Here is a 72089-nt window from a genome sequence, read left to right as displayed (position 1 = left end):
GTGGGCGTGTGGGTCTGTTGCGCGGAAAAGTGTGTCTCAGTATTAATCTGTGTCCGTCCCAACATGCATTTCGCTGGTGACACTGGTGACACGTGAGTTGCGGGGAGATGGGGTTTTTTTTGTCGCAAATTAATTGAATTAAGATTAATGTTAGAATGTTTGGCGTGTGTAATGCAGGGCCGATTGAGGTTGGAGGACAGGGCTGTGCGGCGCTAGGTTCCGTGAGGCGGTCCGTGCGTCGTGGCGTGGTGAGATGGCGCAGAAAGCGAGCAGCTGTCATGCTCTATGCTAAGGAAGTACTCTGACTGACAGACAGCGACCGAGCGATTTAAACAGCGAGCGAGCGTCAGCTAAATTATTAGATCGATACTATATTTAATAAATACCCCCAAAACCAAAGGTGTTATGCTCACAATTCACCAGGAGCCTGGATGGTTTGGTTCCAGGCTTATAATAATATACACATTTTCTGAAATCGGTGGGGGAAGAAAAAAATTAACGGGCTTTCTATCTGTGTCACCACAAAATGGCCGCACACCCTCTGCTCTGCTCTCTCAAATCAACACGAAGCACACTGTTGTTCGCAGCGTGGAGAAGTGCAGCGATCGGGTGAGATTGTGGAAGGAAAAGCTTGGCTGATTAGAAACATGTGTTCATTCAATAAGCGGACTGACTGATGGCTGATTACAGCCCAGGCGCGTGACTCCTGTGTCCTGCACTGGACCAGCGCCGGGCTTCACGTAGGGGGGGGGGGAGGGGTAGACGCTGGGGCTAATTCATTGAACGGATGTAAGTCAAAGCAAACGTCCCCGAGATTTAGCAGAACTGCGCGCGTGTGCTTGCACGTGCGTGTGCGTGCGTGTGTGCGTCCGTGTGTGTGTGTGTGTGTGTGTGTGTGCGTGCGTGTGTGTGAGAGAGTGAGAGTGTACACTGAGCGCGTGCGGTAACCATAGCTACTTGTCTCCAACAGGAAGTGATCCGCAGCCTGGTGAAGCGCTACGTGGCGGCCATGATACGTAGCGCCAAGACGGACGAAGGACTGACAGAGGAGAACTTCAAGGTGTGTGTGTGTGTGTGTGTGTGTGTGTGTGTGTGTGTGTGTGTGTGTGTGTGTGTGTGTGTGTGTGTGTGTGTGTGTGTGTGCGTGCGTGCGTGCGTGCGTGCGTGCGTGCGTGCGTGCGTGCGTGCGTGCGTGCGTGCGTGCGTGCGTGCGTGCGTGCGTGCGTGCGCACTAAATGGTGGTTCCATATTTGAACAGCAAATTGAATTATACAAAGCACAGCTCTGTTGAAAACAGAAGCGTGCATGCGCACGCGTGTGTGTGCGTATGTATGTGTACTACTTAGAGTATCTTTGAACAGTGGAAGAGCTCAGTCCGAGAGAGGGGGAGAGACAGAGAGAGAGAGAGAGAGAGAGAATAATTAAAGACGAAAGAGAAAGATGAAAAGGTCAGAGAAGAAAGTGTGGAGGAGACAGACTCATGATGTAATCTCTCTTCTCTCTCTCTCTCTCTCTCTCTCTCTCTCTCGTGCGTGTGCGTGCGTGCGTGTGTGCGTGCGTGTGCGTGTGTGTGTGTGTGTGTGTGTGTGTGTGTGTGTGTGTGTGTGTGTGTGTGTGTGTGTGTGTGTGTGTTGCTTCTACATCCTAACAGTTTTCTGAAAAACCTATGTTTCTATGTCAGTGGTGCTCAGCCTTTTTCATGTCAAGGACCCCCAGAATTATCTGTATTTGGCCGCCGACCCCCCATCTGAAAATATGTTGTTCCAGGGAGGACCCCCCCCCCCCCACCCAGAAGCAAAGATTTGAGTTAAAAATGTTTGCTCTGAAAGAATATATATTCAAAGACTCGCGCCACATTTTCAAGATTCTTCAAAAATAGCAGACCTACGTACAAGCCGCGCTACGAGCTTTTTTTCAACAGCTAAAGTATAAGATAATACGCCAAAAGGGGTTCCCGTCCTGAATCTGCTTCATCCAGATCCCACCCCACTCCCACTCAAAATTACTCCCACTCCTGTTGTTTCTTTTGTTTTGTTTTAATTAATATATTAGTCATTAGGAAAGGCAATGGCTTTTGTGTTATTTTTTAGTTTCATGCATGATTTAATTCAAATTATATGCTAATATAATGAGGCTGATGTAATTCCCGCTCCTGCCCGCTCCCGTTGACCTCTCATTCCCATCGCGTATCACGTCCCAATCCCCGGGATTAATAAAAAAAATTAATCCCATCCCGAGGGTCCTCCTGAAAGAAATGTCAGCCTCTAAATAAACTCCAGTGCATAACCTCTGCTAAACTCCTCTAAACGGTACACACTATGACAGCCTCCTCTCCTCTCGTCTCTGTGTTGGTTTTTAACGGTCAGCTCATGTTGTCTCTGTCATTCTGCTCTCTGTGTGCTCTTCAATAAGTCACGGTTCAAGCTGCTGTGAAATCGCTCCAACCTCCGCTGGTGGACTGTGAACACTCGTGTCTCACTTGAACAGTTTCCTGGAGCTCGTCTAAGTGGAGTAGGTTTAGGTTTAGGTTTATTTATTTAGCAAAAAATAGACAATAACATGTCAAAGAACAAAAATACAATGCAAGGAAGGGAAGAAGCCAGCTGGCTTATTTGGAATCCTTTCCTGTATGGAAGAGGTCATTGATTTAAACAGATTAAAAGTTCATTAAGAACAATACAAAAGTCTACAAGTTGGCAAAAGGGGGCAGCTGTGCAATAAAGAAATAAAAACACTGCACAAAAAAGGGAAATAAACAATACAACAACAAACACACAAAAGAAAATATAACACATCAAAGTAAATCATGTAATCTACAGAGAGGAAGACATAAGATATTTCTTTAGTATAGGGGTTTGATGATTAAAGTGGGGGGGGGGCTCATACGTACATATAGCCTACATACGCACCCTTATATATCTTTAACTCTTGAGAGTGTAACATGAGACATTTCAGTTAAATTATTGTTGAGAATCTCTATTCCTTAACCGAATCTATGCCAAGAACGTGGGATTCCGTTTTAATCTCCACATCCCGGCTGTGCCAGAATGTAAAAAACTGTCTTTCTTTAATTTACAGAAAAGTACAGTACAGTACAGTACAGTACAGTACAGTCTGGTACAGTACAGTACAGTGCAGTATGGATAGTACAGTACAGTATGGTACAGGTTCAGTACCGCACCCAAATAGTCTGACTGAACAACTGGGCACCTGGACGAGTGGCCACCAATTGGCCAACTGGATGTCATGGTGTGGTGCTAGAGCGAGACCGGCCGGTTGTAGTACAGATCATTCTGGGGGTTCTTGACATGAAATAGTTTGAGAACCACTGACATAGAAACAGAGGTTTTTCAAGAAAACTGTCAGGATTTAGAAGACATTTGTTAAAAATGGACCTCAGTTCTAAATGTGGTCTTTCTCTCCCTCTCCAGGAGCTGAAACAGGACATCTCCAGCTTCCGCTACGAGGTCCTGGACCTCCTGGGCAACCGCCGCCCGCCGCGACGGAACTACACGTCGTCCACGGAGCCGCTCCGGGACGACGGGGGGGCGGGGGCGGCCTCGGAGGAGGAGGAGGACGACGACGACTACCGCCGGACGGGAGGGGGCGGGGCCAGCCGGGTCAGCCACAGGTCGAGTTCCAGGGGCGTGACCTTTGGGACTCCGCCCCTGGATGAGGAGGAGGAGGAGGAGGAGAGCACGTACAGCGTGACGGCCCTGGTGCGCTCCATCGCTCCGGGGGGCGTGGTGGTGGTGGGGGGGGAGGAGGAGAGGAGGGCCACCAGGGTAGGCGGAGGAGGAGGAGGAGGCTGGGCGTTGGAGGAGGAAGAGGAGGAGGAGGGGAAACCAAAGAGCAACGGGCTGAAGACGGCCGTCCTGCCTCCCCCGCCTCCTCCCACCTCCTCCTCTGCCCCCGCCACCTCCAACCTCCCCTCCTCCTCCTCCTCCTCGCTGTCCTCCACACTGGCACGCCTCCAGAAGAGGCTCCTCCCCTCCTCCTCCTCCTTCCGCTCCTCCAGGGCGGCCGGCAGCAGAGACTCTTTCTCCCACCGCTTCTCCTCCTACCTCTTCACATCGTCGTCCTCGTCCTCGTCTTTACCGTGCGCCCCCTCCTCCTCCTCCTCCTCCGACTGCTGCTCCTCCTCCTCGCGGCCCAAACCCCACCGCAAGGCCCTGCCCCTCCCCCGCCTGCCCCGAATCCTCTTGCCGCACCCCCCGCCGCCCCCCTCCTCCTCCTCCTCCTCGACGTACACCATTTCCGACGGCCGGCTCCGGCCGCCGCCACCCCCCCCAGCTCCTCCTCCTCGCTTGGCCGGCCTCCTCGGTGGCGTCGCCGCCACGACGCAGAGTGACACGCGGCTCAACGAGGTGGGCATGGCCGCCGCCTCCCTGCCTCCGCCCCACAACAACGGGAGGGACTCCTCCTCCTCGGCGCTCCTCGCCATCATGCCTCCCCTGCACTCCCTGTCCCTGTCGCTGTCGCCGCCGCCCTCCTGCCCCTGCCAGTCGCTGCACTGCCGCTCCAACATGTCGGAGTCCAGCGCGCGCCTCCTGGACTCGTCCAGCGAGGACGTGTTCGAGGGCGTGGGCGGAGCGCGCACCATGGCGGGCGGCGGCTGGGTGGGGCCGTGCGACGACGCCTCGGCCACGACCACAGAGGAGGAGTCGGTCACCACGCAGCTATAGGAGGAGGAGCTAGGGATCCCGCTGGGACCGGATCCGACCCACACTGACCCAACCAAGGAATCTGCTGGTTTCCGTCACATTTTGGAGACGTTTTTTTTATTTATTTTTCTTCCCCGGGAAGCGGGTTTTATCTACAGTACACACTCAGAGCTTGGTATGTGTGGACTTCACGTCTGCTATATACGAGAACAGTACCAGTGGTTTCCAAAACGTTTTCTTTTTTTTATATATCAATGATCTCTATAACTTTGAGAGTGTACAGTTGCATTTGTTACACTCTCAGAGTTACAGACCTGCAAGGCAGGGTCCATTTGGAACCTCCTATAGGAATGTTTGAAGGGGAACCATTCGGGAATGGGACCGTTTTAAGAGGGAATCATTAAGGAGCCGGAATCGATCAAAATCCCAATGGATCCCCAAGGAGGAGCTGAACCTCCTGCACAGAGAGAGAGAGAGAGAGAGAGAGAGAGAGAGAGAGAGATGCTGTGAATGAAAGAGGAGAGAAAGAGAGTAAAAAGCGACAGAACGTGTTATGTCGCCCCGAGAACGGATTCTGATCTCTTGGAATCTTGGATTTCTGGAGACCTTTTCTCTGAATCCATCCGCGTTTCGAGGCTAAACACTGCAAAATGACAGACTTCGTAAATGTCGACGTGAATGAAATGTCGGCCGGGTATGTCGGAAAAAAGAGAAGAGGAGAGAGGTGAATTTCTTAACGGATTGGACAGTGATGTCACCAATCCCTTTGCATTCTTAGTTATTTTCTTATGTAACGAGCATGATGAGTATGATTATGCATTGCTAGGAGCCACACCGTTTTTGCAAAAAGAGGGTGAATATACGCAATCCTAGTTTCACAAACCTTATGCTAGTCTTTACAAACCTTAATCTATAGTTCTGCATACCTTTATGCTAGTCCTACAAACCTTAATATAGTTCTGCATAATTATTAACTTATGCTAGTCCGACAGACCATAGCCTAGTCCAGTGGTTTTCAAACGTTGTGTGTCCAAAAGGCACACCAAAGGGCAAAGTCAAGAACCTCAAGTCACACCTATATTCATATCCACAATACATAAACACATGCTATCACTCTTATTACTCTGTACATTCATTCATTTTTTTTAATTTACTAATGCCAAATAAAAGTTGAACAAACCATATTACTCGAGAAATATGCATTTTCTTGAATCATTTGTTTATTTTTTTTTATTTTCAATGTATTTTTTTTATTGGTTTTGTATTATACACAAAAGACAAAACACGACAAAATTGAGTGCTACCACGGGTCCACCCGGGACCGTACACCCGAGGTCCGAACCGAGAACCGAGCCAGTTCGGGCGCAAAATATTGACTTGCTCTCGGGGCATGGGTCGGTTCCATCGGGCACACTCCGGGTCTTTCGGACCGGGGTCTATTATACCTGGGTTTATTTAGAAACGGATCCTGAACCGGGTCCAATCCTTCTCGGGACATTTTGAGGCGGACGCGGTAACTTTGAATATTTCTCGGGGCCGTTCAGTCCGGTCGAAATATCATCGGTTCCGTTTCGGAACGGGTCCAATTGTATGGGCCCGTGCTACCCCTCTACCTCAGACCCATAAAAATATTATACCTACTGTGGGAACTGAACAACACCAGAGCACTCAGTCGGGTAGCAGGTATCGCCAATACGGCCTTTTATTATTCACAGGCCCGGGGGCATGGGCTTGGTGGTGAGCGAAATCATAAAGCAGCGTAACAACAACTTCAATGTCCTCCTCTTTAAGGGGGGTTTTAAACAGTCCTTCCTTTCCGGGGGAGGAAGGCCACAGTGGGTGATACAATTCCGCCTTGGCTGTGACAGGTACTTCGTTCCCTGTCGTTTCCAGCCAGGCGGGGGTTCATACGATCACAGATTTGATCGGGAGCGGGTTACCGCCAGAGCATGGCCCCATCTGTCCTGTCGGAGAGTCAGTGAGGAGGTGAGAGCAAGAGCAGCCTCGTCTGCATTTGAGCTGTTTGTCTGGCCGCGCAGGTGGGCCTGATGAGTAGCCTTGAACTTGAGTAGGTGGGGACCTAACAGGCGTCGATCACCCGACCCAGCGGTGGGCCGGGCGCTCTGCTCCTTCCCCACTGGCTCTCTCGGGTCCCATGCTTACCTGGCGGCCGGTTGCCTAGCGACATACCACACTACGTTTACAAAATAGTTTAAGAGGAAAAGAAAAAAAACATGCAGACACATATACTGTACACACACACACCTAAAATAAAATAACAAATACACTGTAGGGTTAAGTTCTCTGTGAATCTTTGACGTGTCACCAGTGTTGGGCAGTAACTATAGTTACTTCAGTAGTAACATATTACTGCAATATTATTACTTTTCCCAGTAATGTAGTGTAAGGTATTACTCTGCCAAAACTGTAATATTATACCCATTTACTTTGTAAAATATAGCACATATTACTTTTTTGTTTTTGTTTTGTTGGCTGTTGGTTTGAAAACATTTCATTTAAAAGGTTGAGAGAGGTTGCAGCTTTATTCTATAGCCCTTTTGGCTGATTGGTGACTCTTCTTCTTTATATTATTATTCAAAACAATTGGTTTCAGTTCTAAAAGAAGCTGACTAAACAGATTGTGTTGTTGTAATGTACATCCCTTTGTTGCGGGTGGGGGGGGGGTCACAAAAGTAATATGTAATATTATATAATATGTAATATATTAGTCTTGATACCAAGGAATATGTAATATAATATTACTTTTTCTAAGGAGTAATAAGTAACATATTCCTCTCCTAAGTAATATTGGCCAACACTGCGTGTCACACTGCAATAATTCCTTGCCCTCTGGTGCACATGTACCACCAGGAGAACCTCCCATCGGCTTTGCTTTGACAGAATGTTTAACCCATTTTGACCTGAGATCAGATTCTAAAAATGTCTTCTACATCCTGACAGTTTTCTGAAAAAGCTATGTGTCTATGTCAGTCGTTCTTCGATTCTTCAAAAATAGCAGACCTACAAGCTCGTATGAGCTTGTAGGTCTGCTATTTTTCAATAGCTAAAGCATAACATAATGCTAACACCAAAAAATGGGTTTTGAAGCCATTTAGACCTGAGAACTGATTCTACAAAATGGCTTCTAAATAAATAAAAACCATGTTTCTATATCAGTGGTTCTCAAACTATTTCATGCAAGGAGCCTAAAGAAAACGTTCGCTGGGAAAGAATATATATTCAAAGATGTGGACACATTTTCACGATTTTGCAAAAAAAATTGCCGTGCTTTGAGCTTGTAGATCTGCTATTTTTCAGGTCTAAGGTCTAAATGGGTTAAAAATGTATTTAGGTTATATAACTTGGTATCATGTCTCCTTGCATCTCTCTCTGTGCCTTTCTCCTTGTTTCCCCTCAGTCTCTCTCACTCACACAGGCACACAGGCACATACAGACACCGTCGCACGCACACACCGTCGACTCGCACGTACGTGCTCACACACACACACACACACACACACACACACACTGCCTGGAGATGTTCAGATGGGAAATGTTAAAATTTTCCATCAAATTTGGGGCATTATCAGCTGGCAGCTCTAATCAGCGTCATCACAGAAATAATGGACAGCACTGGTGGGTATGTGGATGACGACAACATGATGAAAATCAACGGAGACTGCTCAGAACTCGTCTCATTCCGTTCAATTAAAAAGACATGAATTTGTAATTGTGCGACTGTGGCGTCACGCACACGTCGGAAATAGCAGGCGTGTGCGTGTTCGGTGTCGGAGCATAACATGGCACACTGAGCAGTGAATCGGGAAGGACCTCTCCTGGCTAAAACACACGCACACACACACAAACACAGTCCACGTTGGCAGGCTCTTGTCATCAGCAGCGACCTGAAAAAAAAAACACCAAACCAATTACAGTCAGACATCTTACAGACATCTATGGAGACCACGTACATAACTCTTTCACCACCATCCAATAATATTCAAGATCCAAAGGGAAATGTATGTGATGTGTGACACAGTCACAGTCTGACACTGTGTCAAGTGTAAAGGTTACTTAAGTAGTATACTTAAGTACAATTTTGAGGTACTTATACTTTACTGGAGTATTTAAAAGTTTCTGTAATTTTACTTCTATTTTCATTCTATTTTCATGCCTTCATTTTAGAGGCATATATATATATATATATATATATATATATATATATATATATATATATATATATGTGTGTATGTATGTATGTATGTATGTATGTATATATATATATATATGTATGTATATATGTGTGTGTGTGGTGAGAGCAGGAGAGTACCTGGTGAGACGTAGGAAGTCCCTGGCCAGGAGTCAACCCACAGTGCCTAGTCCCTCCACGCGCCGGATGGCACGCCCAGTACCGGCAGAGTAGTTCTGGAGCAGCGGATTGTGTGTCCCTGGTTTTTCCCTGATCGAGGGTAGCTACTGCCAGTAGCTACCCTCAAGTCTCAGTTGCTTTTGGCTTTTGTGCCTTTATTGAAATAGAGTGAAGATAGACAGGAAAGAGAGAGAGGGGGAGAGACATGAAGCAATGATTGTCACAATCACATCCAATTTCGGGGACCTTGCATGACTGAGGGAAGTAGCGTTGCTGGGGGGGCTGGAGCACCCCCTCACCCCAGGCCCCTTGGACAGGAGGGAAAAAATTATAATAATTTTAATCAAAACAGATTTCTGTTACTAGGCCTAATAAATATGCTGTATCACAGTATCGGTGCCTTATCCTGGTTAATTGCCTGTGTCAGTTTGCTCATGCGTGTGGAGAGGGAAAGAAAAAGCCACATTTCCCGGTGAAAATGCGCGGAAATGTGTGTGCACGAGGCGCGTGCACGCACATTTTGCGGCGCGCACCCCCTACTAAACGTTCAGCACCTCCTACTGTGAATATCTTCCCGCGGCCATGGGACCTTGACATGAAAGCGTTTGAGAACCAAACCACCATTGTCGGGTGGCTGCATGTGTGCTAATTGTGATAGAGAGTGAAGGCCGTCTTTATTGACGAGTTATTGACGAGCCTCAGCCTTGTACTCTAGTATCTATCTATCCCAGTGGTTTTCAACCAGTGGTCCGGGGACCACCAGTGGTCCTTGAGGGGGTTCCTGGTAGTCCCCAGCTAAATGATGGAGAGTTGGTAACCAAATGGACCCTTAAGTAAGTAAGTCAGTCAGTAATGGAACCTTGTCCCTTAATAGATATTTAACTCTTGAGAGTGTAAAATGAAACCAAATGGACCCGTACGGGTCCATTTGGTTTCATTTTACACTCTCCAGAGTTACATTATTGTTAAACATCTGCATTACTTAAGTTAATTTACGAGAAGTCTACAATTAGAGAATGTTTTGATCAACGTTTGCCTGTTATCTCTCCTAATGGTATACCACATCAATACAGCATGGAATTGTGGACAAACTCTTGTCCAACGATAACAAAACATTCTTTAGTTTTGGGTCTGAGAGACTAAATGTCATCAAACGGTGGTCTGTGTCTCAAATGCCAAATAAATGATGGTCCTTGATATGAAAAAAGGGTTGATAACCACTGATCTATCCCCTCTCACTCTCGTGCAGGGTTTCCCAAACTGTGGGTCTCGGGAACTCTTACCCTTTATTTTTTTACATTTCCTACACATTTGTTGTTTATATTTCAAAATATTTTAAGAATCATCCTACAACATGATCTCACTTTTTCATAAATTTGGACAAGTCATCAGGTGTCATCTGGAATCATTGGATCTTCCTCTGCCCCCCCCCCCCCCCCCCCCCCAGGTTGGCAGAGGAAGTGTAGCGCCCAGGATTACATTAGATAATTGACACTGGGTGGAAAAAATGGGTTGCAAAAACCGTGGGATGAAAATTATTACAAAAGAAAAAATCATTGGATGTTTCTGGGTCTTGCAACAGACACCCTCCTGTCTCCAGGCGACCCGACCGAGGCTGATCAGACCCCGGCCTTCTTTATTTATTTAACCAGTAACAAAAGACACATTGTGACAGAGTCTCTTTTACAAGAAAGGAACTGGCCAAGAGGCAGACATACATGCATTACTTGCACCTCAAGGAACCTACAACAAATCTCCAAAATGGTGCACTATTAATAACCGGGCGCAAGAATTGTGCACAGAGCAACTACACAATGTACATTATAAACGGGAATATTAAATATATGGGCCTATACAAAGGCTAGTACACATCCGGCCTGTGTCCAAGTGGCATGCTACACCCCCCCACTGTCTCTGTCCTGTGTCCAAGTGGCATGCTACTACAGCCCCCCACTGTCTCTGTACTGTGTCCAAGTGGCATGCTACACTACAGCCCCCACTGTCTCTGTACTGTGTCCAAGTGGCATGCTACACTACAGCCCCCACTGTCTCTGTCCTGTGTCCAAGTGGCATGCTACAGCCCCCACTGTCTCTGTCCTGTGTCCAAGTGGCATGCTACACTACAGCCCCCACTGTCTCTGTCCTGTGTCCAAGTGGCATGCTACACTACAGCCCCCACTGTCTCTGTCCTGTGTCCAAGTGGCATGCTACACTACAGCTCCCACTGTCTCTGTCCTGTGTCCAAGTGGCATGCTACACTACAGCTCCCACTGTCTCTGTCCTGTGTCCAAGTGGCATGCTACACTACAGCCCCCACTGTCTCTGTCCTGTGTCCAAGTGGCATGCTACACTACAGCCCCCACTGTCTCAGTGTGGCATGCTACACTACAGCCCCCACTGTCTCTGCCCTGTGTCCAAGTGGCATGCTACAGCCTCCACTGTCTCTGTCCTGTGTCCAAGTGGCATGCTACAGCCCCCACTGTCTCTGTCCTGTGTCCAAGTGGCATGCTACAGCCCCCACTGTCTCTGTCCTGTGTCCAAGTGGCATGCTACAGCCCCCACTGTCTCTGTCCTGTGTCCAAGTGGCATGCTACAGCCCCCACTGTCTCTGTCCTGTGTCCAAGTGGCATGCTACACTACAGCCCCCGCTGTCTCTGTCCTGTGTCCAAGTGGCATGCTACACTACAGCCCCCGCTGTCTCTGTCCTGTGTCCAAGTGGCATGCTACAGCCCCCACTGTCTCTGTCCTGTGTCCAAGTAGCATGCTACATTCTACAGCCCCCACTGTCTCTGCCCTGTGTCCAAGTGGCATGCTACACTACAGCCCCCACTGTCTCTGTCCTGTGTCCAAGTGGCATGCTACAGCCTCCACTGTCTCTTGCGGGTTCAGATACAGTCAGTGGGGAAGATGGCTGATGAGATGTTGGCGACACTAGGAGGCTCCAGGGCAGGCACTGTGGGTTGTCTGTAGCCTGGCGTTGCGATACTAATATACCACTGCGCTGGGCTACCGCCTCGGGGCACATGCATATGCAATAGGGGCGGGTGAAGTGTGGCTGCGCCAGGCTATAGGTTGTCTGGCTCCTCCTTCGTCGTGACCAGAAGCTGCAGAATCCTTTTGTGCGTTTTGTGTCGTCGTGGCCACTCAACTGGAGTTACGGCCTCTCGAGGTGCACCGAGGCTGAAATTGAAATGACCCTTATGCAGGTTTTACTGTAGTCTGTAGCGTTTTTGGGGTTCCTCCTCGAGGGAGAAGAAGTGCTTTGGGCTGCCAAGTGCCAACCCTCTCCACCTCGGGTCGCCGTCTCTCCGGTCGAAACTCCATAAATTATAAAAATGTATAGATTAAGAAGTAGTGAAAACCACTGCTTCAGTGGGCACACACACACACACACACACACACACAACGTGCACGCACATATGCACAGCTGGGGACTGATAATCAATCTGATCTCAGATCAATATGGGTAACCTGCATGTGGGTGCCTGAGGGCCTCTTTAACCTGTCAGGAGATGGGGTCAACCAAGCACTATGGATCCAGGATCGATTGATTGTTAACCGTGACTGATAGGTATTGATCAGTCGGAAGAGAGGCATGGATATCAGCAGCGTAGGCATACACACTGCACGCGCGCATACGTGTGCGTGGGTGGGTGTGTGCGGGTGTGTGGGTGGGTGGGTGTGTGTGTGGGTGCGCGGCGGTTGAGAAAATCCATCTTTTCTAAAGCAGGGCTTGAGGAATGAAAATGTCGAACCAGAAACAATAACGAGAACATAATGAAATGTACTTTAAAGAAAAAGCGATATGGTTAAATTAATATTACAAATTATGGCCTAAGACCTGTGGGCTAATTCTACAAATGCCTTCTCAATCAGTAGTTGTCAGACATTCAAGATTTTTCACTTTTTTCCTAAAAAAAAAAAAAAAGATGTAGGCCTACAGCAGGGGTCGGCAACCCAAGTTGTTGAAAGAGCCATTTTCGACCAAAAATACATTCAAAATCTATCTGGAGCCGCATAGAAAATGTACGCATTATAATGCGGCTTGCCAAGCTTTATTATCTCCCGGGTTGCAACGAAACTAGCAGAATTTAGCATGCTTTCCCTGGAAATGGCTTTCAACGTTACTTTTTTTGTTGTTTGATAGCTTCTCACTGCAGATTAAACATACAGGCAGCCAATCTGCATTGTGAGATGCAGATTGGGGAGCCACTAGGGGTGTTTTCTAGAGCCACTTGACTCTAGAGCCGCCTGTTGCAGACCCCTGGCCTACAGTATCTACTATTTTTGAATGACCAAATGCAAAAGTGTTGATTTTGACAGCACATTTTGATTTTAGTTTTAGACACGTGCTTGTAGATTTGCTATTTTCAGCATGCAAACCAAGTGTAAAATGACTTATACTGGATCTCTTGTCCACTATCGTCCCTCCCTGACATTTTAGTCTAGTTTTTATTTGTTGACGGAATTGTCAATACATTTAGTTTTCATTTAGTTTCCATTTAGTATTCGTCAGTGAAAAAAAAGGTAGTCGACGAACATTTTTTGTCACAGTATTAGTCGACGAAATCAACACTGACATGATGCTTTCCCGGTTTGAATGGGTTATTCTAAAACGGTTAGTCCCAATACTTGATTCTGATTGGCTGGTTACCGTTGTAAAATCCACAATAATCCACACCTTCAATCACTTTATATCGTTCCCAGCTGATCCCGCAGCTCTGTAGCTGAACTGGGGAAGGGGAGCACTTGATTGCCTTCCACACGCTGGCCGTGCGGGCGTGTAAGCACCGCCCGCACTCATATGACTGAATGTGTGGCTCCTGGCGGCTCCGTAAAGTCATCAAGCGCGATTCTCCCGTCACGCCTACTTGCCGAGCAAAACAAGGAAGTGTCGCTCGCTCTGGTGGGCGCAAAGCCTAGCTACTTTTGTGAATTTAATAGTTTTATTAGGTTAATATTGCTATATGTTTGTAACCGTTTTAGAAAAGCAATAAGCCACGCGAGGTCCCAGCTTACCGTGGATTTTATAAGGGCTGAGAGGGTAGAAGTAGAAGACCCTCCGCTATCGCATCAGGTCTACCTACGCCTCTCAGCCATTATAAAATCTACCGGTAACCTGAGACCTCTTGTGACTTATTGCTTTAATAACATACGTTTTTGTTTACATTCAAAGGCAGCTAGTTCATGTTTTTTCTTCTTTCTTCTTTTCTTATATCGCCATCTCTGCCAGTCATCTTTACACACGTCGATTTACCATGTCTTCCAAATAAGCCAGACAACTCTCGCTTGTATAGATCTGCAATTGTCGCAGAAGATATTTTTATAGAACATTGGTTCTCCAAGTGGGGTCCGGAGACCCCCAGGGGTCCTTAAGGGGGTCCCCGGCCAAATCTGTTAATATAGCACTAATAATTTTAACCACGTTAACCATATTTCATACCTTTTTTAAAACTAGCTGATATACAAGCTCATAGCGCGTCACTTCATGCCACGCTATGAGCTTGTAGATCTGCTATTTCTGAAAAATGAAAAGGTGTGCAAATCTTTGAGTATTTATATATACAATTTTAACTCATATCTTTGCTTCTGGAGGAGGTCCCTATAGAACAAAACATTTTTGAGATGGTGGTCGGCAGCCAAATACATATATATTTTTTGGGGGGACCGACCTTGACATGAAAATGTTTGTTTAGAAGGTGGCGGTCGTTCCTCTCCATAGGCAGTGGATGGAACGTCATCGCGTTCCCAGTGGAATAATATATACCACAGTGCTGGTGTGAATTAACTCAGCATCATTTATACTCAGGGTCATTCGCTGACAAGTACTGATTTACTCCAGTGCGATGGACTACGAAGGGTCCTTGAGCAAGACTCTGAACCCCAAATTGATCCCGATGTGCAGGTTGGTGCCTTGCATGGTTTCCTCTGCCATCGGTGTGTGAATGTAATGCACAATCTCTTGGATAAAGGTGCTAAATGAACCATTTACGAATATTGACCACCTCATTCTGCGCATGTCGTAATAGGTGTACATTTGGCAAGGAATAGAAAATAGGCGCACACACGCACACACACTACATCAATATTAATGTAGGTTGGTGTATCTGGAGGGGGAGAGAGCCATGAGGTCCTTGTCATGCATTATTCAAAACACGCACGCACGTGCGCACACACACACACACACACACACAGGGTAAATTATTTGTTTGTGTCCTCTAATAACACTGTGATCCCTAATATATAATTACATGAATATATCTCTGACTTTCATTGCTTTCTCTCTCTTAATGTTTCCCTCTCTTGTTGTCTCCCATCTATTTGTGTTTTGGTATTTCACATTCTGTCACGCACGCACGCACGCACGCACGCATGCACGCACGCACGCAAGTGTGATTCCCACACAGCAGGCCACATCAATATATCGGCCTTGATGGAGCCTCCATAATTCTACTTTTTATGACCCCCCCCCCTCCCTTCTCCTCCCCATTATTACCGGAGGCAGAGTCTACAAAATGCCATCTAAATCATTACTTCAATTCAAACTTTACTCAAGACATGCACGCGTACATGTGCATGCGTGCGCATGTATACAGTTAAAAAGGCCTGACCAAGAGTGGGGACAAATTTCGGTTTGGAATTTTATTAAGTCACAAGACACACACACACACACACACACGCACACACATACATACACACACACACACACACACACACGCATGTTTTAAACAAAACGTGATGAGTCTACCAAGGACTCAGAGATTGAAATAGAAGATTACTCAAGTCATTAGAAACGACAGAAACAAGCATGGTGGAGGTGTGTGTGCATGTATATTCACCAAGATACTGAATACATTACTCGTACTGACTTGCAGCATGATGGAATTGAAACTTTGTGGGTTGAATTACAATTTACAATTTAGGCATTTAGCAGACGCTCTTAATCCAGAGTGACTTACATTAAGCAAGAACAAAAAGCATGGCAATACATCACATACATAAAAAGTAGTTATCATGAAACATGTGTGAGCTAAGAACGTAACAGTGGAATATCTATATAATGAAATTATACATACTGTAAAGTGCTACAAGACTACATGAAATGCAATTCTAGTGCTGTCTACGTAACATGCTATAAGTCTGTATAAAATGCTATCTAAGTCTACAAAAAGTGCTATCTAAGGGGATAGCTACAGGCCATGGTGGAGTCTGAAAAGGTGGGTTTTCAGACTACAGTGGAAGATTGGGAGTGAGGCTGCAGTTCTGATTGTAATGGGAAGTGCATTCCATAGTTTGGAGCCAGAAGGGAGAAGACGTGTGGAGCGTTGTCCCGGCGTTTTTAGTGAAGGTACTTCCAGCTTCCCTGCGTTTTCAAAAATGCTAAATCAGTATTAGTTGGCACCGTCTATAGACCGCCTGCGGCTTGCCCAGCATGGGTTCTATGATATACTAGAGAGGTGCTTAGCTGGGGAGGAACATGAAGAGAAAACCCTGATTGGCGACTATAATACAGACATGCAACGTAACGAAGTCTTTCAGTAGGTTCTGTGATCTGCATAATGTCAGTCAGCTAATTACCCAACCCACAAGAGTGTGTGATTCTACTCAAACTGTCATTGATCTCATTCTGACCTCGGACAAATCCAGAATCTCCAAGAAAGGTGTTGCTGTATGCAGGCTTAAACAACCAACTAGGCTGCAACTCTCAATCCCCTCTGGTGACGGCCCTCGTACTGATGCCCGTGGCGGGCTTCCTCCATGGGAGGCGGGCATAATACCATTAAGGATATTATGCTCCATTGCGAGGATGACCCCTATACTGATTTTGGTGACCTCGTGACCTTTACCTTCTATATAACTCGCAATGGCCTTTTCTCTTTAACCTTTTTGGCAGAAAGATCACTTAGCCACTTTCCGAGGCTGGGGAGATCGCCCACTGCCAGTAAGTGAAAACCATCATTGCTTTTTTTACGTCGTAATATAGGTGGCTAATAGAGCGCCGAAGTCCTGACGTCCCTCGCTCGTCCCCTCGATTCCCCTGGTTCACGGAAGTAATTTCTCTATTAATATCGTCTACGACAGGCATTGTGGTCCAGAAATAAACAAGCTGTCTCTGCGTTATTGTCAGGGAGGTGTCTCTGTATCGTTTATGACAGTCAGTCACTCATATATGATACAGTCTGTTTCTAGCGAAAATGTAACTAATTCAGTAGCAGTAACAATAGCGTTTTCTCTCAGTCAGTTGATTCTTCATATCCATATGAGTGAAACACCGTTCTTATATGAGGCGATCTAAAATCTCCCTATGGGGATTACAAATTAACAATGCAAATAAAAAGTACATGAACCCGTGGATTTGCACCCTCTACCGATATTGACGTCAGACTTCGGTGCTCTATTAGAATAATACAAGCATAGAATAAGTCAATAATTTCATAAAAATAAAACCTAACAGAATGAATAATAAAGGTAAGGACTTTATTATTCAAACAATAATGAAATAAATAATTTATGGGAAAATAGAAAACGCAAAAGTTAGAATAATATGGTAAATGGTAAATGGTAAATGGTGCATTTATATAGCGCCTTTATCCAAGGCGCTTTACATAGATTGTGCATTACATTCACCCATTCACACACACATTCATACACCGATTGCGGCGGAAGCCATGCAAGGTACTGACCAGCACATCGGGAGCAATTTGGGGTTCAGTGTCTTGCCCAAGGACACTTCGACATGTAGACAGGAGGAGCCGGGATTCGAACCGCCGACCCATGGATCATTGGACGACCTGCTCTACCTCTTGAGCCACAGTCGCCCCATTGCCCCATTGCCCAATATGGAGATATGAGGTTTCTGCCCGACAGTTATAAATCTGACACTGCAGAATAATTGAAAAAAAAAATCAGACCCGTCTGAACTGTGCTGTACTGTACTTGTACTGAGCAACATTGACACTTGGTGGTGAAAAAACGCTATTTCCGTGCTCGGACGGACTCTGCAGCCAGCCAGGGACCCAGCCAGGGACACACGGTGACATTGCTGGGCAATGTAGTGGCTGCACCACAAAAGAAAACCCCACCATCCTTTAACTGAGAGTGGTGGTGGTGTGTGCAGATTGCCTTGTTTGCCTCGTTTGGTGGTGGGTGGAGCTACTAATTTGGCACACCTGGCTGTGGCTATAAGTAGGAGCCACACAAACATTTGTTTGTCTCACTGGAGAGGTGCTGGGGGACACTACAGCGCCTATGGACAAAGGTGCTGCAGCATTATAATTAAAATCATCAATTCCATCGTTACATCCGTCATCACAATGTTTCTAATCACCCGTACAAAGCTCCACGAATAAATGCTGTGACACTGCAATACCTGGACAGGCTGCAGTATGTCCAAAACTCTGCTGCCAGACTTCTCACCCGCACCAAGCCTTGGCAGCACATCACCCCCACCCTCAAACAACTGCACTGGCTTCCTGTCAAGTTCCATATCAATTATAAACTCCTCCTTCTCACCTACAATGTCAAAAAGCCCTGGCTCCACAGTACCTCTCAGGCCTCCTCCATAAACCTCCTGTGACACAGAACCTGCGGTCCACAAATTTGTACCTCCTCTCTGTCCCCAAGGCAGTCAAGCGAACCTTCGGGGACAGAGTGTTCAGTGTGGCAGCCCCTACCCTGTGGAACTCTCTTCCAATAGAGATTCGCCATGCTCCAACACTGGACTCTTTTAAGGCTGCCTTGAAAAGACACTTATTCTCTCAGGCTTATGGCATATAGTTTTTGATTGTTGTTGGTACATTTTGTAAAGCGTCCTTGGGTTCATGAAAGGCGCTATATAAATTCAAGCTATTATTATTATTATTATTATTAATACCGTCTGGTCCATGGTCCTATAAACTTCTGGGAACTCAGATTAATGGTCCTCATGCTCTAACAGGCATGCTGGTGTAGATCGAGGGGCACCAAAGTATAGCCAGAAAACGTCCCTTTACTCCACAAAGATCCTTTTCAGCTATTCTGTAAAAATAAAAGGGATTTTTTTGAGCAGGCATCGCTGGACTTCAATATCAGATGAAACAAAAATAAATCAGTCAGTCTGCGGAAAGATAGCATGAAATTGAACTCTGAAAACTGACTTCTGTGCCGTGTCGGCCCATAGTGTCAGAGTTGGCGCTGGGAACTTAACTGCCACTGGCAGGCACTTACGTTTAGGTTACTATAGGTTACTATATGCAATTCTCAAAAGAGGCAAGAAGGTGATCGTCTGCCACGACTGAGAAGCTGAACAATCCATCTTCAGCTTGACTTTTTGACCACTTTAACCCGAGCATCCGCACTGCCGGGAAAGCTTTCGCCAAAGATAGCCAATCTGCAAGCTTACAACGCCTCACAGAAAACAAAAAAGACACCATAGCCGGGGAGCCACAGGCCCAAAATTTGAGAGGACCTGTGATGTCATGCCGAATTTTTTATTTGTGTCCACAGAATAAGAGGCCTGCTCTGCCGGAAACATCACGAAAAAAAGGTTATGGCCATTTTTGTATAACACACCATAGACAACATATAAAGGCAACATTTTCCAAATTTCATTATGCTTGAAGTAGCATGTGACATGTCAAACTAAGGGGTTTTCATGATTATGAATCCATTCCAAGCATTACTTTTGCTGTTTTGCACGAAAAACACTCCTTGGGCTAACAACGGCCTTAGCCGCCATCACAAATGTGACGAGCACATTTGGGCACATTTGGGCAAGTGGCTATATGGACGAATTTAGGCCAAGGAGTGTTTTTCGTGTAAAACGAATGCTTCCCCCTGTGTTCCTTCCACACGATAAGAAGCGGCCTGCTCACTCCTCATGCACTGAAGGAAGCATCAAGCTCAGTTCGGGGCTCTCCCCAGGTTGGCAGAGGGAGAGTAGCGCACTCAAGAGTGAGCGCTTTTTAAGATGTACCTTATGTTAAAAAAAAGAATGTTGCCGTGTTCTTGAATGTTCTAATATGTTCTGACCAGTCAGCCAAGGATTAGGTTTGCCAAATAGCCAGAAATAGATGAGGAGTGGAGGGGGCCAGACCTAACAACTGATAGAAAAGGCAGGATAGAGTATAAATAATACTAGTATACTACTGAGGCGTTTGTAATCAGCACTTTGAGCATTGTCTGCTTACACTATGCTTTGTAAGTTGTAACCTGCCGGTAACAAAATGAAGCCTGAGATTGAAGCTCCACGACCGACTGGTTTCATGTCATTGTGACCGATATTGTTCACTTCCGTTGCAGCTGTAAATTCATCTAATTCAGTGTTATGTCCACGAGGAAAGCCAAATCCATCGCCCACCCACATGTCATCCAAATGTTCCTGCTATATGCGTGGTTGAACGCCTTCTTGAATGTCTTTGCCATTTAGAAAATGTCTTGTGTTTGGCGAGAACGGTTGATGGGAGGCAGAGAGACAGAGTGTTATGCAACATACAGGCCTCCATCATCAGACCAGCATGTGGTCAACACACTAATTCAGCTACCGGTGCCTAGCGTCCCCTAGTGTCTTACACACATTATGTTATGTTATGGTGTGTGTGTGTGTGTGTGTGTGTGTGCGTGCGTGCGTGCGTGCGTGCGTGCGTGCGTGCGTGCGTGCGTGCGTGCGTGCGTGCGCGTGTGCGTGCGTGCGTGTGCGTGTTTGTGTGTGTGAGAGACAAAGAGAAAGAAGAGAGAGAAAGAGAGAGAGAGAGAGAGAGAGAGAGAGAGAACAGGCCCGTGCAGAGAGCACTGAGGGGGCAGGGGCCCAAACCCAAGAAGAGGGCACATGTGTGTGTGCGATTTTTGGGTTTGGTTTTTTTGTGGGGCCGTCCCTCGTGCAGAAATGTAGTGGGCCTACATTGGATGTCTTATGCTAATGGAGCAAGATGTTCCACAATATACTCGGCCCATCCTTTTTTTGCCCCAAATCAACTAGCCTCAAAAAGGTCAGAGACTGTTGCTTTATTTTATTGTTTGTTACCGGTATTTATGTATACATACAATATATACTGTCCGTTTTGAGATGTGTGTGCAATTCCAAATGTGGAATATGCAGCAGAAAAGGACTGATGAGAGACTGTTGACTATTTTTGTTTTATAACCTGCAATTCTTTTAATGGGTTTTTTTGTGGCTTTCGCCTTTATTTTATATTTTTCATGGAGGGACAGACAGTAGGCTGACAGGAAATGGGGAGAGAGATGGGGGGGATGACATGCAGTGAAGGCCGTCGGGATCGGGAGTCGAACCCACGGCACACTGCCAGACTGGATTGCCACGGCCCAGGCCCATATATCTTTATTCTTTATCCTGCAATTATTGTTTGGCTGATTGGAGACTTCTTATTCCAATGAATTGGATACAGTTGTAAAATGAGCTGGCTAAACAGATTGTGCTCTTTTGCGGGTGGAAGGTGCACGGGTGAAAAGTAATATAAAGTAATATGCATAACTATATTACTCTTGATTCCAAGTAATAAGTAATGTGATATTATTGCTTTTTCTAAGGAGTAATAAGTAAAGTAAACATATTACTCTCCTAAGTAATATTGCCCAACACTGGTGGTGGGGAACTGAGACAAGACAATGCCCAGTAAAAATACTGGCTGTAATGCTATGGAAATTGCCATGCATCTTCGTGCCCCCCATGACCCAAACTGATGGTGACGCAGTGGCCTTCTATAGCTCCTCCATGAACCACTTTAACCCCATATGGTTGACCGCAGTCCCTCAGGGCTCCTGAGCGGCTGTCCTGTTTTCTGTTATCGTGAGGAAAGCTTTAGCTGCCGAAGTGCCGATAGCCGATTGACAAGCTTGTCGATCTGCTATTTTGAATTTAATTTTTATATATATTTTTTTCTCTTCTGGAGGTCACTCAATATATAAATTCGGTGGTCCTTGACATGAAAAGGTTTGACAACCAGTGGCTTAAACCACAAATTACTAACCCTGTCCCTAACCCTAACCGCACGCGGAAGCCACGTAGTCGGAATGCCACTCTGTTCTCGGCTTGGAGGGGCGTCTCTGGCCATGGGCATTGATTTTAGACTGATTCTGTCTTGTTCCAACAAAGCCCCAGCTGTACTGGGTTGGCTGGTTTCTGTGTGGGCAGCTTTCATGCCTCTCTCACTCTCCCAGTCTCTCATGAGCAGCTCCCTCTATCCCACTCCATACATCATCCTCTCCTCCACCAACTCAGTGTCAAGTACTGTTGTAACATGAGACATATTCGAGCTCTGTGTGTGTGTGTGTGTGTGTGTGTGTGTGTGTGTGTGTGTGTGTGTGTGTGTGTGTGTGTGTGTGTGTGTGTGTGTGTGTGTGTGTGTGTGTGTGTGTGTGTGTGTGTGTGTGTGTGTGTGTGTGTGTGTGCGTGCGTGCGTGCGTGCGTGCGTGCGTGCGTGCGTGCGTGCGTGCGTGCGTGCGTGATTGAGTAGGCTGTTCTCTTTGCAGCCTACAGTGTGCTGAAGCACCTCTCAGAAATGCACACACCTATTCTTTTTCTCCTTTGTGGGAGTATAGGGAGGGCCTCTCAGTCTCCCACCATCACAAAACACAACACAATAACTGTAAAATATGGCACAACACAACACAACACCTGTAAAATATGGCACAACACAACATAACACAACACCTGTAAAATATGGCACAACACAACACAACACAACACCTGTAAAATATGACACAACACAACACAACACAACACGAGAGAACAGACACAAATTCAGGTGGAGGACCATGTTTTGTACCTTTTAGTGTATCCATTTTTCTTTTTCATGAATAAGACTAGCCACAATGTTGATTGTAGTATGTAGTGGGCATACTACAGCATTCAGTATCTAAAACACATTAATCATATGAATTATAGTTTTTCACGATTGTTTTCACACACAAAACTGAAAACCTCACACACAAAATGCTAAACCCTGACACTCCTTTTCCATGATGACTCTTTGCCATCAAATCTCTTAAAGGGACACTTCACCCTTTTTGCTAAAAAATATATGTTAATGACGTTTAGGAGCTTTAGAACACTTTCCTGGGGGTCTTTATGTGTGTAATATGTGGTTTTAGATATTTTAGATTGTAGCAGTGAGCCCAGTGTCTCTGATGTCATGGACACTGGGTTCACTTACTTCCTGGACTACATGTTGTCTCAGTAAGACAGCCCTCCCCCTATCCACAAGGAGGAGCAGTGTACCAAAGTATTATGGGAATTGTAGTCCAGGAAGGAAGTGAACCCAGTGTCCATGACATCAGAGACACTGGGCTCACTGCTACAATCTAAAATATCTAAAACCACATATTACACACATAAAGACCCCCAGGAAAGTGTTCTAAAGCTTCTAAACGTCATTAACATATATTTTTTTGCAAAAAGGGTGAAGTGTCCCTTTAACTGTTCCCAAAATGGAACTCGTGCTTTCATTTGGTACACACAGCCATATTTTCAAATGACACACACATACCATTGATTGAGTACACACAACTAAGCATTTGCTGCACACTACCAAGTATTTACAGCACAATGAAGTGAAAACTTGAAAGCACAATCATAGAAACGGAACACACATGAATGACAATGACTCTGGAGAATGAGCCATTTCTCGTTTTGTAAAATGACTCCGTGTATGTAGGCCTACTTTTTCATAGTCAAACATAAAACAGCACACAAATATGCAGCCGAAAAAAAGTTTTTCTTTTTTTGCCACACAGGCAATGTTCTCCCTGTCCAAGCAGCGTTGGAAGAAACGCATGGAGTGGCGCATAAAACCCTGACAGGCCTCAACACTCACTTCGCCACAAGCCTCTTCCATGGCCTGGAGCAGTGTGACCCGGCTCTGTGGGTTCCGTTCATATACCTTACCTCCAAGCTGAAAAGAACTCCTCAATAGGATTCAGGAAAGGAGAATAAGGTGGAAGGAATAGAACAGAAAAATGTTCTAATGATGCCAGCAACTGTGTAGTGGCTGAGATTGGGTTGGACCCTCTGGTCATGGTCAAACCGTGATTGAGCACATTATGGTCAACCACAGTTGCCCGAATCTCATTAGATATATTTCTTTCTCCTCTTCCTCCTCCTCCTCTTCCTCTTCCTCTCCCTCTCCCTCTCCCTCCTCCTCCTTGTCCTCCTCTCCCTCCTCCTTCTCTCTGTCCGCCTACTCCTCTACCTCCTCCTCCTCCTCTTCTCACTCTTACCCCTCTCCTTCTCTGGTTGTCAATCTATCTCTTCAAGGTTCTCCATTGTTCACAAAACAAAACAGAGGCTCTCAAGTCCCTTTTATGCTGCAGTCCTGATTGCAAATTGCTCACCAGATCTGAATGTTTAGACATTTGACTATTTGTGTGTTGTAGGTTGATGCTTTGAGATTTTATGTGAGAAGTGTGTGCAACAACTGAACATTGTGTGTAGTGTTTGGACAAGGTAATGTATAATTGACATCAGAGTGTAAAGAAGGAAAGTCTAATGCAGATAAGGGAGTGTGATGTAGTGCAAATTGTGTCGAGCAATTAGGTACATGAAGTGAAGGTTGTGCAAATTGTGCCAAGTTTTCGATTTTTGTGTGTTAACAATCGTGAAAAACTGTAAAGTGTTTTTGTTATAAAAATCTCTGAACGTAAGTAAGGGATAATATCTGGCTAGGTGGTCATTGTCGGGAGATAATTCACCGACAGGGAGTTTAACCACCGAGGCGAAGCCGAGGTGGTTACACTCCCTGAAGGTGAATTATATCCCGCTTATTACATGGCTAACTAACATAAATTAATCCATTGATCCAAAACACAACAAAAAAAGTATTCCATAACTTCGCGCTGGCTGAGTCTGCCCAGCTGCAGGGCTGAAGCACTGTCGGAAAACAAGGAAGTGAGTTCAAATAGATCAAATAGAATCCATTTTCGGGTCCAGCTGCTTCGTCTATTTCTCGCTCAAATGTTTTCAAAAACATTTTTAAGAGCAATGTTTAGCTGTAAATTACATTGTGTGTCAGTAGTGTGTGTGTTTACATGGCTGTTATGTTGGAAACGGCAGTAAATCAAGCGGGCGCAGCCGCGCAGCTGGTGGTGCTCAGAGGGTTTGATTAGGCAGCGGTCATTATACAGCGGAGCGGTCATTATCATGAGATAACTCACCGCTGAATTAAGCGATTGACCAATCAGAATCAAGCATTCAACCAAGCCATGTAATAATCATTGGTAATGTACAGTATCTAGAGTGTTTGTTCAGTAAACAAACAGCCTCAAGGTTAAATCCATCTCTGCAACTCTTAAAAGTAAACAGAAAATACATTTTCAGGTGGGTCTCCAATTTCAATGTCAAATCAGGAGAGAGAAACCATTCATCAGCTTCAATTCAATTCCATTTATATGCTTTCTTTCTTTCTTTCTTTCTTTCTTTCTTTCTTTCTTTCTTTCTTTCACACCTGTACTGTGGCAGTCGCTGTACCAAAGTGTAGGCAGTTGTTGCCCTCTAGCGGCAGGAACTACGAATGGCAGACAAGTTCAAGACTGTCTGTGCGTATGGTTGGTTTCTATCTACTGTTCAGTCTCAAGATCCGGTCATTTCCACAACGCGAACAACGCACACGCAGACAGACGGTTTCCGTATCCACTCTAAACCGGATCTGAAAGCAACCACAAAAAGTCGAATCGATCCAACCACCAGTAAGCAGCTCGCTATCGCGAGAGATGAGCAGCGTCTAGTGAGCTAGACTTTCTACTTCCATTGAATTCAAAACAGGAACAGAAAATGGCATTGGTGTTCGGAGGCATTGAAGGGTGAGAGAGAGTGCTTTATATATACACGTAACATTAAATTACTTAATTGAATGAGCAGGTTATTGTCACGGGGCAGAGGAGGGTATTGTTGCATTTGCATTTTGCAATATGCTTTGTTTAATGATAGGTAGGTGTCTAATGGTGACTGATAGACTGAATGACAGCTGGTCAGCTGACAAGTCTTCCTGACGACAGTTTAGAGTGTAGAAGACTATACAAGCACATAATCTGTGATGCACATTTTGCTGATGTTATTATATTGTATATTATTTATGTTATTACATGACTCATAATTGCTATTTATTTTCTCTGTCCATTTGTCTAGATTAGATCTCTCTCTAAAAAGTTATTTATATGTCTTGTGTTTGTGTGTTTTTATAATGTTGTATTAGTTAAAAATCCCCTTTTTAACATTTGGTGTTCATTTGTATATTCCTTCAATAACTCAGTGGAGGGACCCACTCTATAGCAACGCTGGTGTCAGCAGATGGGAAGATCCTGGCAGAGACTGATGGACCCTCTACCAACCACTGGGTGGGTGAACAGGAGGGGAAGTGAGAGGGATATGGTATATAGGAAAGGATTTATTCAATCATTTCAGCTATACATTTCCTTTTGTTTTGGCTGAATATTGAGAAGAATCTTGTGTGTGTGTGTGTGTGTGTGTGTGTGTGTGTGTGTGTGTGTGTGTGTGTGTGTGTGTGTGTGTGTGTGTGTGTGTGTGTGTGTGTGTGTGTGTGTGTGTGTGTGTGTGTGTGTGTGTGTGTGTGTGTGTGTGTGTGTGTGTGTGTGTGTGTGTGTGTGTGTGTGTGTGTGTGTGTGTGCGCACGTGTGTGCGTGTTCCAGTGTGTGGGGGTGGATAAGTGTACTAGTACCATTAATGACATGGTCCAGAGGGCTAAGAAGGAGGCGGGTCTGGATCCAAACACACCACTACACTCACTGGTCAGTCAAACTGTCTATCTTTATGATAATTATGTTGACTGACTGAGAGATTAAGTTTTGCTTGTCTTCTCTAGGAAGACTAGTAGTAGGGAACATCAGATGTCTCCAGCCATAAACATTTTGTCTTGATTCTTTTCCCCTTCCAACTGTGTACAACCATAGATCTATATATCTAGATGTTTCTTGGACCTATCTATTGGTGTGTTGTTTAAGATGCATGAGAAATGGTACTGAAACCTGGGTTAATCTGGTTAAGGGGACTTGATCTGACATGTGTGTGTGTGTGTGTGTGTGTGCGTACGTGTGTGTGTGTGTGTGCATGCGTGCATGCACAGGGCATGGCTCTGAGCGGAGGAGAGCAGAAAGACGCCATAGAGAAACTGATTCTGGATATGAAGGAACGTTTTCCCTGCCTCAGCCGCGACTACTTCATCACCACTGATGCCATTGGCTCCATGGCCACCGCCAGCAAGCACGGTAATCAACAGTATGTTTAGTTTAGAGCATGGCTCTTCAGGAGTCTAGCATCTATTCTATAGGGTCGGCCTCTCTGTGTGTCCAGAACAAATCTCGAAAAAAGGACCAATCGGTGCCAGATTTCTTGTGCAACACTCACTACCAACCAGTAGGCCACAAAAGTACCTCAGCTATTTTTTTCCCTACATATGTCTTATAAACATTTCGTGTTTTATAAACATAACTTTACATATGTTTTATTTCACTTTCATTTTGTAGTAGAATCAATGGGGCTCTGAGTAGGCTAGGCCTTGCACACATTTGGAGTCATAGACGAAGATGATTGGCTGGCCACAAGAAGTCTGAGATATACATAGAATAGTCCCGACTCCTTATGGTGTTTTGTTGTCGATGTATAGTACGTATATATTTGCACAGCCACATACGTGAAATTTGTCCTCTGCATTTATCCAACTACTAGGAGCAGTGAGCTCCATTCTACAGCGCTCGGGAGCAATTAGGGGTTAAGGGTCTTACTCAGGGGGACACACATCGACACATTGTTGGCTTGGCCTGGAATGGAACCAGAGGCTCTGGCTCCCCAGGCGGGCTCACAATTTATGTTTGGAATAAACTTTGCTTTCATTTGAATAAACTTTGACGTTTACACAATTAACATTTTAGATGCTCGTACAATTATATTTTAGTAACACTTTTTTTACTGATATTTTATTGCAGTTTTTTTTGCTGTTTTCTCATAAAACTGCAATGTCAAGGACACTTCCCTCTCTTTATACTTGTTCAATAATGCTCTAGCTATTAAATGAAGGCTAGGCCTGAGAAAGCAGCTCACTTCACCTTATTTGATCTGGCTTTTATAGTTGTGTAATACTGATGACAGTGCATTGCTCCCAGCTTTATGGTTTAATGGGATATTAATTTTAATCTGTCAGTATTATCAGCACTCTCAACCTTTCTAACTGCATCAGTCTTCACTGTTTCTGACTGTTTTTCTCGCTGTCTGTCTGTCTGTCTGTCTGTCTGTCTGTCTGTCTGTCTGTCTGTCTGTCTGTCTGTCTGTCTGTCTGTCTGTCTGTCTGTCTGTCTGTCTGTCTGTCAATAGGAGGAATAGTCTTGATATCAGGGACAGGTTCTAACTGTAAGCTGGTCAATCCTGATGGCTCTCAGGTCGGCTGTGGGGGCTGGGGTCACATGATGGGCGATGAAGGATCAGGTAATCATGCTAGAAACACCAAAGCGACTACATACAGTACATGTATCTTAAGTATTATTATTGACCAGTCTTTCTTTCAATGTCTCCCTCTCTCCCTCTTCCTCTCTCAGCATTCTGGATCTCTCATTTGGCGGTGAAGACGGTGTTTGATGCCATCGACAACATGGTACTGCCTCCTCATGACATCACATATGTGAAGAAGGCCATGGAGGAATATTTCCAGGTGAGGGCGTGGGTAACAGACACATGAGTCAAGCCGCCATACCGTATTTTTTTTATTCCTCCTGTAGGAGTACTGGCAGCAACAAAGATCACCCTTCCCGCTTTTCTCACATGAACACAAATGTGTTGGTATAGACGCTCGGCCAAACCGAATGGATTTGCGGTGGAGTCACCACTTTACCCCCTGTGCCACCCGAGCACCCAGCAAAAGGAAAATGTTTACTTCATACGCCTCCAGTTGACAATTATTAGCTAATCAGCCCAATTATGAATTTTTCCGTTTTTCGATGTCACTGGGACTTGACTCTTTAAATGTCAAAGCAAAGGTCTAAAGTGGGTTCACAAGCAAGTCTGTTATCTACCGGGTCAGCCATGCTATGAGCTGAACATGAACGATTATCAGAGTTTTATTGTGTTTCGCTTTGGGGAGTGCGTGTGTAAGGTGACAATCACACCTAGAAGCATCACCAACAAAACCATTGTTTGTATCGCACCACCTATCCCATTTTCTAGCGGTTTAGAGACATCAAATATGCTCAACTTTTCCGTGCAAGGTGTGTAGTCGCATCGTTCGTCACAATATTTGTCCTACTATGCCAGCAATTAGAATTCAAAAATATGTTTTAAGATATTTAAAAAATATATTTTTGTGAACGGAAATGACGAGCAGATGACAATTTTCTTTCTAGGCTTTTTCGGGATTTGTAGCAAACTCTATTGGAATATAGTTGTCTGACTATGCAAGACTACAAACATGTAGTTTTTTCTGCAGTACTAATCCACTCTCATGTGTTTCCCCTTCCCTCTCAGGTGTCAAATCTTATGGGAATGCTGACCCACCTCTACAGAGACTTCCAGAAGTCTCACTTTGCCGGCTTCTGCAAGAAACTGGCTGAAGGTATGCATTACTTAACTTGGGTTCCAGCCTGAATCGCTGTGTTCCATTAATTAATTGTGTTACCCCGCCACGTAGCGAGTGACAAAACAGATGAACGGAACGCAGCGACTCAGGCTAGAACCCAGGCTATGCATTACTTAGCTACACAAGGCTAATGCATTACTTCACGCCTGGTGGTTTCTGTAGAGAGCAGGGGAACACGTACAAGTACAGATTAAATGCATGGATTCACAGGACAAAATGGGAACATTCACTGGTGAAAATGAAACATACCGTAGCAGGATAAGTACAGCATGTGATTGGTCTGTACTTTTACAAATTAATTTCACACTTATCGTGGCTGTTCGGCAAAAGCCTTGTATCTCCATATCTTTTTGTAAAGAATTAAAATTAAAATCAGAGTCTGAAGTGAGTGGTGCCACAGCGTACTACAGCGTTGGTACTCTAAACATAGGGACATTGCTGTTCCTTGGAGTGGTTGCACTTGCACCACTCAAAAACACCTACGTCGTGTGACAGTGTCATTAAAAGTAACGATAATAGCCAGCCTACAAGCTCACAACGATGCAATGCGTTGTGAGCTTGTAGATCTGCTGTTTTAATTACTTTTGAATGTATTTCGTTTTTCGCCTGTAATGCCATGGCTACACCAGGTTGAAAAGTCTGTCTGTGGGTTTTATAAATATTTGAACCAATGAAAAGTATTAAGGAAAGCTTAGTAACTAAATAATAACTACATTAGATCCGTTGGAACTTGGAACACAGGTTATTTCAATTTCCTGAAGAGTATTAAAACATACAATGTGTGCACATGTTTCAAGGTTCAAGGTTATCTCCTTTATTACCCCAGAGGGTATTACAGCTAGCAGTAACCACATAACCATGAGGCATTAAATAGATAATACAAGACAATCACGTTAAATTATAAAAATAAAAAAAATGGCAACAGGGACAAATGATCTGCATGTGCATCTTTGCATGTGCATCTTTATGTACTGTATACATGCGTGTGTGTGTGTGTGTGTGTTGCAGGAGCAGCAGCAGGTGATTCGTTATGCCAGTATGTGTTCACTCAAGCAGGAAGTGTCCTGGCAAAGCATGTGGAAGCAGTCTTACCTAATGCACAAGAGGTGAGCTAAAGTAGGCTGCAACTACAAATACATTTTTTCATGACAATCATTCTATCAATTACTTTTTCTATTAATTGAATAACCGATAAGCCATTGTTCTTAGTTTAAATACATAATTACGTTGCTGTCGGGAAAAAAACAGCTAACTCTATTATTTTTTTATTATTATTATTATATATATATAATCAATACTATTGAACACGGGGAAGGTTGCCGTATATTAGAGAAGTCGATGTGTGGCTCTTCTAAGAGAGATTTTGCACTCTCATTAGAAGGTGGGTGTAAGTGCCATCCAGCCGTTTCTCTAATTTCTTTGAAAGTGGCCATGTCTCGGAGCCATAGAGTAGAATCGGCTCGACGGTCGTCCTACATATTTTTTACTTTGAACCTCTTACTAAGCTGAGATGACCAGATCTTATCTTATGCATGTGATTGCAGGCTGACCAGGCCATACCCTTGTTTATGTTCTTCATATGTCAATTGATACTATCAATGATAAGGGCTACCAACTAAACCCTAAAAGAAGCTTTCGTCATCCTGCTAAACACCTAACTGACACTGATTTAGCTGATGACATTGTGCTTATCAGTCAAACCTTGGAGTACGCTCAGGCTCTCCTTCAGTCTCTTGAACAGGCCTCCAACTGTTGGTTTTTATCTCAACGAGACAAAAACTGAATATGTAAATAAATATATGCAAATCCAACAATGACCATGTTATCAAAACACTTATACTCCTTTGAAACAGGTTGATGACTTGAAGTATTTGTGTTCATAAATCTTCTTCCCAAAAGTGAAGGGTGTTCCGCCGTCCACTAGAGGGCAGTATTTAGTTTATGGTTTATGGTTTCTTTAAACTAGGAAGGGTATGGCCTGGTCAACAAATCAATAAACCCAATTTTTTACCTCAAGTGTACTGCATTGGCGATAATTGATTGGGAATGACGCTAAACCACCACTGATGGTTATCTATCTCTCTCTCTCTCTCTCTCTCTCCCTCTCCGTCAGTCTCTACTTAGTGGAGAACAGGGTCTGCCCATCCTCTGTGTCGGAGCAGTTTGGAACAGCTGGGATCTTCTGAAGCCAGGTCAGTCAGTGTTGTAGTCTCATAGTCATGCACTGTAATGTAAAATGATTAAGCCTGATTTATACTGAGAGAAGTATTGTTTGAAAAAGTCCACAATCCTGATCTGAACTTGGTGGAGTGCGAGAGTGAGGCAGTGGTTGAGTTTCTTTTTCACCATGTTTTTGCCTTCTCAGAGTATCTTTATAGGGCATGGGATAGGAGGCGAAGGGTGACTTATAACTAATTGTATTATGGACATATGGCTGTTATTGAATGTTATTGTTTTTTTGTTTGTTTTTTGAGTTGCTGTGTCTGATAATCCCATGTGGGATGGGTCAATTTGTCTGGACACGAAAATAAAATATTCATTCATTCATTCATATACTTGGTTATGTGCCGGTGATACAGTATGAGCAGTACTACAGTATGTATTAGTGACATGAGGGGGCAGTGGCTCAGGTATAGAGGCCGGTAGAGCCACGATCGAAGTTCCCAGTTCGATTCTGGGCTCCCCCCAGAGTTGGTGTCAAAGTGTCCTTGAGCAAGACACTGAACCCCTAATTGCTCCTGATGTGCAGGATGTTGCCTTGCGCGGGTTGCTCCGCCCTCTGTGTTTGAATGTGTGAATGTAATGCACAAGGCTTTGGATAAAAGCGCTATATAAATTCACCATTTGCCATTTATTTATTTACCATTTAGTCTTGAATCCACATGACGGGACCATGGTGATTGGTACTGTTACTGTATGCTTTTTCCCGCTCTTCTTGCTCGTTTTCTCTCGGACTCAATTGTCTTGTCTCTTTTCCTCTCTTACACTCTCGCTGCATCTCTTTTAACTATCGATTATTTAATTTCTTAAAAGCATTTTTACATCATTGCACAAATGCACAACAGTGTCAAGCTCAAACGTGTCGTGATGCAGCATGTTATGAGCTTGTTTCACGACTTCTTGAATTATTGCTTATTCGTTTTTGCCTATAAAACATGGCCGAAATAATGATGTATTATTAATCAATGATTTTAACTGTTGCACCCCCAAATTATCTTCGTATTTTCTTTCTCTCACCAGGGTTCACAGAGTTCCTCGCCAGAGTGGCGTCATCTGAGCAGTTCAAGGGTCGCTTCCGTGGCTACAACCTCCTGACTTTGAAGCAGTCCTCGGCACTGGGTGGAGCCGCGCTCGGGGCCCAGAGCGCGGGCGCCGTGTTAACCTTGGATTACGCTGCTAATACCAACGTCTTTTACCAGCACACCTTCACTACCAATGAGAGACCAATTCTCATTAGCCAATGAGAATTGGTCCTCACGACCCCCCCCCCCCCCCCCCCCCCCCCCCCCCCAGTCTTAACCAATCAGGATGCACCAAGATGGACCAAATAGTCTGTTGTGAAGATTTGTTAAAATTCCATATAAATGTGCTGCAATAGAAACGGCTTTATTGGCCTATAAATCACTTTACAAAGGAGGACAGAAACATCACAGGTCCACCTACTGTATGTTAATATTATAGTACAAATTCGGCTTCATTCATAATCCAGTCTCAGGATTTATTAAATGATAGAAAAGATGTGCTGAAAACAAATGGAAAGGATAATGAACACATTTACAGATTTTCTTTATTTTACTTTTGGAGTTCATGTTTTAAAGATCCCATTCTGTACTGTTCTTGCAACCCATGCACATCTCTCTGAGTTTACATTTGATGAGAGTTTACAGTTGAATTGAGGACTGAAAATATCTGAACCTGTGAATCCAGTTGACATAAAAGGTAAAGTCCTTAACATTAAAGCAGAGATTGCCTCTTGGGAAAACATTAAAAACGTTTTTTCTCCATGCTTTGTTTTCTGGATATACTGACAGAATCCAGGCCAATCTGCTGAGCCTGCAGGCCTTCAGTAGTGTTTTTTTTTTCTTTTTTAAGTTCACCAATAGATGGCGCAGGTGCTCTGTTGACAGTTCCAACATACTGTAACTAAAAAGAGAGTCTGTTGTCAATACTTGAAAACACCATTATAGCCTTTGTGAAATCCTTTTCTGTAAAACTTGTTATAATGTTTGCCAATCACTTTTGTAATAAAAGAAAAACCATGCATAGACCAGTTTGTCATCTTGTCACATATCGTGTGATAATTCACTATTAAACTAACTTTTGCATTCTCCGAGGCTAGAAGTAGACTGACTAGACTCACACACAATTGTCAGGCTCCAGGTCCCAACACCATTATGAATTATTTTATTCATGGTTAATTTGTTTTTGTTTTGTTTTTTATCTAAGAACAAAATTACATCATGAGATTTTTCGTGGACGTTTAAACAAAGTAAAGCTAAGACAATATAGCATGTAATGCATCAGTATGGCAGGAGTAGCCTGCTGGTTTGATAATGAAACTGGAAGACATCTTCAAAGACAGTGCCGGTAGGATAGTGGACTGGAAAACAAAGGGAGGAAAATATTATTTGTCTGAGAGTAGGTCAGGTCGGATGGATGGAGGGAACATTTGTTCAAAAGTAGCCCAGACCAAGTATTGACTCTTGACTGCATACATTAATATACTTTTCAGATGGTCGACATTTCTCGACCTTTTTATAGTGGTCTCATAAAATATTCTAATTTGTTGAGATAGGATTTTTTGATTTTCATGAGCTGTACGCCATAATCATCAAGATTAAAACAAAACTTGATGCACAAATTGCACAATGAATTGAGAATATATGAAAGTTTCACTTTTTTTCATTTTACAGAAGACATTTTTTACACAATATTCTAATTCATTGAGATGGAGCTGTATATACAAAATGCCAATTTACCATTGAGGTGCCCACAATGTTTTTATTATTTATTTATTTTTAAATTAATTAATCTAAAGATGTTTCTCTCTCCTTTCTTTCAGCCCAGTTGGTGGCGGTAATGCGTCTCTAAACTGGTTTACCTTCCCGAGATAAAACTACAAGGAAGAAGAACGCGGGAGGTTTGTGTTGTGTTGTTGTCGCTGCCTGGTCATCATGAACACTGCAGGCTGTAGTCTGAACATGTAAATTATGAACTGGGTACGTACTGTACTTGTCTTTATACTTGACACATTAGTCCCGTGTCGTTCCATTGTCATTATGGAGCATGCTGTCACTTGTTTAAAGAAAGACGACACACCGCCGCAATGATATCCGTGTCCTGGGTTGTCTGTGTCGCTGTGTCTGTCCAGCTCAGTGTTTCTCAAACTTTTTAATTTCAAAGCCCTTAAGTTATGGGCCATAACTCCGAGGGTGTACACTTTACAAATCCAAAAAAATGATACAAATGAAATTGACCGTTACGGGTCCATTTGACTCTTCCTCAGAGGTGGAAAGCCTGGTGAGTGACGCGAGGTTTAGTACTTTAGTTTAAAACAGTCGGCAGACAACAGGTGCATTGATTATGTTTATAAATTACAGTAATCACACGTGAAGTTGTGTGTTGTATGCGTTCATTGAGGGACGTTTGCCATGTGTTTTCTGCCGAAACTTTCATTTGGATATAGCTCTGACTGGTCCATAGTATAGCCTTACTGCCGTTGCATTAACATGCGTGCCACTGCCATGTTCTATGGCTGTGAATGCAATGTATGGAATATCAGCCATTCTAGCGGGCTAATGCTACGATAAAGAGAAGGTTACATATCTGACTGATCATCCTGTGTTTTGCTATGTGTTTAGTTAGATGATAAAATAGTGAGGACAAAAAATGAGGACGCCAGTATGAAGGTGTATATATTACTGATGGAGTGAGACAACGAATGGACCACAATAATGGAGGGACAAAAAGCCTCTGGCAGTTTTTGAGTTATAATTTTAGTATTACCTTTGACTGTGCTACCTACCTGTACTGTTAAATGCGTGTTAATAAAGTGTTCATCAATCAATCAATCTGCTCTTCAGCTAGCCTTGGTCTGGCTTTTTTGTAATTGTCAGATATGCAAATGTCAGGATTAATAAATATAAAGTCAAGTCCAACGGATCCAACTACTGTTCAGTAATTAGGATAGGCACACTTGCAGTCTTGCACCATCATGTTCATCTGACTTGCACAGTCATTTTACCATACTCCAGGCCAGACTATTATAGTCTAATTTTATATTTTCTAGCAGACAAGAACAAAGCTTCATCCCACCAATAAATTGATGCGCTCAAAACAACACCGATAATGTTATTAATATTGTACTACACCACTTGTCTCTGTTGTTAAGCAGAATTGAATGGCAACAGATCCAGCATGTCGATAAGTACAGAGCAGAGGGCTCTCATCAGCCAGGTGTTTGAGGCCTACGTGACGGAGCATCATCGTGGTGACATACTGCAGGTTGTCACGGAAACCGACGAGAGCTTACACCATGCAGTCGTCGTTAACGCCATGACGCTGTTTGAAGCCAACATGGAGGTAATGGCAGCAGTAAACAAAATTGCCATATGACGATATATATTTTAAAAAATCACACCGTGTGAAGTGAGGGCCGCTATACATCTTTTATGACGTATCAGACAAAACAAACATGGACAAAACAAACATTAAACTCTGTTCATGTCAATGGCGTTTTTAATGTTTGTTTAAGGAAAATCAAACATTAACACATTTTGGGCGGGAACCCCTTTTGGTGTTTCAAGCATTATGTTATACTTTAGCTATTTATTTAAAGATAGCAGATCTACAAGCTCATAGCGCGGCACCGAGTGCCGTGATACAAGCTTGTAGGTCTGCTATTTTTGAAAAATCATGAAAATGTGGCACAAAATTGTAATATATATTCTTTCAGAGCGAACATTTTTAACTCAAATCTTATCTCAAAGCTTCTGGGGGGTCCCTGGAACTACATATTCTCAGATGGGGGTCGGTGGCCAAATACAGAAAATTGTGGGGCTCCTTGACATAAAATAGTTTGAAAACCACTGACAGAAACATAGGTTTTTCAGAAAACTGTCATGATTTAGAAGACATTTGTAGAATCGAGCTCAGGTCGAAATGGGTTAAACCTGTAGGATGGGCTAGTGCCCCTCAAGCTAGCGCCCCTCAAAAACAAGGACCACACTCGGGATGGTTTAGTTGTTCTCTTTCTAAATTCAAGGTGAATACACTGTAACTTCTCTGGACACAGGTTGGAGACTATTTCAATGCCTACCCCAATGACGTCCTGGCTATATTCGATGAAGCTCTGCACAGAGCAGCAGAGGACATCGTTAAGGGGGCTTCACAGGTGGGAGAGGTGAAGGTCAAACACTCTCTTCACACCCGTATTGCAGGTTAGTGAGGTTTAAGGTTGTTCTGATGTTTTTCATGCCCTATTCCTACTCCTACTCTCAGTCAAGGCAAAGAAAGGATGGAGATGTTCCAATTTGTTAGTGACTTCTTTGATTGTGACTACTTGATTGTGATGTGATTGTAACAAAGGTAACAACCAGGTCTGGAGCGTAGTGTTTGCTGTGGGAGCTTGTTAAGAATATATTGTTCTAGCACAATAGTCCTTTACTTACTCGCGCAAGCAGAACGCGCAAGTACTGCGATCGGCTGTATGTATGTATGTCGGATTGTCTGTGTACTCCACTGGCCAATAAGGGACCACCGTTCTTGGTGACGTAACTAAGGTACGTTTCAAGGTTGGTATAAGGTCAATAACGGTTCTAAAGGATTTAGATTAGCAGAGAGCTCTAGGACTCAGAGCAGCAGTCGTACCAGCAGTGGTGAGCACACTTCATGGTGTGCTCTGCTTGCGCACAAGTAGGCCATACATGGCATACTTGTGTGCAAGGCGCAAGTTGGCATCTCGAGAGAGTGCATTTCTAGTTTACAACTGAGATATACAATATATCGTTCAGCAGGAAATCAACTTCTCAGTTTTAATTAATTTGAGTAGCTTCTCTCAATGACCCATTATAGAATAGCCCAACCAATATCCTAGCTATGCTAAAATCAATTGCCCTGTTGAATTATCAAATGCAGTGTTGTGTATGCACTGGCACAGACTATGACTATGACAGACTGTGGAAGCCTTACATTTTATTATATTGTCTGTTTTTGATTTGACCACAGAAAAGACATACTGATTTTCCAAATGTGTACATTAACCTTCTCTTGTTGTATTCTGTTGTATATGATGCTCTTCTGCAGGTCTTCCAGTGTGTCCAGAGCTGACTAGAGACACAATTCCCAGATCCAGGGATGCAGGACACTTCCTGTCTGTTACTGGGACTGTCATACGCACAAGTGTCACTAAGGTAACATCATGGATAGCATTTTGTAGTCTGTATAGGAGCAACATTTAACACCTTTTAATTAACACAGTGCTTCTCAAAGTGGGGTCCTTGAGGGAGTTCCAGGGTGTCCCCAGTTAAATGATGGATAGCTACCCTTATACGTCTGTAACTCAGAGGTTGTACAAATAGAACCATTTTCTCAGAGTTAAATTTACATTGATTCTTGACACCTAGGCTGGTAATCCAGCATGACAGTGTGTCACGGCCGATCCCGTGTGTCTTCCCCCCCATCTCTCTCCCCGTTTCCTGTCTACATAGTGTACTATCAACTATCAATAAAGGCAGAAAGCCGCAAAAATATCCTACAAAATACGGGTCTGTACTAGCCGGCTAATGAATGTCAAACCGGGGGTCCTTGAAATGAAAATGGTTGAAAATCACTGCTAGAGCCGTAAAAACAAATTCTTTAGGGGGGCCTTGCCATATCTTCTCAAATTGGCTTCCACAGGCTAATAGTGTTAATGTATCTTTATGTAGTGGTCACATCACACTAATTTGTTAAATTACTGTGCGCCCCTCACAGGTCCTGGAGTATGAGAAGGATTACATGTGTGCCAAGTGTCGGTATGTGTTCACAGTGCAGGCTGACTTTGAACAGTTCTACACTTTCGTCCCTCCTTCCTCCTGTCCTAATGAGGACGGCTGTAATTCCTTCAAGTTCACCTGTCTGTCTGGAGGCTCTGAGCCCGCTGCCTGCAGGGACTACCAGGAAATCAAGATACAAGAGCAAGTGAGGACACCTTTAAATTAATTTGTGGCTATGATCCTCCACTTTTATATAATGGTAAAGCAATTAATAATTTAGATTTGAGTTATAGTGGCACACTGGCACATGATGAAGTGTACTGTCAATCAATCAACTTTATTTGTTCAGACTCAGGGTCCAATAAAAACAGACAACATAAAACACTACATACATAGAAGAAACTAACCCATAAAAACATACATTTTAAAATAAACATTCATACCAGTGCTTCCAAAAAGCAGACCGGTACCTTGTGCTACTGAAGCTGGGGTTACATAGCAGCATAATTATACAGTTTTGAGACTCATTGAGCCGACAGATAAATGTATACATTGAAATTTACCCAGGGTATCTGGGCTAAGCTCAAGAACTTGTTTCCAGCCAGGCCCTGCTCATAGAACACATTTCATCGTAGTGGTTGATGCCTTGTTCAAGGGCATTTCAGCGGTGGTAATTTTAACGTGTCGGACGGCTGGTTCGAACTGGGAACCTTCCGGTATCTAGACCGCGCCGCTATCCGTTCGGCCACCGCTGCCACATTAAGTTTCTCAGTAAGGCATGAAAAGTGTATACTCCCACACTACAGAATAACTCACTTGCACTGCTCCACCTTGGTTTTTTCAACAATATCCGCATGCAATCATTATAGGCAACCTGCAATTTATACATGCTTGCTTTCTTAAATTTAACCCACAAGGGGGCGGTATAGAGGGGAGTACTGTGTCTTGGATGGATGTATCAGCTACCTGACCTAGCCTAGCCTTTCATTGTGCCTGTTTATTAATATAATTTATGTATTACGGTTTATTACGGTAAGTAAGTATGCTGTGGTCATGCATGTCATAGAAGACTGACGACATAGATGTCACAGGCTGGTCAAGATCCACAATGAAGCATTTTCTATGCATCCCGAGATCCACATAAGTTCCTACTCATACTTTGCTTACTTCAATCCCAGCACGCAGTCAAGTAAACAACAGTTTGTCCCTACAGGCTCAGAGGCTTTCAGTGGGCAGCATTCCTCGTTCGATGGTTGTCATCCTGGAAGATGACCTGGTGGACAGCTGCAAATCTGGTAAAACATTGCAATGGCATGGTGCTTGAGATTACGCTCCATTTTCGTCACCGCTAAACCCCTTATCCCTAAACATTTTTTAATGATTCAACTAGCCAATCTACATTGACACGCTGTGAGCTTGTAGACTGGCCATTTTAACTATTCAAAAATGTTTTGCAAAATAGTAAAACTAAGACGAAAAATGTTCGTCGACTACCTTTTTTCACTGACGAAAAGTAAATGGAAAACTAAGCTATGATGACTAAAACTAAGACTAAATATACTGACAATTTCATCAACAAATAATAACTAGACTAAAATGTTAGGAAGGGACTAGTGGACAAGAGATCCAGTATAAGTCATTTTACACTTGGTTGCATGCTGAAAATAGCTGACTAAAATCCTATATTTAGTCGACTAAAACTAGACTAACACTCAGACATTCCTGACTAAAATGTGACAAACTAAATGAAAACTATTCAAGATCGAGACTATGACTAAAACTAAAATCTAAATTTGCTGCCAAAAACAACACTGGTGTGTGTCTGTGTATCCCCCCCAGGAGATGATGTAACGGTGTATGGGGTGGTATGCCAGCGCTGGAAACCCCTCTATGATGACACACGCTGCGACGTGGAGCTGGTCCTCAACGCAAACAACCTGGAAGTCAACAACCAGCAGGCCAGCGCTGCTCTCTTCATGGAGGACATTCAGAAGGACTTCAATGCCTTCTGGGAGAGCTACCAACATGACCCCATCTCTGGTACCCTGTTTACCTGTTTATTACCTTTTGTCTCCCAAATTGTCTTAAAGGAACCAAAACAATCATATATATGACCTCTGTATGCAGACAGTCTCTCTCACGCACGCACGCGTGCACGCACGCACGCGTGCACACACACACACACACACACACACACACAAGGCCAAAGGCATGATCCCCTGGCGAACATGTGTACTGCATTGTACGTTGATTGTAATATGAAAAAAAAAACAATGTATTAGACGGTTACTACATGTGGACTCGGAGTGAGTTTTATATTGTACGGAAGGCATGTCCTAAATGTTAGAAAGCCTCAATAAGTCAATGGTCATTAACGGCGGCTGGCCAACTCCAGCCAGGACTTGTTTGACGTTTGAATTCAATTTCCCCACTGTTGTTGAAATGAGAAATCAGAAATGAAGCGACATGAGGCGTAACAAATGGGAACAGAAACAAATTCACAATGTAGGTGTAATGCGGATTGCATAAGAAAATGAAAATAGCATGCATGTAAAATGTGTCTCGTTGGAAAAGACACCCTGTTCTGATGAAACACCTGGTATTGGGAAAATAACAGATTATCAGTCATTGTTCCGACATGATAAAACGGACAACATTATGTTGTCCAGCTACTCTCTATCAATGCCACTGCAGGGGAGATAGAAACAGTCAGCAGCAGTGAGTGCACGAACACACACACACACACACACACACACACACACACACACACACACACACACACTTCCCACTGAAGGGAAATGCTTGTTTTGGCAGACACGCCGGCTCGCATGAAAACAATGAACCCCCACGTGTCATGTAAATAAAAGCTCTCATGACCAAGTTAATCTTTGCCAGTGGGTCACAGTCACACCCAGCCACGCCTACCTATTTACAACACCTCTGGTAAGGAATGTGGATGTATGCATATGTAAGGGATCTTTTGGTGGGGGTGTGAAAATTTACATGACCACTCAATAAGTCCTCACATGCACACACACACACACACACACACACACACACGATGGTGAAACATTCACAAATTTCACAGATTTAATACAACTTTGCTTGACCAGAGTGGTTGATACTCTGAGTAGTTCCATATCAGACAACAAACAAACAAACTAAAATGAGCAGTGATCACATTCAATAAAGATATATATATATTCATTTTGCTCATGCAACAACAGATTATATTGTATAAGAGCTGATCTTGACCGATCTTCCATGTCGTGACGTCATTGTGGAATTCCACTAACTGCACAGAGCTGAGAGAGCAGGGACTTCAAAGGAAGAAAAACCAGACGGGGAATCGGGGACCAGCTCCCTCCAATGCTCCCATGCTAGAGGGACCAGCTCTTGGGTCACTTTGCATGGCTTCATGTGATTTCTCATTTGACAACGACTTTGTGTCCCTCCCTGTCCTCCTCTTCCCAGGCAGGAACCACATCTTGCTGAGTCTGTGTCCACAGGTGTTTGGCATGTATGTGGTGAAGCTGGCGGTGGCCCTGGTGCTGGCCGGGGGTGTGCAGAGAACGGATCCTTCTGGAACCAAAGTCAGGGGTGAGGAAGGGCCTCTCGACGCATTGTGAGCTTGTAGATCTGCTATTTTAGAAAAATAGCAGACCTACAAGCTCGTAGCGCAGTACTCTGTGCCGCACTATATTATATTGAAATTCTTTATTTGGAATACCCCTTGAGATACAATATCTCGTTTTCGAGAGGGTCCACACGTATACAGTCCATACAAGGTAATAACAGAAAAAAAAGGGAAATAAAAAAAATAATAATAAAAAAGAACAAAACACAAACAAAAAACAACACAAAACAGGGTATTGCACTAGACAAGCAGAGTACAGCAAGATGGATCATTTGTTCCGTCAATATCATTGTCTGACTACCATAGGTCAGCTAATAAAATGGAGTGAGATGGTCATGTACAAGAGGTCGAAGTATAAGAAGACAGTGCACTTTTGAACATATTAAAAGATGAAATGGTTCGAATGTGGGTTGGTAAATTGTTCCAATCAGCTATGAGCTTGTAGATCTGCTATGTTTCAATAGCTAAAGTATAACATAATGCTTTAAACACCAAAAGGGGTTCCCACCCAAAATGAGTTCATATCTCATTGTATGTTATCTATGATAAATGAATGCATTTTTAATAAGATGTTTTTAAATATTTGTTATACGGACGGTAGTTTGAAGTGTATTGTTCATTTATCAGGGTTGTGTCCCATTGTGTAGGCGAGTCTCACATGTTGCTGGTCGGGGACCCAGGAACCGGCAAGTCTCAGTTCCTGAAATACGCTGCCAAGATTACGCCTCGCTCTGTGCTCACAGCTGGAATCGGCTCTACAAATGCAGGTACTCCTTCCCCAGGCTAGGCTGATATGATCATGGGGTATTACTGTTATTATTGTATATCTGATTTAACCCATTTAGGCCTGAAGACGATTCTACAAATGCCTTCTAAATCCTGACAGTTTTCTGAAAAATCCATGTTTCATTCGTTCTCAAACATTTTCATGTCAAGGACCCCCAAAAATATATGTATTTGGCCGACGACACCCATCTGAAAATATGTTGTTCCAGTGACCTCCCAGAAGCAAAGATTTGAGTTAAAAATGTTCACTCTGAAAGAATATATTCAAACATTTGGTCCGCATTTTCACGATTTTTCAAAAACAGCACATCTACAAGCTCGTAGTGCGGCACTCGGTGCCGCGCTATGAGCTTGTAGATCTGCTATTTTTCAACAGCTAAAGTACAACATAATGCTTAAAACACCAAAAGGGGTTCCCGCCCATGTGCACACATCCACTGCCCAGTGCCAGAAGGGATAGACACTGGAGCTAGTACAAGTCATTTCTTGTACGCCTCCGGACGAGCCGTTAGTTAGGCTGAGGTGCGCTGGTTTGTCCGATTTATTATTGTTTTGGAGCAATGTGATTCAATATTTAGTCAATGCGATGAGAGGTTCATGGTCCTGAACAAAACAACCAGGTGCCCAACGGAGACGTGCAGGTAGATAAAAGATAGTAAAAAGGTGCTCCTGGATCAATCGGGATAAGACATCAATTGAAAAAATGCGGAGATCCTGGCACACACAAAGTGTCTTCTAAATCATGACAAGTTTCTATATCAGTGGTTCTCAATATTTCATGTCAAGGACCCCAAAAATTATATGTGATTGGCCGCTGACCCCCATCTGAAAATATGTTGTTCCAGGGAACCCCCCCGTTCGCTCTGAAAGAATATATAGTCAAAGATTTGAGGCACATTTTAACGATTTTTCAAAAATAGCAGACCTACAACCTCATTGCGCGGCACTCGGTGCCGCGCTATGAGGTTGTAGATCTGCTATTTTTCAATAGCTCAAGTATAACACAATGCTTAAAACACCAAAAGGGGTTCAGAATGACTTAAACCTAACATTTGGTGTAATCTAGAGAAGTAATGGCCTTAGAGTAGACTAAGTAAAGTCAAATGAAAATCCGAAAACGTACCAAAATCGGGGCACTGCTGATAATTGATTTGTTGATTATTTCATGTCATTTTTGTGTCATTTCGTCCAGGTTTGACCGTGGCAGCAGTGAGGGATGGGGGGGAGTGGCATCTGGAAGCCGGGGCTCTGGTGCTGTCAGACGGTGGACTGTGCTGCATTGATGAATTCAACAGCATTAAGGAACACGACCGTACCAGCATCCATGAAGCTATGGAACAACAGACCATTAGCGTGGCTAAAGCTGGGTATGGGTATTTTCTCTTGCTTAGATGATTTGTTAATCTATAATTGCATTTCTATTTCTATTAATTGTCTTCACCTCGCTTAAATTAAGGAGAATTACTGAATAAAAAGAACGACTTTATTATATATTAACTTAACTAAAATGGAAGGATGCACTAATTAATTATTGTATCCTTGATGCCTAAACATTTTTTTCTCTGCTGTACAGTATGGTCTTTAATCTGATTGTTACTCTTCTTCTGTGTGTACAGTATGTGCAGGGCTTGACAATAACATTTTGAGCAATTGTACATTTCCCATTCACTTGTCTGGGCACAAAAGTAACTTGTCCAGAGCACAAGCACACATAAATACATTTTAAACCAACTAACTGTAAGTTGGTTTTGGTGAAAACATTTTGGATATTAGATGAATATTCTCAGTTTACAAGTTTTAATAGTACTAGAATGTCTGTGATCTTACTTCTTACATACGTACATTTCATGTATTCAAAATACAGTGCACTTGTCCGGAAAGATTTATTGGTTGTCCCCTGATATGTGTGTGTAATCTCATTGTGTACAGTTATTATTACGGGGTGTGAATCTGACTGTCTGTGTACTGTACAGTATGTGTAATCTCATTGTGGTACAGTATGGTCGTGTAATAATCTGCTGTTCTGTGTCCAGCATGGTGTGTAAACTCAACACGCGCACCAGCATCCTGGCGGCCACCAACCCCAAAGGCCAGTACGACCCCAACGAGCCGCTGTCTGTGAACGTGGCCCTGTCCAGCCCGCTGCTCAGCCGCTTTGATCTGGTTCTGGTTCTGCTGGACACCAGGAACCCAGAGTGGGACCGCATCATCTCCTCCTTCATCCTGCAGGAGAAAGGTAGGAACTAACAATGTCCGTCGACTACATTTTTTTTCACTGACTGACGAACACTAAATGGAAACTAAGCTACGATGACTAAAAACTAAGACTAAATATATTGACAATTTCGTCAACAAATAAAAACTAGACTGAAATGTTAGAAAGGGACTATAGTGGACAAGAGATCCAGTATATGTAAAAGACAAGTCATTTTACGCTTGGTCGCTTGTTGGAAATAGCAGATCTACTGCGACGATTGTGAGCTTGTAGATCGGCTAGTGTAAAATGAACCATTACACCAAAACACCTTTAGTCGACTAAATCAACTGTAGATTTAGCTGACTAAAATCTTATTGCGAACGAAGTGAGCACTAACTATAGAAGCTGGCCAAAACTGTCTGTGTGTCACGCTGTAACACCACCCGCCCGCCACCAGAGGGCAACTGAAATTGGAACGATACAGAGGTGTGTGTGCAGTGATGGATCAACCCCTCAAGGCCCTGGCGCTTCACCAAATCAAAAGGCCCTACAGATTCAGCCAATTGATTAATTAATTAATTAACATGCATGCATGCCTTTCGCCGTTTAGCGCATATCCACTACTGCCTGCGCTGCCTGCTGACACACAAGACACAGCCGCACTGGGCACAGCCTTTCCAACTTCAGTCTCTGCTAAACTATTATGTAAGGACTAGGAGATTACTTTATGGTTATTAATACAGTCATTAACAAGAAAAATGCAGCAGCATGTTTTGTCTAAATTGTCTTTGTGGCCAACAAATGTAGCTACATTTGCAAACAATGCTGTTGACCATGTTGTTACATGGTCCATATAACATGTGTGCACCAACAGACAATGCCAATATGCTATATTAATATTAGAACGTTTTAAACGTTGACGACAATGCAAGTTGTGGGTGCAACGTCACTGAAAACTTTCATAATAGCAAATTAGCAATTACATTAATTTACTCACGAGTGCTGAAATCGTGAAATGGAGGATGTAAGAACACACTTTTGTTGCATTAGAGCAGGGTAAATATGAAGTTTTGCGCCAAGGTCTTGTGTTTATATTCCTCTTACATAGGCTGTAGGCTATGATATTGTCGCAACAACACGAACACACGTTGGTCGGTCTGAGAGAGGGGGCCTTCCTGAGCGAGGGGGCTTCTGACGGCGTCGCTTACTCGCTTCCCCTCTGTCGGAGGAGGAAGCGACGCGCAGCCGTCGGGAACCCCCCCAAGCCCCCCCCTTGCTGCTAGTATCAGGCTGCTACAGAAACTGTCAGACTGTCAGACCAAAAACACTAGCGGGGGTTCCTGTGTTGCGTTATATTTTTCGACAGAAGCAACAGTTGTACCTATAGTCTCGTACCGGGCCCTGCAAGCTTTGGGCCCTGGCGCTTAAGCTCCACCTAGTTCCATTGTGTGTGTGTGTGTGTGTGTGTGTGTGTGTGTGTGTGTGTGTGTGTGTGTGTGTGTGTGTGTGTGTGTGTGTGTGTGTGTGTGTGTGTGTGTGTGTGTGTGTGTGTGTGTGTGTGTGTGTGTGTGTGTGTGTGTGTGTGTGTGTGTGTGTGTGTGTGTGTGACACACACACACACACAGGGATAATGTAAATTCACGTACGCCCCTTTCAACACAAAATGATATGCATGAAAGATAGCACTTGACATAATCTCCTCTCTCTCTCTCCCCCTAAGACAAACAGGAGGTGTGGGAGATACAATTTACAATTTAGGCATTTAGCAGACGCTCTTAATCCAGAGCGATTTACATTAGGCAAGAACTTAAGTATGGGAATACATCACATATATAAAATGCATTTATCAAGAAACATGCGTAAGCTAAGAACGTAACTAGAACATATCTATATAATGACACTATACATATTAACTATACATATATACTATACTATGCTATACATATGTACTATGATGTGCTATGACTACATACAATGCAATTATTGTGCTGTCTACATGACATGCTATAAGTCTGTTTCAAATGCTATCTAAGTCTAAAAAGTGCTATCTAAGGGGGTAGGATAAGAGATAGAGAGATAGTGGTATATAGGTAGGCGTGAAAGAGAGATGATGTGAAAGGATAAACATATAAGCAGAGTGCTGTTAGTCTAGTTTAAGTTCCTCCCTAACATTTTAGTCTAGTTTATATTTGACGAAATTGACAGTATATTTAGTCATAGTTTTAGTCATCATGGCTACTTAGTTTTTATTCCGTTTTCCTCAGTGAAAAAAGTAGTCGACGAATATTTTTTGTCACCATTTTGGTCGACGAAATCAAGACTATAAAGCGGTATAAAAGCACTATACATTTCAGCCATTTGAAAATAGCCGATCTGCGCCCAGGGCGGCCTAGCGGTCCGGTCACCCACCTGTGTGTGTGTGTGTGTGTGTGTGTGTGTGTGTGTGTGTGTGTGTGTGTGTGTGTGTGTGTGTGTGTGTGTGTGTGTGTGTGTGTGTGTGTGTGTGTGTGTGTGTGTGTGTGTGTGTGTGTGTGTGTGTGTGTGTGTGTGTGTGTGTGTCACAACAGCTTCGCTTCCCGCGTTTACGCGTCTTACTTGTGATATTTAGTCGACTATAACTAGACTAACACTAAAACATTCCAGTTGACTAAAATGTGTCTAAAATAGGCCGTGCTGCGAGGTCCCTTTTCGTTCGGTTTCGTTCCCGCGTCTTTGGCACTACGATTTCAATGCATATTTCCATAGACAATACCTTCTGGACTTTGGGTTAAAAGTTCTCCGCATAATATCCTGCAGTATTTTGTCACAAGCCAGAAATGTATATACAAGTGTATAACCAAAAAACGAAAATCTTGTGCTGCTGTTTTTGCTTGTAAAATGTTTTATATTGATTTTGGCAACACCAAATCTTTCTCAAATGTCATAAATACATATACCTAACATCTGAAACAAGTATTGGTGCCTTAGTTTACTCATATGTGAATCTAGATCATGAAATGTAGCAAATATGTTAAAGAAAACGCTTCAACTTAAGTGATTGGCACCTAGCTCAATGAAACATACACATAGAAAATGTAGCCAAAAGTTTGTTTCATACATAAAAAATGTCACAACCTACTGTGTAATGAAAGGTAGAAATGAAAAGCAGCCCACCTTGGCCCAAAATGGCTGAAAATCTATCAAAATGTTACCACGCCCCCTAAATTGGAATAATGAAAAAAGGCTAAAAATAAATGCACTAAAGGTCAGAATTATTACAACATATGGTATGAAACATTTATACAAGTACCACAAAGTGTCACAGTATCTGACATTTGCACATCACCCCCCCCCCCCCCCCCCCCCCCCAGCTCAAGTGCAGTTAGTCAGTCCAATATCCAATATGGCCGCCACATAAAACGCTGTAACATTTGAACCAGATGAGCTACAAATGCAGTGTCGATTTTGTGTTTTTTAATCATTAGAAACCCATTGGAATGTTCCATTTCATAATTAAATCTATCTAGAACACTCGGGTTTGCCATTATGGCGTACAGCTTCCTCGCTGTATGCTCCACGACGGAGCCCGCCTTCCTCACTAGCCATTTGCAGCATCCTGTTGCACACACTAAAAGATCTGAGCCTTCTTGAGAAGAACAGAAGATCAGAGTAGTCAGACCAGTCCAACGACCTGTTCAGGTGCACTCCTAGAAACTTGTAGTTGTCTACATTCTTCACTACCTTATGTTGCTGGGAACCGGAGGTACACTCTTGGTCGTGCCATAGTCCACCACTATCTTCTTGGTCTTGCTAGCATTGAGCCAGAGGCTATTTGCCTTGCTCCAGTGCACAACCTCTGTAACCATGTGTGCTCAACAGTGTTGTTACCTGAGATGCAGGTGACAACTGACATGTCTTGTAGTCGAAGTGGAAGTCAGATGTTTATAGGGTGAACAGGAAAGGTGACAGCACTGTGCCCTGGGGAGCGCCCGTGATGTTCACCAGCACCTCTGAACAGACAACCCTGCAGTCTCACATACTGTGGTCTGCCCGAGAGATAGTCTGAGATCCATGCCACCAAACCATGGTCCACCCCCATCAACGCAAGCTTCTGTAAGCAGTTGTGACTGGATAGTTCTGAAGACACTGGAGAAGTCAAAAAGCATGATTCTAACTGCGTTGCCCATGGTGCCAAGGTGTGTGAATGCCCTGTTTAGCATGTAGATGATGACATCATCAAACCCAATGTCCACCTGGTATGCAAACTGAAGGGGTCACTCACCATCGGTCACAATGCAGCAAGATTTCCACAGTTCCTCCCTGTCATCAGGGAGTGGCATATCGTTGGATCAGCAGTTCTGGACAACCTGATCTCCATATATGCCTATACTATATTATTGCGACCACAGGTCGCATTTACTATGAAATTGCGCATTTTCCGTCAGTCAAAATCACTCAAAATTCCCATACATGGGGAAAGCCCCCATATATGGTGCCCATGTCTCATGAGTGACATCACGTGACATGTCATCAATATTGGCCAGCAACTCTACAACTGACCCCAACCCTTATATCTCCATATGGATATACTGTATGTCAGAACCTGTTCTGACATTCCATATGTTGATCCTTCCCCATCCATCCTTCCTCTTCGATGTCTCCCTTTTGACTGATACCTGTCCATGTAAACTCTAGATGAGCCTGCCCCAAAGTTATTAATGCAGCCCGTTAGGGTGAGGTCGCTTCTCGCCCTCAGATTTACTGGTACTATACTATACTATGCTATAGCCTATGCTATACTAAACTATACTGATATGCCAATATCTATGTATGGGTGTACATACTGTAGGTCAGGGGTGCCCACACTTTTTGACTTGAGAGCTACTTTCAAAATGACCAGCTCAGCAAGATCTACCCACCAAATCAATTATTATTATACCATTGCTGAAAATATTTTAAATATGTACCTGAGGGGGCTTCGGAATAGTAGAGTTTGTGTTACATTCTGTACAGTATAAGACAAATGCACTTGGAATGGGAAATAGAGGGGGAGAAATGTTTTGTTTTTTTTAATCGTTTTTTTCCTTCAATATATTTAAATGAAATACTCTTTAGGGGCATGTCATGTGATCTACCTGCACAGCCTTTGTGATCTACTGGTAGATCGCGATCTACCTTTTGGGCACCCCTGCTGTAGGTAGTTTGAATAAGCGGTTCTGGACAACCAGATCTCCATATATGGAGATGGTGTATACACTACACTACACTACACTATACTGATACGCCCATACCCATGCATGGGCGTACATACTGTAAGTAGTTCTGGACAACCACCTATCCAATCAACTCGACACCGGACATATTAGTTAGTTGGTCATACTCCTACTCATACTCTATCAATAGGAATGTACTGAACTCCATTACTTTCATTTTGTATTGTTTTAAAAAAATTAAATGTGTAACATACAAAGGTTGCTTTTTTTAGGCTGTTCCTAAAGGTGTTCTGGGTGAAAATGTTGAATACGTTTTTTGGGTATAGTGGCCATATATATAAAAACATATATTAGAGTTTTCTGGATAGATGTACTCATAAATCGGAGCATTTCAATGTGTTCTAATGCTTTTTAAGTTTGTCAAAAATGTCAAAAGTTCACTCGTTTTCACTTAGTGCCATCTTGTAAATATGCAATTTAAGGTTCCAGACACACTCAATCATAATTATAAGCATTCCAATGTGTTTGTAAGGGTAAAAAAACATGAAATAGACACAATGTTTGCATTTGTAGCTCATCTGGTTCAAATATTACAGCCAAAACCATTTTAGGTATAGCAGCCATGGATTTGGCTGCTATGGCGACCCCAAAGGTTGCCAGCTTGGGCGCCCTAGCTAAATCCAGATTCTGTGACACTTGAATAAATGTTTCATACCATATGTTGTAATAATTCTGACCTTTAGTGCATTTATTGTTAGTCTTGTCCATTTTTTGCATTATTCCAATTTAGGGGGCGTGGTAACGTTTTGATAGATTTTCAGCCATTTTGGGCCAAGGTGGGCTGCTTTTCTTTTCTACCTTTCATTACACAGTAGGTTGTGACATTTTCTATGTATGAAACATAAGCTTTTGGCTAAATTAACTATGTATGTTTCATTGAGCTAGGTGCCATCACTTAAGTTGAAGAGTTTTCTTTAACAAATTTGCTACATTTCATGATCTAAATTCACATATGAGTAAACTAAGGCACCAATACTTTTTTCAGATGTTAGGTATATGTATTTATGACATTTGAGAAATAGTTTGTGTTGCCACAATCAATATAACACATTTTACAAGCAAAAACAGCAGCACAAGATTTTCGTTTTTTGGTTATACACTTGTATATACATTTCTGGCTTGTGACAAAATACTGCAGGATATTATGCGGAGAACTTTTAACCCAAAGTCCAGAAGGGTATTATCTATGGAAATATGCATTGAAATCGTAGTGCCAAAGACGCGGGAACGAAAATCATTTTTTAGGCACTTTTTCTTGGGTCGCAGCACGGCCTAAAACTAAATCGGTTTGTGCTGACAGGCTATAGCCTATACCTACTCTATCGGCTTACCTACTCTCTCTTGTTCTTTATCAGGCAGGATGATTGTATACGTCTGTATATTTTGTATATTTTATTTTGTGTTCTGCACCAGGTGGGATGATTGTATAGGTGTACACCGTCTGTATTCTTTTATTAATATTTGTTTTTTTTGTCATCAAAGTTTTTTATTGATTTTACAATAAAGCATACAAAATACACATGACTTACACAAAAGAAAGAGACAAGAAAAACAAACAAAAAATAAAACGCAACTAGCAGTCAAAAAAAAAAACCCCAATGGACAACACCCCTGGTTATACAGTGATTATATCATCTGTAATGTATTACCAATTACAAATTGTTAATGCAACCATCCTTTAATATACAAATAAAAGTAGTCCCATATTTCATGGAACTTTCCTTTGACATTGTTCCTCCTGGCAATTGAGTATTCGAAGGATGCAGTTGCCGCCATAAGTTGGGTCCTATTAATATTTGTTTAAGGGTGTCTTTATTGTGATGTTACTCTTCTGTAACTGCTGCGTTCACACGGGCAGATACAAAGATGCAAAGCTACACAGCATATGTGTAGCTTTGTATCTGAAGTTGAAACCAGCTCATCAACGTTTTTGTTAGCCTGGCTTGGCCATACTAATATCACACTGCGTATATGCTGAGGGCAATTTTCTTCGTGATTCGTGTCTGGCCACTGCGAGGCTACGTTGTTGTAGCTTTTGCAGCAGCTACAAACATCTGATGCATCTTTGCATCTTCATGTCGCTGGCTTCCATTGACAATGAATGGTAGACTGTATCTTTCACCCGCCCTCGTTCCTGCTGTGCTGTCTGGTGCCTGAAGGATCAACGAAGGTATCTTATCTGTCTGAGACGGTTTCCATTCATTTAGTGCCTGATTCCTCATCCCTGCCCCAGGAGAGCCCAGTGATTGTTCTTCCTCCTCGCTGTGGCCCATGGAAAAGATGAGAGCCTATTTCTGCGTGATAAAACGGCTGCAGCCGCAGGTGTCCGAGGAGGCCAACGTCATCCTATCACGCTACTACCAGCTGCAGAGGCGGAGCGACAGCCGGAACGCAGCTCGCACCACCATCCGCATGCTGGAGAGCCTCAGTAGACTGGCCGAAGGTACGCAGAGACACATTCATTGACAGAATTACTACTTTAAAGGACCACTTCACCACTTTTCAACTTCTCTTCCTATAATTGGTCCTAACTAATGTTCATGATAAAATACCACCATTCTTTCCTACTCAGTCTGTGTCTCATAGGAGGGCTGTGGGCAGTTCAGAAACCCGTCCACCAGTGACATCATCGGTGGTGAATCCAAGCTAATAGAAACGGCAGGCTTTCTTTTCCTGAAAAGTTGCAAAGCAAAAGTTGAAGCCATCGTTCTCACGATAATAAAAATCTAAATATATTTTAAAACAAATCTTGTTTAAAAATAAATCTGCCTAATGATGATGTCACTGGTGGACGGGTGTCTGAACTGCCCAAAGCCCTCCTATGAGACACAGACTGAGTAGGAACAAATTGTGGCGTTTTATCATGAACATTAGTGAGGACCAATTATATGAAGAGATGTTGAAAAGTGGTGAAATGGTCCTTTAATGTGTGTGTGTGTGTTTGTGTGTGTGTGTGTGTGTGTGTGTGCGTGTGTGCAGCTTGTAGATCATCTATTATTATTCGCCTCTTTTAGAAAATGTTCTATAATGACATAAAAGTCGTTAAATGTGTCTGTGGATTTTATAAATATTTAATCACTGAAAAAAATGGGAAACTGCCTCAAAAGTAATGGTTTTGGACATACTGTACAAGTATGTTGCCTTACAGAGACGATATGATACAGTGTGATTATCATGAATGTGTTTTTCCTGTACAGCCCATGCTAAGCTGATGTACAGAGAGACAGTCACCATAGAGGATGCTGTGGTCGCTGTCTCTGTCATGGAGTGCTCCATGCAGGTGAGTAAAGTCAGCAAACATCCTTGAAGTATGTCTGTCTATGTCCAGTCATAACGTGTGCATGCGTAGTACGTTTGTATTTCCATAGCCAAGCCACTAATAGACTTTTTCAAGAAGTGATACTTCTTGCCACCTGCAGTATTATTAACTGATATACAAACCCATGTTGTGACCTTATAGATTTTCTATTTTTAGCAGAGTTGACGTTTCTTTCGCTGCATCCTCCCTAGGTTCAATTCTCCACCATTGAACCGTTCTCTGGTATTCTTTGTTGTGTGTCTGGTCTTGTCCCCAGGGTGGTGCATTACTGGGAAACGTGAACGCCTTACACACCTCCTTCCCCGCTGAGCCCCGTCAACAGTATAGAACACAGTGTCAGATAGTGCTGGAAGGCCTCAATCTGCCTCACTTACTCAACAAAGACATGGACAGACTGGACAGGTGAGGATTCGCTTTATCTACACAGAAAGTAGCCATTTTCTTTTAGGACTAGTTGGGTCTTCAACTATCGATTACTTTCTTAGTGATCGATTTACTTTCTGAATTAATTAAATAATCGATAAGCTAAAATCAGATTGATCTTTTTATAATCGTATAATTAGTGTGACTAGACGTCTAGAGTTCGGGCCCTCACACACTGGCGACAGGCGACTGCTGCTCAGCACAATTTGGGTAATTATGGAGATTTCAGATTTGTATCTGTGGACAATGCACTGCATATTTTGTCATAGGCTGTTTTATTTGTGGATATAAGAGAAGGTGTAATAGTAGTGAGTACCAAAACGTATTGAGTATGAACATGAACAGTGAGGTAGGTAGTTAGCAGCAGTAATTGGGAGCAATGAATGTAATGAGCAGGGGGACAGTGGTTTTAAAGAACAGTACAAAAATATCTTCAAGAATGAATGAATAATGAATGTCGTCAATGATGAAGGATAATTAGTCCTTAGGAATACAGGTAGTATAGGTAGGCAAAACATAAAGTGTAACAAAGAATGAGACAGTTGCAACTGTTTGTAGTCTATAGCAGTCTACCTAAACAAATAGTGGAAACACCCAAATGTAAGAAAGAGGGCAGTGTGTTTGTGCATGTAAACATGGGCACACAACAAATGTACATTGGTTGATGTAAACACAGGGCATAGTGACATACTATGATTGTAAAGATGTGTGCAACATCAACAATAACTTAAAAAAGGATACAAAGTGTGACGTTTTCTGTTTGCATAGCAGCAGTAGAAGTGAAAATGTGTGCAACATTAACAACAATAACAAAATAATGATATAAAGTGTGTTTGTAGAGCAGCAGTAGCAGTACAAATGCCGGTCTTCTTGAAGTGCACATCTGAGAAGTGAGATGGCAAGTGTGTCTTTGTTAGTGGTGTTGGTAGTTGTTGTGCGCACACACACGCACACACACAGCAGCAGGGGAGTGTAACTTAGCGGGGGAGGTGTGACACTGGTACACACACTTTGATTGATTGATTGATTGATTGAAGAATTTATTAACAGTTTGCAGAATTACAGTACATTTCAAGCACAAACTCAATACAAAGGCTGTTAACTGTGAGTGGACGACCCAATTAAGCATTACACTTGTTTCCAACAGGGTCCACCATGTTCAAATCATCAAAACATTTAGAGACGTACAAATAGACACTTCTATAGACAGAACAGGAATTCATCAAAAAAGAATTCATCAAAAAGGAGGTAAAAAGGGAAAAGAAAAATATACAGTGAGGGGAAAAAAAGGGGGGGGCGGGGGGGGGGGGATTCACGTTCAGCTCCGTTAAATTGTTTGTTTTCCTTGGAGGAGCTGCGTTGGGTCCCCAAGTCGGCTCCGTGGCCGTACCTTGAGTTGGCTGTGTGGCCGTGACCATCTCTTGTGTTGTCCTTGCGTTGGGTCCCCAAGTTGGCTCAGTGGCCATACCTTGAGTTGGCTGTGTGGCCGCGACCGTCTCTTGTGTTGTCATTGCGTTCGTGTTTGAGGGATTCCGATTTTACAGGGGCCAGTTTCGAATTGCAGCCGTCCGTAGGTGCCCTTTGAGAGCGGTTTTGAAAGAGTCAAGGGATTCGCATGTCTTAATGACAGTTGGTAGGGCGTTCCACATTTTAGTGGCATAGGAGCGAAAAGAATTTAGTCCCTTGTTTGTGCCGAATCTGGGTTGTACATGGTTCGTTGCACACACACACACACACACACACACACACACACACACAGAGGAGTGAGCTCTCTCTTCCCTTACATTTCAATGTGCTGAAGTCACACACATTGGCAATACATCACATAGATAGAAGTAGTCATCATGAAACATGCGTAAGCTAAGAACGTAACAGTGGAATATAATGAAACTATCAACTATACATACTATATTGTGCTATACATATATACTCTAAACTTTCTAAAGTGCTATGACTACATCCAATGCAATTCTAGTGCTGTCTACATAACATGCTATAAGTCTGTATCAAATGCTCTCTAAGTCTACAAAAAGTTTTGTGTAAACACACACACACACACACACACACACACACACACACACACGCGGGGGGGGGGGGGGGGGTTGTCAACTTGTCATGCATACAGTCCTGAGTGGAATACGCTTTCAGCGTACAGTTTGTAATGTCCACGTGTAGCGCGTGCGTGAAATAGCACACACAACACAACAGTGTGCATGTGCGTGTGAGGCAACGTGCGCAGAGTAAATGGTGAGTTAACGTAAGGGCCATGATGGAGGCTCAAAAGGTGGGTTTTCAGACTACGGCGGAAGATTGGAGTGGAGAGAGAGACACACACACACACACACACGGGGTGGGGTGGGGTGATGTGGGGATTTTGTCATGCCTGCGGTCCTGAGTGGAATACGCATTCAGCGTGCAGGTTGTAATGTACACGGGTAGCGCGTGCGTGAAGTAGCACATTAACGTGCGCAGAGTAAATGGTGAGGTAACTTTTGCCGGCGTGTTGTTGCTGGTGGTGGCCGTCATGGGTCTAGTCAACACGACATGGTGTGTTTGTCGATGCGTACTGTTACTTTCGCCTGTCCAGCACAGGACAGCAGCCAGAGGGGGAGGGGGCTGAGGTGGTGTGGAGCAGAGGCAGCGAGGTAGGACATTGAAGGGTTGGAAATCATCCCGGGCGCGTGGTTCATGTAACGCGTGTGTCACTGTGTTGGACTGGCCCCATGAAGTGAATGGAGTTGGCGTAACTCGGCAAAATAATGACGATTTTGACGTAGGCTGGTGGTCTTGCGCAAGAATGTGTTATTTCATAAAAATGCGTATTGTACTGTAAATATGACAGTTGCATGGATGCAAAGTAGTGGTTGATGTCTGGACAGGCATGCTGTTGGTGTGGTTTGGTAGGAGAAGGCGGACAAAGGATGGGGTGTTGCGCTGTCTATTAGGGTGGCAGGATTAACCAGTTTAGCCCTATTTTATACCTCTACTCATACAACTGTGTCACAAAAATAGCACAAATAGCCACTCTACAAGCTCACAACGCGTCGCCTTGAGCTTGTAGACACAGGGTATCTTGCGTCACCCCTTATCCCTTATCCCTAAACTAATTTGCCATTTTTTACTATTTTAAAAAACCTTTTAAAATAGTTCAAATAGCCGATATACAAGCTCACAATGTTTCGATGTAGATCGGCTAGTTTAACTATTTTAAAATGTTTTTTTTAAATACAAAAAAATGGCAAATTTGTTTAGGGATAAGGGTGGCGCTAGATGGAGCCTGTAGAGCAGGGGTTCCCAAACTGTGCTGCGTGCACCCCTTGTGGTGCGCGAACGCCCTCTAGGGGGTGCGTGACATGAAACCGCATCTCCGGCCGATGGGTGAGAACGGGTTTGCCTACGTGCTAATGGGGGGATCATTGAAAACAAAGGCGGCTTGCATGCTGTGGTTTGCTAATAACAGAAATTTGCATGCACATGGGCTGCCAAAGTAGGCTATCTTTTGTTGTTTTTCTTGTTTTTTCGCCACATCTCTTCGAAGTTAGACTGGGCAAGCTCTAAACACCAACGCTTTCTCTCTCCTCTCTCGTCTCATGTTGATTCAATGCTGTGCAGCCAGCGTGCTGCGCACATGCAGTGAGGCAACTCGAGGCGCAAACACTCCTGTCCCCTCTTAAAAGTTTCCTTCCATAAACTTCACTTGAAAATTACGTTTAAGAAACTTTAATAATTATGTTGCTTCAATGCTTCTCTGCTTCTCTGCTTCTCTGCTTCAGTGCCAGGCACAGCGCGTCTCTCTGTCTCGAGACTCCTCGACAACTAACTCCATGCAGAGAGTTAGCCCCGCCTCTGCAAGCCACAAGCCCACAACGCGTCGCTGATGCAACGCGGTATAGGCTTGTAGATCAGCTCTGTTCCCTGCGTGTCTATTAAAGGGAAGAAATTAAATAAATGGCGTGCGACTGCGTGTCTGTGGGAACCGATAGAGAGAACCGAAATTGTATTATTGTAATGGGTACCCGGTACCATAGCACGTTTGGTTCAGTACATGCTTGGTCCTGAGGTTCGGGACCCACCCCTAACCAGAACGCACCAAATTAAAAATGCAGCAATGATGCAACTTCACCTCCCAATCGCACCGAGTGTACCGAACTACGTAGTGTGAATGTGCCCTTAGTCTTCACTGGCTCAATTGTCTCTGTCTGTCCTCACACTTTTTTAACATTGGGCTAATTCTTTATTTTGCTTTGTGTCCCCTAGCCTGAAAAGTGTTAGCCCGGGCTCTGATCATACAGAATCGCAGATCCTTCCGCCCCACACCCCAACTACTCCCGACGACAATGACGTCACATCGAACAGAAGCCTGGACTGGTTCCATTCAATAGCAACCAGCGAATCGTCGTCTTCCCTGAACAACACCTCTCCCACCATCACGTCAACGCAGCAAAACATCAATAGACAAGCGAATTGTACGAAATCACCAGAAACTGCTGTGTTACCACAAAACCACAACAACCAGACTTCAGCACAAGTCCAGAAAGTATCGAAAATTGGTGACGACACATCGCTGGGCAGCAAATCCACGTCGAATGGCGCACCCTGTGAAGTAGCCAGCACTGTTTCAGAAGAGCAGAGGAGGCACAGTGAGGCAGAGAGACAAAAGGAGAACTCTACAACATTGCGGAAAAGAAGGAAACCCGATCGAGAGAGACGGAACCAAAGAAGTGAAGTGCTGCCACCGGCTGATTCAGAAGCTCCAGCCTCAGTGGTGCAGAAAGTCTCCAAGAAGCTGCGAGATAAACGAATGAAGGAACTGCAGGTGAGTCATCACCGCCAAAACGATGGCGAGGAAGGAGGAAGGACAGCAGGAGGAAGCAACACCAGGAGAGATAGTTTAGAACAGGAGTTCTCCTGGGACGCCCCCATAGCCCCCCAAGGTAGCAGCACCAGGAGAGATAGTTTAGAACAGGAGTTCTCCTGGGACGCCCCCATAGCCCCCCAAGGTAGCAGCACCCCCGCAGTGGGAAAGAAATGCAACTCAAAGAACAATTCAATCGTTCTGTGCTCTGAGGAGGACGGGGAGTTTGAGAGAGAAAATGGGAGGAATGACAAAAGGACAGAGAGTAAGATTGTGTCTACTGATGGGGTTCAGGATAAGACGACGGGGTCGGACCTGCACGGCATGTTCTCAAGTTTCAACTTCAAACCAAGGGAGAAGATTAACCACAAGCAGCAGCCAGAATCCACTCACCTGGACAACATTGACTTTAAGGCAGACAGCCGCAAAACAGCCATGGTTAACAATCCAGAAAGTACATCTACAATCACTCTGAACTCGGCTGCCCCAACAAGAGCGCCACCCAGACCAGGGGAGGGTCAAGATAGGCAACACCAAGATTTGCCAGCCGGTGGCATCGGTGTAGAAGTAGTAGCTGATAAGCGAGAGGGTGGCACTACTCATAAGCCTAATGTAGATGGGAAGAAGGGAGCTAGGAAGGTGGTAAGAGAAGATAAGAGGGATTCAAGAGAAGCTGTGGGAACAAAGCTCTCTGAAATAAGAAAAGGGGCCTGTTCTCTCCCCGGGAGCGACGGCACACAGCATAAACGGCAACAGCTGCTAAACAAACTCACTAGCTCTGAAACGAGACCACATACTTCCAACATTTCGGCCTCTAAACCTAGCTCCACCATTGAGCCGCTGATTACACCACCCAAACCGGAAAGGAGCAAGCCCGCTGTGGCCACCTCCACCTTGGCCAAGCTCTCACGCTTCTCCTTCACGGGCCCCGCAGAGCCAACGCCTGTATCTGAGAGCACATCTACGAGACCCAGAGAAGTCCTCCAGACTGTGTCCAACACGGATATCACTGCTAACTTCTCAGGTTCTAAAGAACAGAAGTCTTTCACAGCTATTAAAGACCACCGAATGTCCTTAGCACCCAACGGACAAGTAACCACAGACAGTGAGACGGGATCACCGCCAGCTCTTGGCACACGGCCTGCACCAGGGTGGCAACCCAACATGGCTTCAGCAGTCCCAAAGCAACCAGCAACGTCCCAAAGTAAAACTGTACCTCAGTATAGTGCTGTTAATAGCCACACATCACAGCAAGACGTTACAAATCACATTGGTGTTCGCAGCAACACAGTCAAATTGACAATGACCAATGGTGGCCGTGGTGACAACAACGGAGCAGATGCCACCGTTGGGAGCTCTGTTAACTCCAAGAAGAGGAAGTGCTTCGAGCTGGCTCCTCCATCCAGTAGTGGAGGTCTGGGATCCAAGGGCCTCTTCTCTGAACTGTCCCTGTTCAACTCTGAAGACTTCAATGATGACGATCTTGACGTTGACTGGGACACAGAGGCTGAGAAGAGAGCCAAGGTCTAAGCGTGCGTGCGTGCGTTTATCATGTATGTCAGAAACTCAGAACCCATTTATTGCAATTTATTTCTGCAGTATTCATTTCTGTATAAAAAAACAAACCATGATGATCAAATTATTTTTGTAATGAAAGGACATAAGACAAGAAGAAATATCCCTCTCTTTTCTCTAATATATATATACCGGTATAGGCCTAGTATATGTCTTTTCTTTAATATGTCTTTTTCTATATAATATAGAAATACAGTTTGTGTTTTTCTCTGATATACAGGCCCTATAGGCCTATCTCACAGAATTTCCCCGCCCCCTTTCGGAGCTAGTGGTGATAGCGTGACGTCACTCCATAGACTACATGTAGTTAACAGAGGTCATTTAAGAAGTCTACAACTTTTGTTTTCTCAAGGTAAGGTTTGTTCTATCTGTTCGAGCTGATTTACAGATTCTCCAGATAAAAACCGTCTAAATGCTAATGTTAAATGACACCACTAGCTAGGGGGTGTGGGGGTGTGGAATGTGGCTGTGAGATAGGCCTATTGTTTCTAGTCTATTGCTGAATAGAAATTATGCCTTTGTTGTTTGGTTTCAGTAGGAGTAAATAATGGAAAATAAAGGTATGTCATTCGGTGCCCTGATGACAATGTACTTAATGGAGTAAGCTGAAGCCTGTTACTTTAGCAAAATTATTTGATTAATAATAATACATTATCACAATTGTAGACAAAACATACAAATCAATAGGAGTAAATAAATATTGTTTCTATATTTACCATTGAGTTGTAAAATGACTCATGAACTTAATTAGGCTAATTATGAACTTAATGAATTATTCACTAATCTATAAATTGATTGTCTTTTTACTTACTGAGTTGTACCTATTCATAATTCCTATGAGGTTAGTTTATATGATCATAGGGCCTACATTTAACCGGACCAACCTCAGGGATTTTTTTCCCTTTTGGCCAAGGGAAAGAGACAATGTTTTGTTCTCCAGATATCAATTAGTATTGATGTGCAATTGTGCACATGCAATGTACATTTTATCCCGTTTTTGTACACTACAGGAGTTTATGGGAAAGTGATCAGATATTATATTATCAGATTCTCTCCTCTTTATTGAGCAAATGCACAAAGCGAGACTTATCATGGCCTTGGCTTGTAGGGCTTCCGTACAACACATCCCGGGTCCACAATGAATAATTCTTCTTTTCCCACATCACACACTGAGCCGTTAATCCACTGGCAATGTTCTGTTTCATGTCGGTGTAATGTGGGACCCGCACGGAACACACTCGCAATATGGTTGTGAGTGTTGAGACAGTCTAGACTGGACCGGCTCTGAAATCAGGGCTCTGCTGTCCATCCGCTCTGAGGCCGATGTGATCCAGCAGATCTTGGGTACCGCGAACATCAGCCAATGTTTGTGTTCACACAAACACACAAAGCTGGTAATAGGAAGAGCTAGCGCCCCTCAAAAAAGCCTGAATTGTGACTGAATGTAGGGTGACGGCATTCTGCCTAATACTGAAGATAGGCAAAAAGTGGTGTCTGCACCATCTTGTATTGGCAGAATTGGCAACAGCAATCATTACAGGGGAGACGCACAAAGAAAAAATCTTTCACTTGGTTCTCGATCTTTATCATGGGATGTGTACAATTGTACCTTGTACATTGAACACTGATAGACTATCTTATTCTATTTTTTCCTGATCTAGACTGTCATAATACAGCAGTGCGTTCGCTTACTGTCACCTTTGTATGCTTTTTGTAGTGGTATTTTTTTTTTGTGTGATAAGTATTTTATTGGATTTTCTTTTTCAGACGCAACACCCACAATACCAGTAACAGCAATACAGAACAAACAAATGAGGGAAAAAAAGGGGTTTGACACAAATCGACAGTCACATTACAAAAAGGAGAAAAAAAAGAACCACAACTAGGAGGGAAGGAAGGGGAGGGAGGCTGTGTTCTTCTCGATAGAGACATATGTGAGCAGGCGAAGATCTACTACAGCCAGTAGTCTGTCATTACGTAGTACTATCATACAGAAGGAATCTGTCCCACTTCTGGTGGAACTGATCTATCCTATTTTTCATAGAGAATGATACTCTTTCATATGACGCTGTACTGTTTAGTAAGTTATGCCATTCTGTGATTGATGGTACGTGGGCTGATTTCCATAATTGGACTAGCAGCCTCCTGCCCAGCATTATGGCTGTTTGGATCCATTCCACGTGTGTGGAAGGAGTTATATCTTTAAGAATAGAAGGATCTCCTAGTATAAATAAACGGATATCAAGAGGGATATCTTGACCAATGATTCTCTCAATGAAATCATGTATTTGTGTCCAAAAAGCTTGTACCCTGGGGCACTTCCATAAGACATGGGTCAACGTACCTTCGTTCGGGCACTTCCAGCATCCTGGATCATTTTCTATTAAAGATTTTAAACTGAATTAGCCTAGTGCGAATATTGCGTGACATGTGCTTTGAATTGCCTAGTATGTTGACCCATTCTTTTTCTGTAAAAGTAGTTTGCATGTCTTTTTCCCATACCATTTTCAGAGCACTAGTAGTACTAACTTTCTCCAGCAACATTGAGTAGTAGAGCGATGCTTCGTGACCCCTACCGTAGCTAGTAATAATAGAAGAGGGAGTCTTGGTGTTTTTTGTAGTGGTATTTTTCACATCCCATGTACAAACATTCCTTCGTGAAATTCCAGAAGTTTTTTTTTCTTCCTTTTTTTCCCGTGTTGTCCTTTTTTCCAAGTGCTCCTGCCTCCCAGACGTCTTGTTAGGAACAAGACTTAGGATTCAGTCCCCTATTTCATCATTCTGCTCACAACAAGCCTAGACAAAGGTCATAGGTCAATTTATCTTGAAGGAGACAACTTGGTTGAAATGTTATTTACTGATTTTGCACAGTAACACTTTTTCATAGCATCAAGCTGACTTCTTTCTTTTGATCGGCTACTTTATCATGGAATGCCATGTCACCCACGTGTGCTCATCAGCTATGTGACAGACTCTCAGAAAGATCCATACTATAATGCATACTAATACTGTGGAAAAGTAATTGTGATGATAAATGTGATTAACAATTGACACACAAGACACTAATGCAATCTGTATGTAATGTTAGATAGATTTGATTGATCCCTGTGGAGAAATCCAGGTGCCTTAGCAGCCCAGTAGTAAGCATGAAACACAGGATAAGTAGATAAGAGTAGAGAGATACAGCAAATTAACCCTAGCGTCCCTATTCTTGGGTGAAAATTCATTGAAAATAGTCGATCTACCAGCTCAAAATGCGTTACACCGCAACGTTGTGAGTTTGTGGATAGGCCTACTCTGTTTTCTGCGAATATATTTCGGTAACACCACCCCAAAAAGGAGGGGGCAACTGGGCAACTCCTGTTGACTAAATATATAGGGTTTAAGAGGTTAATTTAGATTAAAATGAGAACGCGCTCAGTGGAACACATCTGTCAGGTTGAGTGAAACTCCATATTTGTCTATGACGTCGGTCATCCACACCATTATCTATGATGTCTGACTCCATATTTGGCAGGGCTATTTGACAATCCGGTCCGGCTTCCATTGATTTCCATTATGTCAGCTTAAAAATATATCATACCTGTATGTGAAAAACCCTTGGTCTCACTGGCAGTGTGCAAGAGAAAGTTTCCGCTGATAGGTTCAGTGATTTGCGAGATTAGCCCTAGACAGACAAACAAACACACACACACACACTTAAGGGATGAAAAACATAACCAGCCTTTAGCCTGGTGGAGATACGTAGACTTAAAGTCTGATCTAATCTGTCTGCATTTTGGTCCGACTGGGCTGGTGTACGGTATGTGTACTGTACTGTGTAATGTATAGTTGAACAAGCTGAGCTAGTGCACTTGTAGATCTGCTATTTTTGTTCCAAATGGTTAAAAAAATATAAATTCATGAGCTCATACAGTAGCTCACATGCTGGAAGCTTCACAGCTTTACAACCATGACATCATTTGAGTTCCATGAAGCTCACATGCTTCAAAGGAACACTCAAACTCAGTGTTTTGAGTCATAATCTGAGCTTTGTGGGGTATCAAGAAATAAAACGTTAGGGGCGGAGATAAACAAATAAATAATAGCGATTGAAGTGTGTGTGTGTGTGTGGGGACAGGGCGCCCCTGAGGTGTCTATACTTGGCCCCCTCTTTTTCCCCCTCTCCACCATATCCCTTGCTGAAAATAGCAGATCTACAATCTACAAGTTTTGTGTTGTGACACATTATGTGCTTGTATTCTTGGTCTGCTATTTTGCCAATTTATAACATGCCCAGAACAGAGACGCTAGCCAGGGTTCATGTGGTTGAGAAAGTATTTTAAATCAAAGTTCACTCCATAGTTCATACAGGTTACACCTGTAGCACTTCTCTGGGCCACAATGGTGTCGGAGACAAAGCCCCTATTAGCATGTCCACCAAAGGCTGCATTTTATGAGCTGCTAGACTGAAAAGATAAGCACACCATGGGGCCAACCCATTGATATGCAATAGGGCCAGTCATGTTAATTTGAGCTGCGCTTCTCCACTATGATTCGCTGGGTTTCACATTAATTCAGAGGTGTGTCCCACAGAAGAGGTTAAAATGTGTGAGAGCCCTCAGCCCAGTCAGTGTCCCTTTGCTGAGCTCAAGTGTGTTGGCTATTGACTTTATAACACTAACAAGGCTCCTTGATGGAATTCAGGTTCTTAACGATGCCACTGTTGTCGACCATAGGGATCCAAATCGTTTTAACTGTCCTCAACCTGCTGCCTGTTCAGGCAGACATCTCTGCTTACTCACTCGACAACAAAAGGATGTACTTTGAAGACCTTCCTCTGCATCTCGGCAAATACATCCATCCCTGGAATGTACTGAGTGGCCTCTTGGTCGTTGCGTGGCCAGAGAATCCCTGTGAGTCCATTAACTTACCACCACCTCAGAGAATGTGTGCTGCCGGTGGCAGAATTTCCATCACCCCCCTGCCCTTCATCATCCTCATCAACGGATCCGACTGCAACTTTTACAAAAAGGTCCTCAGCGCCGAAGAAGCAGGATACCATGCGGCCATAATTCACAACGTGGACTCCAAAGACTTCATCCGATTGGACTCCAAAGATGTCAGGAAGCAGATAAATATTCCAACCCTGTTTGTGACCGAGGAGACCGCCATCTCCCTGAAGGAGGCCTATACTTATGACAAGGGGGCCGAAGTCATCCTCTCCATCTACTCGCACTTCTTCACTTATCTCATCAACGTTATGCTCACCATCGTTATGCTCACCATCATAACTGTCTGCGTGTTCATCTTAATGGCTGTACACCTATTGAGAAACTGTGTGCTCAATAGACTCATGCTGATGTGGCTCCCCATCCACACGCACAAGGAAGGGGACGTGGCGTACGACACGTGCGCCATCTGCCTGGAGGACTACAAGGAGGGAGAGAAGCTCAGGGTGCTGCCATGTTGCCATGCCTACCACACACGCTGTGTGGACCACTGGCTGACCACCATGAAGAAGAAGACGTGTCCCCTTTGCATAAAGTGGGTGAAAATATGTATTATTATAACAAGATGGTTTTCATTTGATGTGGCATGTTGATGATGACTTTTCAAGACTAGTTGGCCACTTGGCCTGTGGCTTCATGCCTACAACAAACTGTGATCCCAAGGTCATTGTTGGCAATAACGTTTTTGGAATATCTAAACTTTACTTGAGTATTTACTTACTATTTGCATGCACATGCGTGTGTGCGTGCGTTGATAGAGGGAGAGAGAGACTTTCCAAAAGCAAAAATGTTCAGCTTGTATTTCAATTTTTAAGTTGTTTTGGTTTGATTTTATAAGTTGTACTTGACTGCAAAGCTTAATTAAAAAGTACACAGTGAAATCGTCACTGCACCACTCAGTTCACACGGGTGTGATTTTTGAGTTGTGCAAACCACTCCAACAACCAGCTTTGTCTGTATGTTTGTGTACGTGTCCGTGCACAGGTGAGCATGGTTACCATGGTCACTGACATTACATCAGACCACAGCTGATCAGGCTATATAAGACCTTGCACCACTCAGTTCACACGGGTGTGATTTTTTATTTTACTTTTGGAGTTCATGTTTTAAAGATCCCATTCTGTACTGTTGCGGTTCTTTCAACCCATGCACATCTCTCTGAGTTTACATTTGATGAGAGTTTACAGTTGAATTGAGGACTGAAAATATCTGAACCTGTGAATCCAGTTGACATAAAAGGTAAAGTATGTGTCCTTAACATTAAAGCAGAGATTGCCTCATGGGAAAACATATAGATTGCAACTTTTGCTTTTGATGCTTTGTTTTCTGGATATACTGCACAGCAGACAGAATCTAGGCCAATCTGCTGAGCCTGCAGGCCTTCAGTAGTGTTTTTTTCTTCTTTTTTAAGTTCACCAATAGATGGCGCAGGTGCTCTGTTGACAGTTCCAACATACTGTAACTAAAAAGAGAGTCTGTTGTCAATACTTGAAAACACCATTAAGCCTTTGTGAAATCCTTTTCTGTAAAACTTGTTATAATGTTTGCCAATCACTTTTGTAATAAAAGAAAAACCATGCCATAGACCAGTTTGTCATCTTTGTCACATATTTGTCACCTATCCTGTGATAACTCACTAACTAACTTTTGCAGTCTCCGAGGCTAGAAGTAGACTGACTCACACAGAGCAATTGTCAGGCTCCAGGTCCCAACACCATTATGAATTATTTTATTCATGGTTAATTTGTTTTTGTTTTTTTTATCTAAGAACAAAATTACATCATGAGATTTTTCGTTGACGTTTAAACAAAGTAAAGCTAAGACAATATAGGATGTAATCAGTATGGCAGGAGTAGCCTGCTGGTTTGATAATGAAACTGGAAGACATCTTCAGACATTGCCGGTAGGATAGTGGACTGGAAAACAAAGGGAGGAAAATATTATTTGTCTGAGAGTAGGTCAGGTCGGATGGATGGGGGGAACATTTGTTTAAAAGTAGCCCAGACCAAGTATTGACTGCATACATTAATATACTTTTCAGATGGTCGACATTTCTCGTTTAAAAAAACATTTTTTTAGTGGTCTCGTAAAGGATTTTTTTATAAAACAAAAAAAGGTTTTAATTTAAATACTTCACTTTATGCACAATTAATTGAGAATCTATGAAAGTTTCACTTTTTGAATTATTTTTTTGGAAGAAAATTAACTTTTACACAATATTCTAATTCATTGAGATGGATCTGTATATACAAAATGCCAATTTACCATTGAGGTTATTTTTATAATAAATTAATCTACCGGTAAATATGTTTCTCTCTCCTTTCTTTCAGCCCAGTTGGTGGCGGTAATGCGTCTCTAAACTGGTTTACCTTCCAGAGATAAAACTACAAGGAAGAAGAACGCGGGAGGGTTTGTTGTGTTGTCGCCATGAACACGGCAGGCTGTAGTCTGAACATGTAAATATGAACTGGGTACGTACTGTACTTGTCTTTAATTGACACATTTAGTCCCGTGTCGTTCCATTGTCATTATGGAGCATATTGCTGTCAGTTGCAATGATATGATATCCGTGTTCTAGGTTGTCTGTGTCGCTGTGTATGTCTGTCCAGCTCAGTGTTTCTCAAACTTTTTAATTTCAGAGCCCATAAGATATGGGCCATAGTTATTAACTGGGAGGGTGTACACTGTACAAATACAATTGATACAAATTGACCGTTACGTTACGGGTCCATTTGACTTTTCCTCAGAGGTGGAAAGCCTGGTGAGTGACGCGAGGTTTAGTTTAAAACAGTCAGCAGACAACAGGTGCATTGATATGTTTATAAATTACATGTGAAGTTGTGTGTTGTATGTGTTTTCTGCCGTAACTTTCATTTGGATATATAGCTATACTTAGTATACTATTACTATAGCCTTACTGCCGTTGCATTAACATGCGTGCCACTGCCATGTGATATGGCTGTGAATACAATGTATAGAATATCAGCCATTCTCTAGCGGGCTAATACTACGATAAAGAGAAGGTTTACAAATCCTGTGTTTAGTTAGATGATAAAATATTGAGGACAAAAAATGAGGACGCCAGTATGAAGGCGTAGCCTATGAATTACTGATGGATTGAGGCAACGAATGGACCACAATGAAGGGACAAAAAGCCTCTGGCAGTTTTTGAGTTATAATTTTAGCAGTACCTTTGACTGTGCTACCTGTCCTGTACTGTTAAATGCGTGTTAATAAAGTGTTCATCAATCAATCAATCTGCTCTTCAGCTAGCCTTGGTCGGTCTGGCATTTTTGTAATTGTCAGATATGCAAATGTCAGGATTAATAAAATAAAGTCAAGTCCAACGGCTCCAACTACTGTTCAGCTAGTAATTGGGATAGGCACAGTTTGCAGCATCATGTTCATATCTGACTTGCACAATCCTCTTACCATACTCCAGGTCAGACTATTGTCTCACAGAACAAAGCTTCATCCCACCAATAAGTTGATACGCTCAAAACCAACACTGAGAATGTTATTCATATTGTACTACACCTCTTGTCTCTGTCAGAATTGAATGGCAACAGATCCAGCATGTCGATAAGTACCGAGCAGAGGGCTCTCATCAGCCAGGTGTTTGAGGCCTACGTGACAGAGCATCATCGTGGTGACATACTGCAGGTTGTCACGGAAACCGACGAGAGCTTACACCATGCAGTCGTCGTCAACGCCATGACGCTGTTTGAAGCCAACATGGAGGTAATGGCAGCAGTAAACAAAATTGCCATATGACAATAATATATATAAAAAAATCACACCTGTGTGAAGTGAGGGGCGCTATATACATATTTTATGACGTATCAGACAAAACAAACATGGACAAAACAAACATTAAACTCTGTACATGTCAATGAACCCATTTTGGGGTGGGAACCCTTTTTGGTGTTTTAAGTTATACTTTAGCTATTGAAAAATGGCAGATCTACAAGCTCGTTTTTTTTTTTTTTTTTTTATCGTGAAAATGTGGCACAAATCTTTGAATATATTCTTTCATAGCGAACGTTTTTAACTAAAATCTTTGCTTCTGGGAGGTCCCTGGAACAACATATTTTCAGATGGGGGTCCGCGGCCAAATATATATAATTCTGGAGGTCCTTGACATGAAAAAAGTTGAGAACCACTGATATAGAAACATAGGTTTTTCAGAAAACTGTCAGGATTTAGAAGATATTTGTAGAATCGCTGGTAGGTCTAAAAACGAGGTCCACACTCGGGATGGTTCAGTTGTTCTCTTTCTAAATGCAAGGTGAATACACTGTAACTTCTCTGGACACAGGTTGGAGACTATTTCAATGCCTACCCCAATGATGTCCTGGCTATATTCGATGAAGCTCTGCACAGAGCAGCAGAGGACATCGTTAAGGGGGCTTCACAGGTGGGAGAGGTGAAGGTCAAACACTCTCTTCACACCCGTATTGCAGGTTAGTGAGGTAGATGTTCAACCCAATTTGTTAGTGACTTCTTGATTGTGACTACTTGATTGTGATGTGATTGTAACAAAAGTAACAACCAGGTCTGGAGCGTAGTGTTTGCTGTGGGAGCTTGTTAAGAATATATTGTTCTAGCACAATAGTCTTTTATTTACTTGCGCAAGCAGAACACGCAAGTACTGCGATCGGCTATATGTATGTATATCGGATTGTCGGTGTACTCCACTGGCCAATAAGGGACCACCATTCTTGGTGACGTAACTAAGGTACGTTTCAAGGTTGGTATAAGGTCAATAACGGTTCTAAAGGATTTAGAATAGCAGAGAGCTCTAGCACTCGGAGCAGCAGTCGTGCCAGCAGTGGTGAGCGCACTTCATGGCGTGCTAACCTTCTCTTGTTGTATATGATGCTCTTCTGCAGGTCTTCCAGTGTGTCCAGAGCTGACTAGAGACACAATTCCCAGATCCAGGGATGCAGGACACTTCCTGTCTGTTACTGGGACTGTCATACGCACAAGTGTCACTAAGGTAACGTCATGGATAGCATTTTGTAGTCTGTATAGGAGCAACATTTAACACCTTTTAATTAACACAGTGCTTCTCAAAGTGGGGTCCTTGAGGGAGTTCCAGGGGGTCCCCAGCTAAATGATGGATAGCTAGGAACCAAATAGACCCTTATACGTCTGTAACTCAGAGGTTGTACAAATGGAACCATTTTCTCAGAGTTAAATTTACATTGATTCTTGGCACCTAGGCTGGTAATCCAGCATGACAGTGTGTCGCGGGTTTGAGTCCCGATCCCGGCTGTGTGTCTTCCCCCCCATCTCTCTCCCCGTTTCCTGTCTACTTAGTGTACAACTATCAATAAAGGCGCAAAGATATCCTACAAAATACGGGTCCGTACTAGTACGCGTCCGTACTAGCCTAATGCATGTCAAACCGGGGGTCCTTGAAATGAAAATGGTTGAAAATCACTGCTAGAGCCGTAAAACAAATTATTTAGGGGGGCCTTGCCATATCTTCTCAAATTGGCTTCCACAGGCTAATAAGTGTTAATGTATCTTTATGTAGTGGTCACATCACACTAATTTGTTAAATGACTGTGCCCCCCTCACAGGTCCTGGAGTATGAGAGGGATTACATGTGTGCCAAGTGTCGGCTTGTGTTCACAGTGCAGGCTGACTTTGAACAGTTCTACACTTTCGTCCCTCCTTCCTCCTGTCCTAATGAGGACGGCTGTAATTCCTTCAAGTTCACCTGTCTGTCTGGAGGCTCTGAGCCTGCTGCCTGCAGAGACTACCAGGAAATCAAGATACAAGAGCAAGTGAGGACACCTTTAAATTAATTGTAGTTGCGAACGCCAGTGAGCCTTTACTATGAGAGCCAGCAGAACATGTCTGTCTGTCTGTCTGTCACGCTGTAACACCACCCGCCCGCCACCAGAGGGCGCAGCTGTATCACACACAAAAACACACACACACAGGCACGCACACACGCATGCATGCACACACGTGCACCGCACGCACGCACGCAAAAAAATAAATAAATAAATAAATAAAAGAACTTAAAAGAACTTAAAAAATAAATCTTAAAAAATAAATCAAAATAAAGCTCTGTGTGTGTGTGTTTGTGTGTGTGTGTGTCAGACTGCCACAACAGCTGCGTTCGCTTCCCGCGTTCACGCGTCTTACTTGTGTATTATAGTGGCACATCGGATATCCTGAGAATGATGAAGTGTACTGTATCTTGGATGGATCGTGTCGGCTACCTGACCTAGCCTAGCCTTTCATTGTGCCTGTTTATTAATATTATTTATGTATTACGGTTTATTACGGTAAGTAAGTAGGCTGTGATCATGCATGTCATAGAAGACTGACGTCATAGATGTCACAGGCTGGTCAAGATCCACAATGAAGCATTTTCTATGCATCCCGAGATCCACATAAGTTCCTACTCATGCTTACTTCAATCCCAGCACGCAGTCAAGTAAACAACAGTTTGTCCC

At 43.3% G+C, this 72089-nt stretch overlaps 4 protein-coding genes across 9 annotated transcripts in view; all 4 read left to right on the top strand.

Moving 5' to 3' along the window:
- trpc5a (transient receptor potential cation channel, subfamily C, member 5a) overlaps nucleotides 1–5778 on the top strand; it is a 136669-nt gene extending 130891 nt beyond the window's left edge. The window contains exons 18-19 of the mRNA XM_079491324.1: nucleotides 971–1060; nucleotides 3432–5778. Of these exons, the coding sequence (XP_079347450.1) occupies nucleotides 971–1060; nucleotides 3432–4685 (1344 nt within the window). The 3' untranslated portion in view covers nucleotides 4686–5778. The remainder of the gene's footprint in view (nucleotides 1–970; nucleotides 1061–3431) is intronic.
- An 18569-nt stretch (nucleotides 5779–24347) lies between these two features.
- Nucleotides 24348–33871, top strand: nagk (N-acetylglucosamine kinase). The gene is made up of 11 exons (XM_079490785.1): nucleotides 24348–24472; nucleotides 25484–25824; nucleotides 26274–26358; nucleotides 26671–26769; nucleotides 27105–27246; nucleotides 28349–28459; nucleotides 28570–28682; nucleotides 29492–29579; nucleotides 30612–30709; nucleotides 31717–31795; nucleotides 32844–33871. The coding sequence occupies exons 2-11, from the start codon at nucleotides 25796–25798 to the stop codon at nucleotides 33065–33067; spliced, it is 1068 nt and encodes a 355-aa protein (XP_079346911.1). The 5' UTR covers nucleotides 24348–24472; nucleotides 25484–25795; the 3' UTR covers nucleotides 33068–33871.
- An 818-nt stretch (nucleotides 33872–34689) lies between these two features.
- LOC306914212 (DNA helicase MCM9-like) lies at nucleotides 34690–60723 on the top strand. 6 transcript variants are annotated; one of them, XM_079491199.1, is made up of 16 exons: nucleotides 34690–34822; nucleotides 35998–36185; nucleotides 36898–37042; nucleotides 37908–38014; nucleotides 38577–38783; nucleotides 39792–39873; nucleotides 40418–40618; nucleotides 42053–42178; nucleotides 42863–42982; nucleotides 44194–44368; nucleotides 45035–45237; nucleotides 52684–52893; nucleotides 53648–53730; nucleotides 54026–54171; nucleotides 58450–59126; nucleotides 59193–60723. In XM_079491199.1, exons 2-16 carry the CDS (start codon nucleotides 36021–36023, stop codon nucleotides 60575–60577), a joined length of 4032 nt encoding a protein of 1343 aa, XP_079347325.1. In that variant the 5' UTR covers nucleotides 34690–34822; nucleotides 35998–36020; the 3' UTR covers nucleotides 60578–60723. The 6 variants fall into 6 exon arrangements, with proteins under 6 accessions (XP_079347325.1, XP_079347321.1, XP_079347326.1 ...); XM_079491195.1 differs by having other exon boundaries at nucleotides 58450–60723; XM_079491198.1 differs by having other exon boundaries at nucleotides 34762–34822; nucleotides 35995–36185; nucleotides 58450–60723.
- Nucleotides 60724–67953: 7230 nt separating this feature from the next.
- LOC306914213 (DNA helicase MCM9-like) overlaps nucleotides 67954–72089 on the top strand; it is a 23268-nt gene continuing 19132 nt past the window's right edge. The window contains 5 exon segments of the mRNA XM_079491201.1: nucleotides 67954–68084; nucleotides 69167–69354; nucleotides 69932–70076; nucleotides 70506–70612; nucleotides 71202–71408. Coding sequence (XP_079347327.1) covers nucleotides 69190–69354; nucleotides 69932–70076; nucleotides 70506–70612; nucleotides 71202–71408 — 624 coding nt within the window. The 5' untranslated portion in view covers nucleotides 67954–68084; nucleotides 69167–69189.

Source organism: Electrona antarctica, assembly GCF_951216825.1.
Source record: "Electrona antarctica genome assembly, chromosome: 21".
NCBI classification, from domain to species: Eukaryota; Metazoa; Chordata; class Actinopteri; order Myctophiformes; family Myctophidae; genus Electrona; species Electrona antarctica.
This window is presented reverse-complemented; position numbering and strand designations above follow the sequence as displayed.

Bases quoted from the DNA above. Each gene is read 5' to 3' on its own strand.
- nagk (XM_079490785.1), top strand. From the start codon at position 25,796: ATGGCATTGGTGTTCGGAGGCATTGAAGG. The intron at 29,580-30,611 runs GTATGCATTACT...TGTGTGTTGCAG, and splicing joins CTGCAAGAAACTGGCTGAAG to GAGCAGCAGCAGGTGATTCG. The intron at 31,796-32,843 runs GTCAGTCAGTGT...TTCTCTCACCAG, and splicing joins CTGGGATCTTCTGAAGCCAG to GGTTCACAGAGTTCCTCGCC.
- LOC306914212 (XM_079491195.1), top strand. From the start codon at position 36,021: ATGTCGATAAGTACAGAGCAGAGGGCTCTCATCAGCCAGGTGTTTGAG. The intron at 44,369-45,034 runs GTATGGGTATTT...TTCTGTGTCCAG, and splicing joins ATTAGCGTGGCTAAAGCTGG to CATGGTGTGTAAACTCAACA. The intron at 45,238-52,683 runs GTAGGAACTAAC...TCCCTGCCCCAG, and splicing joins CTTCATCCTGCAGGAGAAAG to GAGAGCCCAGTGATTGTTCT.